This window comes from Oryx dammah, unplaced genomic scaffold (assembly GCF_014754425.2).
Source record: "Oryx dammah isolate SB20612 unplaced genomic scaffold, SCBI_Odam_1.1 HiC_scaffold_22, whole genome shotgun sequence".
NCBI classification, from domain to species: domain Eukaryota; kingdom Metazoa; phylum Chordata; class Mammalia; order Artiodactyla; family Bovidae; genus Oryx; species Oryx dammah.
The window spans coordinates 51,518,542-51,590,630 of NW_024070206.1; positions in this window are offsets into that span (position 1 = coordinate 51,518,542).

The following is a 72,089-nucleotide window of genomic DNA, read 5'->3' on the forward strand; positions in this document are numbered from 1 at the left end:
TTCAATAAACATGCCTTGAGAGACATCAAGGAATGATGCAACACTGTAATTTTTCATAAGTAATTGTATATGTAACCTTTATAAAAATGTATAAAATTAATGGTACAAATCTAGCTAATAGTCTGAGATTCCTAAGCTAGTGCATTGAAATACAATATAGTTTACAATGAAATTTTTAGAGCATCTGATGTGTTCCATGTGTTTTCTCCAATATTATCATATTGAATATTTACAAAATAAGTGATATTAATCCTGTTCTGAAGATGAGAAAATGGGTATCAAAGAGGTCAAATGAGCTCCACTGGCAGAGGGAAGAAACCCTGTCACAGAGAACTGTTTTTGCTTTTGCCCATGTACTGAGAGAGTCCTCTGCCCCCGTCATGCTCAGATTTTTACAGGAATGGTCTGGAAAAACTTAAGAAGGTGTTTCTGGGCCATATACTGAGTAAGTCAGTTACCATTTATAACTACCTTATCAATGATCAGAAACTAGGGATGCCAACAAATGTATCTGGGTTTTCCACAGGCTTTCAGTGTATTTATTTAGACCTTAACTCTTAAATATTTGTTATTCTCAAAGAAATCTTAGATAAAGCAAATTGCTGTAGAAAAAAATAAAATTGCATTATAAAATTATTGAAAATCTCAAGAAAAACTAAGATATACTTGAATCTTCTGTCATTTGGGGGAAAAGAAAGAGGATAAAAACAGAAACTCAGACTAGCTTAATTGTAAGGAGGAGTCCAGGACAGTAGTATCATTTCATTGGGACAGTGAACCTTGAATAAGCTTAACATTTCCTGCTAAGTCACTTCAGTTGTGTCCGACTCTGTGTGACCCCATAGACGGCAGCCCACCAGGCTCCCCCGTCCCTGGGATTCTCCAGGCAAGAACACTGGAGTGGGTTGCCATTTCCCTCTCCAATGTATGAAAGTGAAAAGTGAAAGTGAAGTCGCTCAGTCGTGTCTGACCCTTAGCGACCCCATGGACTGCCGCCCACCAGGCTCCTCTGTCCATGGGATTTTCCAGGCAAGAGTACTGGAGTGGGGTGCCATTGCCTTCTCCGTAACATTTCCTACTGATTTTAAATTTTAGCATTTCCAGCTCTGTAGGCAAATACTGAATAATGACAACTTTTAAAATAACTTTATTTATCTGAATTTTCAAATTTCATGTGCTGCTTGGATGACAGAGCTGTTTAATAGAATAAATAGTTGAATTGCTTTTTTTCAATCACTCCTTACTTTTTCTGAGGAAACAAAATGCTTGATTTTCCCTCAGGATGGTATTTCTATTCTCTAACTATACCTTTACAAAAGAAAACAAAGACACCTCCTGTAGGATCACTCCTTGCAAACAAAAATCTGCCATTTACACCAAGAAAAAATCTGTTTGCAAATTTGGGGGATAGAAACTTCATTACAAATAGGAAACGAGTTGCGCGCAGTCCTGTGAATCTGTAGAAAATCAGTTAACACGAATGTGATTTAAATGCTCAGACATGTAAATCCTGTACTAGTTGATCGACTTTATCGCCAGTTTGTACTCTTATCAACAGCAGCAGGCATCTGACTGCATTCACTTTGATTTACTCTGCTGAGACTTTTCCAGATTTAAACGTATTTTACCCAGACAAATGGAGTGACAAATGCAATAAATTAGATATACAGTATACCAGCAAAGACATTTTATCCCCGGAGTTACTGAAAAATAAAAGGCAGAGGGGAACAAAACCTCACACCCTATGCATCGTGTTTACTAAAAGGAGATGTCAAGGACCCCATCGGGGAGAGTGCAATTTTGAAGAAGCAGCAGTCACGATACAGGAGATGCTTCTGTGGACGCGGATGACATAGGTTCATTTTTTTCTCTCCTTTTTCTCTCTGCTCCCCCCACCCCTCACCCCACAAGACAGCCCGGAGAACTGAGGCAGGTGTCGCCCTTCCCAGGTACTGCCAAGCTGCCATCTCTCTTCTGCTGTGACTGCTTCCCTAGGAGGGAGGCCGCCTGGCCCAACTTGGTTCAGTATGTTTGTGAATATTTGATTTTCGCAGAAGACAAAAGAGGGTAAGAGCTCTGGAATTCAATAGAAGGTCAGAAGAGCCATCTTTTGCCTGCTTCGACTTCCTTTTAGACCCTGACATCTGGCACCCATTACCAGGACAAATTAGAGCAATTCCAAGCAGCCGCAGAGGGGGAAGACTTCCTGTTTTCAGGCCGCACAGTTATCAATGCGAACAGAGGAATTGAGGATTAGAACAATGCAGCCTTAGAAACAGATTTGCGGCACTGGCTTTGCCGGCTAAAAGCATAGCTCCTGGTAAGTGTAATTAAGGAGAAGATGCTTTCTATTGCAGAGTCGCAATTATATTGATGAGTTTCCGTGAAATTTTCATGTTGCTGTAATATATGAAATCCAACTATGTGGAATCCCACTCTCAAAATCTAAACATTATTATATAACCAAGTTTCTATTTTTATTGAGAGAAGATGATCATCAGAATATTATAAAACTCAAGAATTTAACTGTGATCTGAGAATGCTCCTGTATTTATGTAGGTCATTCATAAAATTCATCATTTAATACGACTTTCTTCTACTTCATTATACCCATTTTTCTTTATTGCACATATTGGCTGTCTTTCCCAAAATACCCCTTGGATTTTCATGCCTAAAAATTCAATGGGAGTAGCTAAACTCCTTTAATATTTGTTTTCCCTCTTTGAACTAATATTCATCATTCTTTTAAAAATTCTTGTTTATTGGAAAAACAAACAAACTCACTCTCCCAGGGAATTTCTGCAGAGGAAAACAGCAAGCAGTACTGTTCAAATAGAATATAGAAGTTACATTTCTGGGTGACTCACTCAGTGACCATGCTGGGTTTTCATCTATTTTGTGGTACAAATGTGCGTATTACAGGGCTAAGTCACTAAATGGTGGTTTAGGTTGGACTATTGTCTTATAAAATAATTTATGATTCAAAATGTTTAAAATAAAAACTGAGGGTGTATTTGAATTATATTTTAAATCACAGGAATAGGTTTTGCTTTAATCAGTGAACAGAATGAAATATATTCTCAGAACTTTAATTTTTCACTATTGATTGTATATATTAAGATATATGTATTACATCATCATCTACACATATAAGTACATAAACTCATGTGTCCATATTCCTCATTTATTATCCCAATTTCTACTTATTTTCCATACAACTTTCTTCTTCTCTCTCTGCCTCAAAATAGATTTATTTACCTTATCATTTATATAAACTTCTAACTGCAGACATTTTTTTCATATATATGTGTGTGTGTGTTCTATATAATAGGATGGGAATTCATTAAATACTAAATAACGTATTATCTTTCTCTTCTACTCAAACATAATATTAAATTTACACGTAGGAGTCCTCAACACTGACACTTTCCCTGTACTTAGACAAAAGTCTGATGTCAAGAAGCAGAAAAAAAAAAACTGGGTAAGAATTGAATGCCTTAACATAATTTTTTCACATTGGTTTTTATTTATTACTTTTTTTAATGCAGCATCCCTAATTTGCTGGCTTAATGGAGAGGAATATCTGCATGATAGAGGAAATGTGTATAGCCCAAAAACTGCATTTGATGTGAGTCCTGCGGGCAGATACTCTGGACAGAAGGAACGTGTGTGCACAGTGATTGAGTGATTGAAGTTTTGACCGCTCTACATTGTCTTCCTAGAGTCTATTTGTTTCTGGTAATTAAAGAACTATTTGTCTCTTTGTTGTTATTTATAGCTGTCTAGTGCCTGGAGAATCCCAGGGATGAGGAGCCTGGTGGGCTGCCGTCTATGGGGTCCCACAGAGTTGGACACGACTGAAGCGACTTAGCAGCAGCAGCAGCAGTAAGTGCCTGACTAGTTAGGACTATGATAGCAGGAAGATAGAAAATTCCTCCTGTATCTTTTTACAGTTTCTCTACATAATTCACAAATAAAGTAAAAACCTACTCTCCCCAAATAAGAAGTACACTCAGTTGTTTAAAAAGGAAATTCATATCTTAAAGTGGAAAACGATCTATATAGTAATGTTTTCTCATTACATGAAATTTATATTGTTCAGTTAAAACAATTTAGATTTTATGTAAATCTATTATAGAATTTACTAATTTGTAGTAGATCAATGTTAAAATTCATACACTTAAACCAGTCTTTAAGTGTGAAATACAATGTGTTTGATTTTTATTGTTTGATTTTACCATGTAACTCTATGTATAACATTATTTACATATATCCTTATGTCAGTGATTCACACATTTTACAAATGAAATGTGTCTATAGATTATAAATTCAATTTTAAGAGCTTTAAAGAAAGCTTGATGTAATTTCAGTTCTTTAAGTTGCCAAGAAATTAAAGCTTACAATTAACAATAAGGGTCTGATCGATATTCAATTTTACAGGAACAAATTTTTAAAATGCTTAATCATGAGACATTACTAAATCATGTTATTGAGCTAAGCGGGTATTTTCCTTTGAATGTGTGGGAAATGCAGTTGAAATGCTCTTGAGTGAGCAGAAGCTAACTTGTGAGAATTCCCATGTTACACTTGTAAAATCTCAAATAGTTTCCTATTATCATGCAATGATAATAAATATAAGCTAACAGCAAAAAACTAACTTGTGAGAATTCCCATGTTTCACTTTTAAAATCTCAAATAGTTTCCTATTATCAATACAATGATAATAAATATAAGATCAGAGAAAGTGACAAATGTTTTTTCGTACTTTTAATGGACTTTTGCTGATAGTTATTCAATATTCCTTGTTTAGTTCAATTTTTCAAATATGGAAAAACACCTGATTTTATAACATTGATTCTGAATAAATTACTTTATATAAAAGTGTATGGAATGGCAAATAGTTGAGTTACACCCACAATCTTACTATGCTTTGCAGGGAGAATGGAGTGACTATAGGCCCCCTTCACTGTAGCTGGAACATAAGTACAGCTTTCTCAAGCTCCTGATGCATCCCCAGGAACTACCATAAAATATAAGAGGAAGGATCACTGGGATTCTAATAGCCATGTTCTATTTCATAAAGCCAGTCAAACTTTTTCATCAAACTCCTGTCTTTCAGGAGGCAGTGATTTTTCCAGTAACATCTAGGGCTGTAACGGCAGTCTATAGATTTCTACTTGGCAGAGTCATCTATAATTTCCAAAGTCTGATGAATCAGGTCAAAGCCCAGAAAATTAAAGAGAACGGTCAAAGTATTTCAGAACTTGAGATGGTTCAACCCGATGAGTGCCGTTCAGGGCACTTGGTCAAACCCATCAACGAAGCCTTCATTTATCCTCTGGACACAGTATCGATAACTGCAACTACTCCTTCATTTGTACTTCACTTCTTTTTTCAGGGCAGTCTCTGACTTGCAACCCCTTCTATTTTCTGATGCAACGCGACATCATCAATTCCTTTTCACGATGGCAGCCATCCACACTGCCTGTCTGTGGAAGGGCACGGCAGCACCGTCAATGTCAGCCCAGTTAGTAGCGGTCATTCTCTCAGGGCGCTCCAATTCATTCCAGCCTCTCCCCAACCTCCTCAAAGCGCCGGTCTCTACTGTCTCCGCCGTTCTCTCTTTTGGAATGCCATCTAGTCAGAGTCATATAGTATACAGTCTTTTCAAATTGGTTGCTTTCACTTAGTAATATGCATTTAAGATTTTTCCATGTCCTTTCACTGTTTGATAGCTCATTTATTTGTATTAATAGCACTGAATAATATTCCATTGTCTGTATGTACAGACACGTGCTTTTAAGCTCTTTGGGTAAATATCTAGAGAGTGTAGGTATATGTTTAACATTTTAAGAAAGTAGAAAACTATTTTCCAAAGTGGTTTTACCATTTTACATTCCTAATAGCATTGCATTAGCTTTCCATTTGACCCACATCTTCATAAACAAATGCTATGATCAATTACTTTAATTGCAGATATTCCAGTAGCTGTGTAAGCATCTCTGAACTATTTTCAGTCTCTTAATATGATAAATTACATTGAATTAAATTTAAAACTGTTAATCTTGTAATTTGGAAATAAATTATATTTGGTCAGGATGTATTATACTTTTTGTATATTTCTGGATTTGATTTGAAAAAATGTGTTAAGAATGTCAAAATTGACTCTATTAAATAGGCATTTAAAAATATTTTCAGGACTCACACTTTCATTTCTTTCTTTCCTAGGTAATCTTTTAATTACAATATACCTAATATATGTTAACGTCATTGCCATTACCATTATGCAATAGGTCTTCATAATGTTCATTTAAATAGCTTCCTACCTATATTATGACTACTTCTTTCTTACTGAAGTTAAGAATACAATAATAACATTAAGAATAATTTCCCTCTTTGAACAATTTTCAAGCTATTAACTACTTAATAAAATGATTATTTTTATAACTCCATGAATGTCCCTATATTTATATTCTAAAACATTCTATAATTTTATAAAATTATAAAAGAGACAATACCAACTATAGTAACTTCTGTACTATACTGAATTGCTTAGTTATTAGAACAAATAAATGGAGCTTCATCTTGATTATATTTCCATTTCTTGAGATATTTTTGAATCAAAATTATTTTAAACACATTTCTAGTTTTTCCTTTGTAAACTAAGTAAATTTGTTTTTTCCTATCTATTCACTAGTCTTTTTATTCCTTGTTGGTTGTAAGCACATTGAAAAATGAATATATTTTAGATAAAGTTTTTATTTTGTGTTTTTACTGTTATGGAAATATTAGAGGAAGAAAGAACTTTTATGGACCCATATTTATTTGTTCTATTTTTAAATTTTTCTTATATTCATCTCAATTTTCTAAAATGGTATTTTTTTCAGTAATTATAATAAGCTTTGTGTTTGGCCATTTTGCCATTTTGTGGTAATGAATAATATTTTTATGTTAATTAATTCATCTGTTCTTTGTTTTGTAATGTGCTGAAGGATATGTACTAAATCTATTATTTTCATAATTGTAACCAAACATCTCAAATGTGTGTATTGAATAACTCTTCTTTATCTTAATAATTTCATTTTTTCTCTCCTTGTCACAGTGAATTTTTCTGTGTGCTTTTTGGGGCTACTTTGTCCCAACCTTCCATCTGTTTTTTTTCTCTGCTAGTAACAGATGGTTTTAATTACTGTTTCATTACAATTTTCATTTTGAAATGCTGATAAGTAACTATCACTAGGGACAAAGGAAAAAAAAAAAACTAGATAATGAAAGAAAAAATTTTCAGAAAACACACAAAAAAGAGTTTACTGTTGCATAGCCATCCATACAACTTGAGGATTTGTCTAACTTGATTTATTATAATCTATTTTTTAATTATACTTAAATAAAATTGCTTTGCTTTTTTTTTTTTTTAGAAATATAAGCTGATCCTAAAATTCATAGGGAAATGCAAAGAACGAGAACAGCTAAAATATTTGTGGAAATAAGAAAGTAGTTGAGAACTCACATCTATTTCCAATTTTGCTATGAAGATACAGTAAGATTGTGTAATACCCCTATAAATAGATCAATAAGTGGAATAAAATTGAGAGTTCAGAAATAAAGCCTTGTGTTTGTGGCCAGCCAACTGATTTTTGGTGAGCTTGCTGAACAGTTGAACATTGGATGGGGGGATAGGAATAGTCTTCTAAAGAAATAACGCTGAGACAACTGGATATCCACATGTGAAAGTATAAAGTGAGACCCTATCTAAAACCCTATATAAAAATTATTTCCAAATAGATAAAAGGTCTAAATGTAAGAGCTAAAATGATAACAGAATCAAATGTAAGAATAAATCTATGTGATTTTTAGGTTAAGCAATTATTTCTTAGATACAATATCAAAAGCACAAATAACAAAAGGATAAGTAGATTAACTGGACTAAATCAAAACTCAAAACTTCTGTATTTCAAATGACACTATCAAGAAAGTGCAAAGGCAATCCATAGAATGGTAAAAATATTTGCAAATAATGTATCAGAAAAGGGAATTGTTTCTAGAAGATATTTTAAAAATGTTAATAGTTTAATAGTAAAGACAAATACCTATTTAAAACAATGAGCAAAAAATTTAAATAAACATTCTGCTTTATTGACTATGCCAAAGCCTTTGACTGTATGGATCACAATAAACTGTGGAAAATTCTGAAAGAGATGGGGATACCAGACCACGTGATCTGCCTCTTGAGAAATCTGTATGCAGGTCAGGAAGCAACAGTTAGAACTGGACATGGAACAACAGACTGGTTCCAAATAGGAAAAGGAGTGCGTCAAGGCTGTATATTGTCACCCTGCTTATTTAACTTATATGCAGAGTACATCATGAGAAACTGGACTGGAAGAAACACAAGCTGGAATCAAGATTGCCAGGAGAAATATCAATAACCTCAGATATGCAGATGACAGCACCCTTATGGTAGAAAGTGAAGAGGAACTAAAAAGCCTCTTGATAAAAGTGAAAGAGGAGAGTGAAAAAGTTGGCTTAAAGCTCAACATTCAGAAAATGAAGATCATGGCATCCAGTCCCATCACTTCATGGGAAATAGATGGGGAAACAGTGGAAACAGTGTCAGACTTTATTTTTGGGGGCTCCAAAATCACTGCAGATGGTGATTGCAGCCACGAAATTAAAAGACGCTTACTCCTTGGAAGAAAAGTTATGAGCAACCTAGATAGCATATTCAAAAGCAGAGACATTACTTTGCCGACTAAGGTCCGCCTAGTCAAGGCTATGGTTTTTCCTGTGGTCATGTATGGATGTGAGAGTTGGACTGTGAAGAAGGCTGAGCACTGAAGAATTGATGCTTTTGAACTGTGGTGTTGGAGAAGACTCTTGAGAGTCCCTTGGACTGCAGGGAGATCCAACCAGTCCATTCTGAAGGAGATCAGCCCTGGGATTTCTTTGGAAGGAATGATGCTAAAGCTGAAACTCCAGTACTCTGGCCACCTCATGTGAAGAGGTGACTCATTGGAAAAGACTCTGATGCTGGGAGGGATTGAGGGCAGGAGGAGAAGGGAACGACAGAGGATGAGATGGCTGGATGGCATCACTGACTCAATGGATGTGAGTCTGAGTGAACTCTGGGAGATGGTGATGGACAGGGAGGCCTGGTGTGCTGCTATTCATGGGGTCGCAAAGAGTCGGACACGACTGAGCGACTGAACTGAACTGAGCTTCTTCAAATAAGACCTCCAAAGATCCTGATGCTGGGAACAACCGAAAGCAAAACGAGAAGAGGGCGGCAGAGGATGAGATGCTAGACATCAACATTGACTCAATAGATGTGAACTTGAGCAAACTCCAGGAGATAGTGGAGGAGCAGGGAAACCTGGCATGCTGCAAGCCATGGGGTCTCAAAGAATCAGACATGACTTAGGGAGTGAACAACACAAGAAATAGAAGAAGCAAATAGCCAGCAAATGCACTGAAAGGTGCTCAACATTATTGGCCATACCATATGTGCATGCTAAGTCACTTATTCATGTCTGACTCTTAGCTACCCTATGTGCCATAGTCCGCCTGGCTTCTCTGTCCATGGGATTCTCCAGGCAAGAATACTGGAGTGGGTTGCCAGGCCCTCCTCCAGGGGATCTTCCCAACATGAAACTGTCTTTTATATATTCTGCATTGGCAGGAAGGTTCTTTACCACTAATGCCACTTGGGAATCCCTGATAGTCTCTCTCTCTTTCTCTCCCTCTCTCTCTCTCTCTCTCTCTCTAGTCATTCAGTCGTGTCTGACTCTTGCCACCCTGTGGACTGTAGCCCACAAGACTCCTCTGGCCATGGGATTCTCCAGGCAAGAACACTGGAGTGGGTTGCCATTTTTTTCTCCAGGGGATCTTCTCAACCCAGAAATCGAACTCGGGTCTCTTGCATTGCAGGCAGATTCTTTACAAACTGAGCTATGAGGGAAGCTTGTTAGTCACTGCTGCTGCTGCTGCTGCCAAGTCGCTTCGGTTGTGTCCGACTCTGTGCGACCCTATAGATGGCAGCCCACCAGGCTCCCCCATCCCTGGGATTCTCCAGGCAAGAACACTGGAGTGGGTTGCCATTTCCTTCTCCAATGCAGGAAAGTGAAAAGTGAAGGTGAAGTCACTTAGTCGTGTCCGACTCTTAGCAACCCCATGGACTGCAGCCTACCAGGCTCTTCCACCCATGGGATTTTCCAGGCAAGAGTACTGGAGTGGGGTGCCACTGCACTAGAGACATACAAATCAAAACTACAGTGAGATACTATTCGCACCCTCCAGGATTGTGACAGTAGAAAAGAGAGAGGATAGCAAATGTATGTGGAGAAACTGGGACCCTTTTACACACCTGGTGGAAATTTAAAATGGTGCAACTGCTTTGGGAAATAGTCTGTTTCTAACTCTCTTTTTCATTTTATCGATTAATATGTCCCTGAAGTCTATTAGACATGCCTCAATAAAAGCGCAATTTACTAGTGGACAAATTCCAGCTACTTTAAAGATGCATGTTTTCATGCAATTTTTTTTATATCTCAATATAAGATTGAAATATAAAATATATAAAAAAAGACAGATATATAGATCAGCTTCCTCAGTGAACAGCATTCAGAGACTTAGATGAAAATGATTCTCTTGTAGCTAACTCCTCGAGATTGTCTTAAAATAAAATGACTTTCATATTATACTAAATTTGGTGGTTTACTATGCCAAATGAATCATAACAAAGGAAATGTATTTCTTTTGCAAGTATATTAATATATTTTTTAAAGTTTGTGTCAAATTATAAAATAATTATATTGCTATGTCCTATTAACTTTCCTGAAAAACTTTATGAATATTATATACAAAAGTGAATTTGCTGTTGCCCAACTAAAAGAGTTTAATATTTGAAATTCTTTCCTTCCCAAATATACTTCTCTTCTCAGTATAGCAGAATGTCTTGAACTATCACTGGCAAATAAAACTGTTTGTAACATTCTCACAATTCTGGTGGGATCCCTGTTTCTCTGACCAGCTACATATCAAAGCAATCTGTGATTATATTAATTATAAGAAATGCTCTATTTACTTTGTCTTATCCCTTGAAAGAAGCAGTGAACTGTTGGTCAAGCTCTGATATCTCCTTTGATATTGCAAAGAAACTGAAGAAAGGATAAAAGAAAGAATAATGACAAATACTATTTGTCAATGTGTGCATGTGGTAGGTTGAGAGAAATAGATGGCTTATTTATTAACTTTATATGTCATAGAATTCTAAATTACTCAACTAAGTGAAACTGATTTTAATGCCTATGATTCACATTATGTTTGTAATAGTATGTCAATATTTATGGTCAATGATATATATTTTGTTTCTTTTATTATTCGCTTAATCTTCCCAATACCTAACACAGAAAATGCTGAATGAATAAATGAGTTAATAGATGGCTTTGTGCTCCATGTATCTGAGGTCCCCGAATTGCTACTGAACATGTTACAGACTGCCTGCTTTGGTGGGTGGAGTATTGTGACATTTTGGAATAGAAGAATATGAGTTCAGTGAGTGCACAGGAGAACTGGAAATAGAGCAAAACATTTTTCAAGTGAATATGAATTGCTGTTGGTAATGTTATCGGTGCCATTGAGAGGTATTAAACTACTGTCTTTTGTTTTCCCTGGCATCCCATAGTTGTCTCTTGCATTGCAAATGGATTCTTTACCAACTGAGCCATCAGAGAAGTCAATATATAGTTATAGTTATATTTTGATTTCACATTAAGGATAGTAGCATTTCTGTTAAATAAAGACCTGAGAAATTCTCTCATACTCAAAAATTGAGCTGTTTCCATGCAGCTGGTTCCATACTCACATTCACAGTGAGCACTGTCATGCCTTCCTTCTGTAGTACATTTCCATCTGTACCATTTCCATTTCCTTATGGAGCTCTTTCAGGCACTGCATTTCTTGTTAGGGTGTTTCTCTTACATTACCCAAGACTCTATGCACAAGATTATTTTATGTCTTTCAGCCTGAGGAACAATTTCAACTAATGATCAATTCAATGGTTCAATAACTGTTTCTAAAATGGCATGGATCATACTTCTGTGCTTTAGAGCACCGATCACTTTGCTCTTTCATTGCCTCCACTTATGGGGGAAAGCTGAATGTCTTGAGCAAGATGCCAAATCAATATTATGGTCATAGTTCTCAAAAGAAAAGCAACAATGAAGTATAAATTTAACTCTAGTGAAATCAAGAGCAGGTTTTTGAAAAGAAAAAGAAGGGGAACTTATTCTATGATTTCTGAAATATTAATATTCTTTTAATGGCACACTTTATCTTTCTTTCTATTTTAACCAACACGTTTTATAATAAACAACTTATTCTAAAGAAATATTTAAAATATAAGTTTTCAATTGGCATTCCTATTTGTTTATATTTTCTGTTCTCCACATCATAAAAGATCAAATATTAAGTAAATTACTATTGCTAACATATTTAACAAAAAGCATTAATAACCTGTACACATATTCATATTTATTTCTCTAAACTTGGTTTATCCTGCATCTCTCTGATTTTGATGGATGGTGTTCAAGCTTGTAGATTTCCAGTAACAAGCAGGTTTTAATTTTCATACATTATATCTCTCCACATGATGGATGATATGATGAAGATTTGTGCATTACATTTTAAATCCTGAACAGTAAAGCAATTAATGACATAAGATACAGTTGCTTGCACCTTCAATGGCACTATTGTTCTTAATATTTTTTGGTTCCTCATAGTGCTAACTTCTCTGGCTTGCCACTGTAGTCCCAGCACATCTTAAAGACTAACTAAGAAAGATCCATTACTCTATGAACCAAGCTTATCTGGGATCTGTTTTCCAAGTTAATAAGCAAGCAAAGGGTGAACTTCTCCTCTCATTTTATAGGATGGCTGTGGCATTGCTAAATTTGTCAGAATATTTTCAGAAACTTGAGGGCTTATTAAAGTGATGGCTCAAAGTTAATTCTAAATGTAACCACCCTTAATATTTCCATAGAATATCATTTTCCATAACTGCTGAAACAAATTGTATATGTGCTCTTTTCCAAATTTATTAGACTTACTTTCCCTACATTTCAAATAATGGGATTGTTAGATTGAATTAAAATTATTAAAACATCAGATGTTTCTTGGGTATATAACTGATGGTCAGTACTGAAGTAGGTATAAGTTTTAATTAAAAACAAATGAAATGTCATCTGAGATGTCATCTGAGTGAGAGTTTTACTTCTCTTCCAAACTGAATTTCTTAATTTCTTTTTCTTCTCTGATCACCGTGCCCACGACTTCAAAAACTATGTCATATAATAGTGGCCAGAGTGGGCACCCTTGTTTTGTTCCTGATCTTAGAGGAAATGCTTTCACTTTTTCACCATTGAGAATAGTGTTTGCCGTGGGTTTGTCGAATATTGCCTTTATTATGCTGAGGTAATGCAGCAGCAGTTTCCTTCTATGCCTACTTTTTGGAGAGTTTTTATCATCAAAGGGTGTTGAATTCTGCAAAAGCTTTCTCTGCATCTATTGAGATGATCATATGGTTTTTATCTTTCAGTTTGTTGATATGGTATATTCCATTGATTGAAGTGCATATATTGAAGAATGCTTGCATCCCTGGGATAAACCCCCTTAGATCATGATGTATGATGTAAAATTTTAAAAAGTTCCTATGGCTTGGAAGCAGAGAGGGAGTAATGGATAAACAAATATAAAGTATAATAAAGCCTAAGTATCTGAAGACAAAAGAAGACACAACTGCTTTTAGAAAGCAGGGACATATCTTCTTTGAACAATCTGAAAAAAAATGACAAATGTGTTTATGAATAATTCCTTTATTTTTTGAGAGTTTGTAATTTTTTTTAAGATATTCTGTTTGGTAATTCAATTTGGCAACCATACCTTTCTAATGAAGAAAAAATTCTATGAAAAGGAAAATTAACAACATCATAGAACTAGCTTCCATGTTTCTCCAACCTCTTAGACTGGTTAATGCTCTTTATATTCAACATTCAGTTCAGTTCAGCTGCTCAGTCGTGTCCAACTCTTTGCGACCCCATGATTCGCAGCACGCCAGGCCTCCCTGTCCATCACTAACTTCCGGAGTTCACTCAGATTCACATCCATCGAGTCGGTGATGCCATCCAGTCATTTCATCCTCTGTCATCCCCTTTTTCTCCTGCCCCCAATCCCTCCCAGCATCAAAGTCTTTTCCAATGAGTCAACTCTTCACATGAGGTGGCCAAAGTACTGGAGTTTCGGCTTTAGCTGAAATTCCTTCCAAAGAAATCCCAGGGTTGATCTCCTTCAGAATGGACTGGTTGGATCTCCTTGCAGTCCAAGGGACCCTCAAGAGTCTTCTCCAACACTACAGTTCAAAAGCATCAATTCTTCGGTGCTCAGCCTTCTTCACAGTCCAACTCTCACATCCATACATGACCACAGGCAAAACCATAGCCTTGACTAGACGGATCTTAGCTGGCAAAGTAATGTCTCTGCTTCAAATCTCTATGTTATATAGAGATTTTTTATTTTTCATTTTATATGTATCTATATTTGTATCTATATTCTATATCGAATCCTAAATTTATATGAATCACTCTTTTTATAGCTATGTCTACAATCTATACTCTTATGCATACTGTAAAGCATCACTGTCTCAATGGACATGAATTTGAGCAAACTCTGGGAGGTAATGAAGGACAGAGGGGCATGGTATGCTGCAGTCCATGGGGGCGCAAAGAGTTGGGCACAACTTAAAGACTGAAAAACACAATGGCATGCTATACAAGACTTATATACACTTATATAAGTAATAAGACTTATATACTGTTTATTGCTTCCTTGGTTAAAATGTTACTTAATGTGTCTGGCTTCATACAGCCAGTGCCTAAAACTTTGTCCCTATAATCCATTAATCAGTGAACGAAACACAGGCATGGAGAGATATTTAATCATACCTCACTTATTTCAGCAATGCGTGTTTGTCAGTCACAAAGTAGTAATCATGACCCTGCTCTTCTCTGAAATCAGAATATCAAAACGGATTTCTCTCATAAGAGATAATTAGTGGAGATTTATTTTGATGGTTTGCACTCATGCTATATGAAGTATGACAATAAAAGTTGTTAGCACCAGCTAACTACAACATCAAATAGTAAAATACAAATACCAATAATTTTCACATTTTCAGAAAATGTCCTCACAGCTGATACCCTATCTAGCACATAAATGAGAGGGAAAATAAACATTGGTTATAAATAGGTACATGTCTTTTTTCTAGTTGTGAAGTATTATTGACATAAATAACTGTAAATTTAAGGGTCACAGCAGGGGTCCCGAACCTCTGAGATCTAATGCCCGATGATCTGAGGTGGAGCTGATGTAATAATAATAATAGAAATAAAGTGCACAATAAATATAATGCCCTTGAAACATCCCCAAACTATTTCCCTGCCAATCCATGTAAAAAAAAATTATCTTCCCCAGAACTGGTCCCCAGTGCTAAAAAGTTTGGGAACCACCAGTATACAGCATAATGGATTGACATATATATTGTAAAATGATTACCAAAACAAGTGCAGTTAGCATCCATCATCTCATATACAATAAAAATAAATATATGAGTAATAGAAAAAATGCAATAAAAGGAAAAGGAAAAACCAATTTCTTGTGATGAGAACACTCAGAATTTACTCTCTTAACTTTCATACATTCCGTGTGTGTGTGTGTGTGTGTGTGTGTGTGTGTGTGTGCTCAGTTACTCAGTCGTATTAACAGCCATGTTAACTGTAATCATCATGTTGTATTTACATTCCTAAGTGCTTATTTATCCTTCAAGTGAAAATTGGTACTTTTTGACCACCCTACTCTAATTCCCCACCATCTTTGACATTTGTCATTTTCAAAGAGAGTTTTGTTTGTTTGTTATTATTTTTGGTTTTCTTTTAAGCTCTGCCACTGTAGCTTAGTTCAAAAGTGTGTTTGAAAGATGCAACCAGTTGTTAAAATACATTGCAGAACTTCGGGTATCAAAATGCATTGGTTGTATATGAGAAAAGAAAAGGTGTGCTGTTTTTATCTTACATATGTCTTATATTAAATATGAGCCACAAAGGACTGTGTATGGTCCACTTTTGTCTTCATTGTGCCTCATTTAGTACAATTAGTTGAAGAAAATTTAGTTAAAGGGAGCTAATTCTAAGGTCTGGAAAATGTTATTAGAAAAGAAAAAAAAAAAAAACCTGTTTTTGTCAGAAGAGAACAGCATCTAGCTGAGGTATTCAGAACTGTGAAAAATGATGTCTTAAAGAAACAGGACTATTCTATGCAGTCTTGAAAGAGCTTCTGGCATTTCTACGAATTTCAAAGAGGCCTGGCATTTAGCAGGTAGAAGATAGCTTTATTTGAAGTGAATGCTAAGAAACACTTTGCTGCTTTCACCAATTTTGCAATATTAAGGCCTATGACATATCCTATGAGTCAGATAGACTCTAAATTTATGACTCTGTTTCAAGTAGAAAAGACAACCAAGTGCTATTTTAAGCTTTTATATGATCAGGTGTGTATATAAATCCCTCTTAGCTCCATACAGGATTAATGTAATGCTTTCTTACTCAGTTTGGTTCTTGAGCTTCCCCAGTAATTTGCTTCTAGATGGAAAGAAAGAAGTTAAGTTGGTTCAAGGTCTACTGGAGAATGTACTCCAGAATATTAATTTTTCTCATCAGAAAATCTGCCTAGGTAAACATTTTTATCGTCTTTGCCAACCAAGGATTATACAGTTAAACTAGTTGCTAATAAATGTGCTTGGAATTGTCATCATTATTCTTGTCCTATCCAGTTCTCTTGTAGTATTTTTAACAGCAATAACTTTCACACTTCAAAATGTCGTGGCTTCAGTGATAAGTTAAATTTACCATACTTTAAGTCCATCTAGCAACAATTAATATATGTGAATTTGGCAATAATAAGTCTGCAGAGGAGTTGTGCTGTGCTCAGTCATGGAGTCATGTCTGACTGTATGACCCCAGGGACTGTAGCCTGCCACGCTCTTCTCTCCATGGGATCCTCCAGGCAAGAAAACTGGAGTGGGTTGCCATGCCCTCCTCCAGGGGATCTTCTCGACTCAGGGACTGAACCTGGGTCTCCTGCACCACAGGCAGTTTTTTTACCTACTGAGTCACTAGGGAAGCCTAGTGTAGTGACTTCATGTAGTTTCTATCAAAAAATCTAAGGTTTGGAAGTATTTAATTGTATTTGTTACAGTTTACAAGAGAAGTACTGAGAAATAGAGGATGGACATTTTTCAGAGAAGGGAAGCCATAAATGTATAGTTAAGACATACATGTTTCTAATTAGGAACAGATATGAAGCACATTGATAAGCTGAAATAATGTTAATGTTTTTTAAAATAATTTTCCTTTTATCAAGTAAGCAATTATGGCTAAAAATTTCATTTATGAGATCTACTCTCTAATGTAAGGGACTTTCTTACTTTTCACATATTTGTAAGGAAGATTTTTTTTGTTTTTGCATATTATATTAACCAATACATGGGCTTGTTAAAAGTTGACTACTTACACATATTTGTATATTATATAAAGTTGGATGTGTAGACATCAAGCTTTAATGATGTTCTGCAAACTTAAGCATAAATATCACCTCATAAAATTAACTTCTAGATTATAAGACTATGACCATATATTTCATTCAATATATTAGTATATGAAATATAATAAAATGCTATTCATGAGTTTAAATCCAATGTGCTCTCTCTCACATATAAACATATGTAAAATTTTTACAATAGCTAAACTTGAAAGAACAAAAAGTGAAGAAATGTATCTCTCTATTTTAAAGGCAAGATTGCAAAGTTCGCAAGGAAGATAACAAGAGTGGAATTGCTGCTGCTCAGTCTCTAAGTAGTGTCTGACTCTTTGTTGCTACATGGACTGCAGCACATCAGGCTTCCCTGTCCTTCACTAGCTCCCAGAGTTTGCTCAGACTCATGTCCATTGTGTTAGGGATGCCATCCAGTCAGATCATTCTTCGGTGCCCGCTTCTCCTCCTGTCCTCAATCTTGCCCAGCATCAGAGTCTTTTCGAATGAGTTGGTTCTTCACATCAGGTGATCAAATTATTGAAGCTTCAGCTTCATCATCAGTCCTTCCAATCAATATTCAGGGTTGAATCCTTTGGGACTGACTGGTTTGATCTCCTTGCAGTTCAAGGGATTCTCAAGAGTCTTCTCCAACACCATAAATTGAAAGCATCAATTCTTCAGCACTCAGCCTTCTTTATGGTCCAACTTTCACATCCGTACATGACTGGTGGAAAAAGCATAGCTTTGACTATGATACCTTTGTCAGCAAAATGATATCTTTGCCTTTTAATATGCTGTCTAATTTTGTCATAGCTTTCCTTCCAAGAAGCAAGTGTCTTTAATTTCATGGCTGCAGTCACCATCTGCAGTGATATTGGAGACCAAGAAAAGAAAATCTGTCACTGTTTCCACTTTTTCCTCATCTATTTGCCATGAAGTGATGGGACTGGATGCCATGATCTTAGTTTTTTGAATGTTGAGTTTTAAGCCAGCTTTGTCACTCTCTCTTTCACTTTCATCAAGAGGCTCTTTAGTTCCTCTTCTTTTCCTGCCATTTGATGATATCACCTGTATATCTGAGGCTGTGGATATTTCTCTCAGAAATCTTGATTCCACTTGGAATTCCTCCAGCCCAGGATTTCACATGATGTACTCTGCATATAAGTTAAATAAGCAGGGTGACAATATACAGCCTTGATGAACTCTTTTCTCAATTTTGAACCAATTGATTGTTCCATGTCTTATTCTGACTATTGCTTCTTGATCTGAATACAAGTTTCTCAGGAGACCAGTAGTTGTATTCCCATCTCTTTAAGAATTTTCTACAGTTTGTTGTGATCCACACAGTCAATGAAGCAGACAGCCAAATTAGGTTATTATTTGAATTTTATCTATTTAAAACATCAGAAAAACCATTTAATCTTTTCCATCAAAATATGTTCTACATTGCACTTTTGAAGTGGTTCAATTTGTACATTAACAAATAACTTTCTCAAAGCAAATTACTTTAGTTTTATTTGAAAACAGTTCTCCCACAAAGTCCTCTTTCTTTCATACTGAAGTCAATTACATCAGAGTAAGGTCTTTGTTGCTGAAGAATTCATGCTTTAACTACTTAGTTAGACAGTGTGAGCATAATTCCCATGTCATGCAGTCAGTCTTTGGGAATTATAACAGAGCATTTTCTAAATTACACATATTCAATAAAAATGGACTTGAGAGAAAGAAATGATAAAGCTTTCCTACATAACTTTATGAATCCTTCTCTTCTCTGATGACCCAAACCCTTCAACTCATCAACTCTGCAACATTAGTTAGAATTATGACCTTAATCAGGAAGTGTCCTTGAACACTACTTTCAGATGGACTGTTAGAGTCACTGTTGTATATTTCCATCATTTCTCACACCTTGTAGTTGCTGAAAGTGAGATATGTGACTATCAATGGAAGCCAACTAGAGGATGGTCCAGATATTGCAATGAATACATAAAACTAGAGAGCAACTTTTTAAAATGTATAAACAGTTTTTGCACTGAGACAACCCAGAGGGATGGTATGGGGAGGGAGGAGGGTGGGGTTTCAGAATGGGGAACACATGTATACCTGTGGTGGATACCTGTTGGTCTATGGCAAAACCAATACAATATTGTAAAGTAATTAACAGCCAATTAAAATAAATAAATTTATATTTAAAAAATAAAATAAAAAGTTAAAATTTTGGAACAGATGATGAATCTCAGCAGAGTAATAGAAAAACCCCAACAAATGAACATTTTAGAAATAAAATTTACAACATCTCAACTGCAAAATTCAGTGAAAGGACTTATGATCAGGCTAAGTATGGCAAAAGGTAGGATCAATGAACATGAAAATAGAAAAATGTACATCATTTACTTTGAGAAAAGAGAGAAAAAGGAAAGATTGAATAGAGAGCATTAGTGGAGATTCACACAATATAAATGGAGGTCCAGAAAACAGAAAATAGGGTAAAATAGTTTTTCAAGAATTAGTGGAAGAAAATTTTCTCAAATTTGATGAAAACCATAAACTTTCTAACTCAACTTCAAGAAAGAGGAATAGAAAGAAAACTACTCTCTGACATGTAATAGTTAAACTAGTAAAAACCGAAAATGAAGAAAAAAAATCCTGAAATCAACAAATGAAGAAAATGATGGATCACATATAGGAACATCATGATATAAACTACCCCCCTCCTCCTACCAGAAATAAAGACCAGAGGAGTGGAACAACATTTGTAAAGTTCTGGGGAAAAAAAAAAAAAACTATCCAGAAGAAATGTTCCTCAAAAGTAAGGCAAAATGCCATTTTAAAGATAAAAATTGAAAAATGTTTTTACCAACATATCTGTACTTCCAGAAACATTAAAAAAACAAACAAAAAAACCCTCCTTCAGTATGAGCAGTGTTGACTTCAGACAAAAACTCAGATTTGTAGCAAGGAATAAAGAACGTAAGAAAGGGAAAATGTGGGAAGATATTTTTAACACACATTTTGTCTTCATTTATTTAACTTATGTATAATTGCTTAAAGAAAATATTATACTCTGTATCACAGTAGTTAGTATACACATCAAATACACACAAATGGTGAGAAAGCAGTAAATACTTTATTTCAATTTTCTTTATTTTATATGAAATACTATAATAGAAACTTTAAGTGGACTCTGGTAAGTTAATAATGTGTGATACAATTCTTACAGCAATCACTGAGAAAATGAAATAAAAATCAAGTTAATGCAGTCATAGTTAAAAGTCAACAAAAATTAAATTGGAATGCCAAATTCAAATAATGCATTCCTAAATATTCCTTTCCTCTACAAGGACCTCTGATCCATTGAGATCCTGCCCATCTAGATCCTCTCTCAAATCTTCATATTCCTCCTTTTTGATCTAGGATTCCAAAGCTTCTAAAATCAATCATTCCTTTGCATACAACTTTATTTCCTCTATCTCTCTCTTTCTCTGTTACATTTATCTTGAAAGCTGCCTCTAACTCAGTGTCTATGTTTGAGCATTTGAAGCTGAAACGTTGACCTTTCTGACTTATCTAAGTGAAATTTATCACCACAACTTCTCATTATGGGTGAATGGATCTTCTAGCTTTCTCTAGTAAAATACCCCCTCCCCCACTTTCTGAAAGGATTTGCTTCTTTACTTGTCCATCATATCCTCTTCCTTTCACACTCAAAGACGATGTCCTTGACTTATTTCGCTAGTGAAGGAGAAGCAACCAAAAGAAATGGTTCCTCTCTCCATTGTTCTTTCCTCTGTCTGGATCCATAACTACCCAACTTCTTGTCAAAATGGAATGCCTGTCCTGTATATATAAGACTAAGCATTCCACTTTTGCACCAGATTTAAAATAATTCTCACTTATATGAGTAAAACATTCCAGAATTGGGCTATACTTTTTTCTTTATCATTTAGTAGAACACTTATATCACAGTACTTTTGAATAATACAAACCAATTCAATAAACAAGTAGCCAGTATTATAAGCAACAAAAAATCAAGCTCAAGTTGAAATGATATTATTTTATTTGGGATCACAAAATTCTTACTGAAATATAGAACTGTACTTGTTTATAGCAGGACTGTTGTCCCTATTAATCTCCAACTCTGAATGACTAAATCATTTCAAATTTTCTTATAGATTATAAGAAAAAGTATTAATCTTATCATTGATAAGATTTTTTTCTGGGCACAATAAATGGCTATGTAAATTTATGTGTGCTTTTTGGTCACAGAAAAATAGGTGAAGTTTATTTAATTGTAGGAATAGATTCAAAATTACTCATAATTCACAAATACTTCTTCTGTATCTTTGAAGTATCATTAAATAAAAAAAAAATCAAACTTCAAGATTCACGTTTCACAATCAACATCAGGGAATTGCAGTTACCATCTATAAATGTTAAAACCTTTTGAAATTTTCACTAGGCATCATACCAAATTATTGATAAAAGGTCTTTGATTTCTGTTCAGTATTTTTTAAATGCTGCAATATCTTTGTTTTAATAGAACTTTAACATCATTACTGAGAGTAAATTTTCATAGTGTGAAAGAAGTGCTCAAAAATGACTTCTATTTAATATTAAGAAGAGATCAAGCCTTTTCCTGCTTTAGAATTTAAGCAATGGCTTCTCATTGCTTGTCTGTTAAACCTGAGCTGTTTTTGTTTTTCCAAGACACTCCATGATTTAGTTCCACTCGACTATGACTCGCTTGTCCTGTCTGTTGCTTCAATCAGACAACTCATCTCTTAGCCTCCTCACAGGCCACTGGCAGTAAGTTATGTGTAAAGAGTCTCAGAGAAAGTGAGTGACTCTTTAGGTGAGGGAACAAAGGCCAGAACACCAAAGGCAGCTGAGAACAGGAATGGAATTCAGTGAAGGGAAAGAAAATGGAAAAGAAAGGACTGAGAGGAAGACAGTAAAATAAGGAAGGATTTGTTAAATGTAGAAGGAAAGTTGCTTGTTCTTTAAATAATGTCTTTAAATGTCTGGCACAATTAAAATGCTTTGAAATGATCTAGTTAATCTTTTAATTTAACACATATTAGACATATTTCAAAAGAGAATTGCAAACTTATTATTTAAATTTTAAAATATCTTTCTTAGAGCTGACAGTCAGTAGACATGAGAAAAGAACACTTGGACTTTCACCGTGATTCTCCCTGCCTTCACCCTGGTGTGGTCTAAAATAGCAGCTTATAAATGGCGCCAGAGATCAGCAGTTATTCCAATCAAGTTCTCTTCAACTGACCAACCAAAACCCAGAGACACCTTACAGAGGGAGATACATCTTACCTGTTTATCTTTGATTGGGCTGTAAATTCAAAGAGCTTGCTGATATTTCATCTGAGGCAGGGTGTAAATGTTTCCTCCTCTAAGTGAGTAAGTTCAGTTCAGTTCAGTGGCTCAGTCGTGTCCGACTCTTTGTGACCCCATGAATCGCAGCACGCCAGGCCTCCCTGTCCATCACCAACTCCCGGAGTTCACTCAGACTCACGTCCATAGAGTCGGTGATGCCATCCAGCCATGCCATCTCATCCTCTGTCATCCCCTTATCCTCCTGCCCCCAGTCCCTCCCAGCATCAAAGTCTTTTCCAATGAGTCAACTCTTCGCATGAGGTGGCCAAAGTACTGGAGTTTCAGCTTTAGCATCATTCCTTCCAAAGAAATCTCAGGGCTGATCTCCTTCAGAATGGACTGGTTGGATCTCCTTGCAGTCCAAGGGACTCTCAAGAGTCTTCTCCAACATCACAGTTCAAAAGCTTCAATTCTTCGGTGCTCAGCCTTCTTCACAGTCCAACTCTCACATCCATACATAACCACTGGAAAAACCATAGCCTTCACTAGACAGACCTTTGTTGGCAAAGTAATGTTCTGCTTTTGAATATGCTATCTAGGTTGGTCATAACCTTCCTTCCAAGGAGTAAGTGTCTTTTAATTTCATGGCTGCGGTCACCATCTGCAGTGATTTTGGAGCCCCCCCAAAATAAAGTCTGACACTGTTTCCACTGTTTCCCCATCTATTTCCCATGAAGTGATGGGACTGGATGCCATGATCTTCGTTTTCTGAATGTTGAGCTTTAAGCCAACTTTTTCACTCTCCTCTTTGGGAGACAAATGAATTTGCAATTGTACAACCTTACACAAGCCATACCTACTTATTATTACAATGTTTTATTTATTATAATATTATAATGTTATTAGCTACGTTAGTTTTCCTTGATGAGTGATGTTCCTTCAGTCTGCTCAGTGTATGAAATATTAACATTTGAAAAGAACCTTTACTGAATTTATACCTGAGAAAGAGTGCTGCCTTCAACAACTCTGTCACAATTTTAAGTATGTTAATGGTGACTGAAGTTGATGCTTTAAATGGCATGGAGGTTGGATTTGCCTTAGTCCTTTAAGATGAAAGGATTTACAGTCTGAAGGGTTAAAGTACATTGGAGAAAATGGAAAGTTATAGGACTCTAAGGAAGTATGCACCATTCAGCAAGTGTGAGATTCTAGCATGATTACGAAAATCTTTTACACTATCTCTATCTCTAAACTGCAAAATGAAATGGAAATATAACTGCACTGTATCTCTGCTACAAACCACAAAGAAACATGACCAGTTAGAAAAAGTTAACTAATAGTTGCTGCATTAAAGAATAACTCTGGTTGTTTTGGGCTTTCTAGGTCGTGCTAGTAGTAAAGAACTGGCCTGCAAATGCAGGAGAAGTGGGTTCGATCCCTGAGCTGAGAAGAACCCTGGAGGAGGGCACAGCAACCCACTCCAGTATTCTTGCCTGGAGAATCCCATGGACACAGGAGCCTGACAGGCTACGGTCCAAAGGGTAGCAAATTGTTGCTGTTTAATCCCATTAAAAGTTTTTTTTTCTCAGACTCAGGTTATACTGTCAATAGATGGTCAGACTTTTTGTGAGGGAGATGGTTTTTCCAATGTCATTTTATTCAAAACACTTAAATTGCTATATAGCAATTATCCTCATTGAAAATGCCCCTTTCTCCCTCAAAAAACATTATCATATGAGATGAACAACGTCTTTCAGATAAAAATTATAATCTCTCTACAATTGCTCTTTTTCCCAGAATGAGTGAGTTTAACAAATATTAAAAATGAAGTGAGAAAGAAATACAATTTCAGAAGGCAGAGACTTGCCTGTATGGTTGCACTGTGTGTGAATGAAGCTGTGCTTGTGTCACTGATCGTCAATTTCAGTACGTACTGTCCTGAAGTTTACAAGCTTGACAGAAAATTGCAAAGAAAGATAAGCGATGTGGCATAATTATTAACTGCTGGGAGTCACTAAGAGGAGATAATTTATGCTGGCACATCTCAATCAGAAGTGGCGCAGAAACACAGAAGGTAGGTGTACCAGTGGTAGGTGGCTTTGCAACCAAAGCTCCAGGACAGCTCGTTCACTGGGCTCAGAGATCTGCTTTTTGAGCAACTGTTTACTGTAAAACATGGGGGGTTTTACTGTGGAATTTTTCTCACTAAAGCATAAAGTTGTCACTGATTTTGGAAATTCTGTATAGAAATTTCAGCCAAATGTTGATATTGAGAGAACCCTCTGAAGTATCAGTAGGATAGATAACTTTGTCTAAATTTATTCCAAATATAGCTAGTTCAAGTTTTAAAGGGTACTTGCTATGTTGCAGGCATTGGGCTTGGTGTTACAATAAAATTACAAAGATGAATGAAATCAGTTTATTGTTCTCAAACAACCTACTTTGCAAAGGAAACAAATTCAAGTCGTTTAACTGGGCAATTGAACAATAGCATTTCTATCTGTTTTGGTAAATGACAGACTTGGCTTACACACAGGGTCCTGTGAGACGAATACAGAGAAGAATACCTACTATGTCAAACCACGAGGAGAGTTTTCAGGGTCACTCCCATGTAATATTTTGCTACACAAATAGGTTTTAAAAAGTTTCCTATATTTTAAAGGATAATAATGAAATTGGTTACTGCTATGACAAGAACCAGGGGGTCAGTGGTAAAGAATACACCTGCTCAATGCAGGAGGTGGTAGGGTCGATACCTGGATTGGAAGGATCCTCTGAAGAAGGAATTGACAACCCACTCCAGTATTCTTGCCTGGGAAATTACATGGACAGAGGAGCCTGGCGGGCTACAGTCCATGGGGTTGCAAACTGTCAGACACAACTCAGCAACTACACAACAACAATAATAAAAATATTCAAAAGAGTAAGTGGGGAAGCTTGGAGGTCTCATTGGAGTGGAAATGGTGTAACCTGATATGTATGAAAGTGCCTGGTGCCCATGAATCTGAGCCCCTTGTAGGTAGATCAAGGCTTGATAAACACTCCCAGATGGTTTACCAAGCCAACTGGTAGCTTCACTCATTTAGTCTCGTTGAAAATTGTGCTTACGTATTTATTTTAGGATGGTAATATATAGATGAAACATAATAACTTTGATGCCCTTGGCATTCAAAGTGGATGGTTGGAAATATTGCCTTGAGCAAACCAGGAACACCTGAGAGCTTCTGCTCTGGTTTCTATATGCCTGAGTAGGATACATCAGGAGATTTATGGGCAATAAAGCAGAAGACTCAAAAGTATCTGAAGTGGATATTCAAGGGAAAGATGTGATGGATGAGAGGGTGGCATTGGGACTCCTTTTCTCGCTAGGGCATGTATGATTCTACTGCATTTTTGTTGCTGTTTAGTTCTATTCCCTAACCTACCTACGTGTTTGGCCTTTCCTTTCCTACTAAATCTGAGTTCTCAGAAGTCAAGGTCTCTCATGGCCTGTCTGTCCTTTCCCAGCACAATGCTGTGAAATGTTATGCTATGGAAAATGAAGGTCAAAACCTTCTGTATCTGAATGGAGTTAAACCCTGGTCACAGTTTCACTGTCTTTTTGACACTGCAGATAAGTGGAGCACACATCTGTGCAATACATAGGATATAACCACCTACAAAGAGAACAGGCTGTCTGCTGCTGATCAAATTCGTACGTGCAACACATTGAACAAACTGTATATTCTGAAGGACACATTCACAATGATTGAGGAAAAGTGACAAGACAAAATATTGAAAAGTTAAATTGGATCCAAATTACAGGCTTCTGATTCTCTCAGCTGAAATAAATACCTCTACACAGAATGAAACAAAATGATAGACTTATACTTGCAAATCAGGGAAAGGTACTGGCTTGAAGTCTAACCGTGTTCAAAATCACACTTCGCCTTTGCTGACATCTGACCTCCAGCCACTCATTTAACCAAAGCTTCATTTGCTTCACATGAAACTGGAGATGACCATATTGCTTAATGTATGGTAACACAAGCTGGGATTCAATGAACTTTGACCATTAGTATTTTTCAGCAAGTTGTACAGATAGGTGTTTCTCTATATGTTTGTGAGGATATATATGTAAATTAAGTTTCAGAGATTAGAAGCAGTTTTGGAAGAGTAAGATTCACATGGAGAAATTTAATTTGGGAAGCAATAAAAATGCATGTGTAGGTCTTTGGTTTGCGTTTATTACCCTAAGTGGAGAAGGAAATGGCAACCCACTCCGGTATTCTTGCCTGGAGAATTCCTTGGACAGAGGAGCCTGGTGGGTGACAGTCCATGGGGTTGCAAAGTTTTGGACACGACTAAAGTGACTTAGCAGCAGCCTTACTCTAAGTATATTACAGGTAAAGGTAGTATGTGACTAATATAGCCATAAGAATAAATATCAAGGATACACAGCATTGGAGAAAATAAATATGCAATCCATGTAAATAGATATGCAACCTATGCAAAATATGCAATGCTTAGCAAATTTTACCAGTTTCATAGATACTGTGGTGTGTAAGAGATCAAGAATCATCTGATTTTTCAGTTCAGATTGGAGTATATTAAAAAATAATACCAAAGCATACTCAAAATGAAAGAATCTAAGTAGCAGAAGGGGCCTAAACTTTCCCTAGCATAGAGGTCAAGACCTTATTGAAGGACGTTTTCACTGGAATAGCTGAGAGTCCACTTATATGAAGGTATCCTAAGTACAATGGTGATCCTACTTCAGAGAAGGAAACTGATACAGAAAAGAGTGCAGTTTGGAAGTAAGCAGGCTGGACAGTGGTATAGTATAACAGTGGATCTTGCTTTTGACAACCTTAAGCTACACCACTCACCGAGTCTATGATGAAACACCTTCTGTGTTTTTATTATATTCAAGTTTATCATCTTGTAACAAATATTTTCTCACACCAATTTGTTTGAAGATATTTTATACTGCTTCATGGAGAAAAACTAATGACCATGTGGTTGGTGTTGACATCTTTATAAATGCTTCAGTATTTCAAGATAGAACATTTTTAGCATATGTATATATATATGATGATCAAAATATGTCCAGGCTGGATATGCCCTAAATATTTGTCACACTCAAAAAATCAGGGTTTCACTCGTAGCTCAGTCAGTAAAGAATCTGCCTGCAACGCAGGAGACTTGGGTTCCATTCCTGGTTCAGGAAGATCCTGTGGAGAAAGAAACAGCAGCCCACTGCAGGATTATATCTAATGCATACAAAAAGTAGAATTTTTCTTCACTTTCAGAAAAATTTTAGCAACATCCATTTTTATTTGTCTAGTTTTATAATAGAATAATTTGTGAGGTTCTTCATTCATTCAAAAATCTAGATAACTGGAGAACAAAATCTTATATTAGGGAAATGTATGGCATCAAGGTTACTTTTTTCTAGAATCATTCATTTCTCTTTTACATGATCTTAGGCCACCTCTCTAGTCTCTATATGTCTTAAATAATGTCTGATTAATATTTACTATCTTGAAGGTATAATTTAGATTTCTCCTCTGTTTTCCTCTCAGTTACTTTTAAATAAGGGAAACAAGAGATATATCCCTGTTTTTCACATAATTATTTTAGAGATTCCTTACTAGTTTTGACTAGAACACATACTGTTTTCCATAATAGAGATAATATTTCATATCAGTCAATGCATAGTGTTACTTGTAAACTTCAGAAAACATTTCACTAGATAGAAGTTCAGAGACCATTAAATTTATCTCTCTCCAAAACAGACAAAAAAAAAAGTTTGATAATGTTATACAATTTGCCCAATAGTTTGCTGGCATGAGAACTAGAAATGAGACCATTATATTCTGAGTTCATCTATCAACCAGTCAGTAGGTAAATATGGATAACCTACCAAAATTATTCTAGTTTTTCATTTTGTTCTCTATGAGTTATTCATTTTTCCACTTTGACTGCAATTTCATGTTGTCCCTTTTTAATCCCATATTTAGAAACGTAAGTTTGGCACTGATTTAGAGAACATCCAGGATAATTAATAAGGAGAGAAAAAAAGTAGAGGGGGCAAATCAGAAACAGTAATCACACAGTTCTGGGAATTCACGGGGAAACTGTCCCACCAGGACCCTACCCCACTTGTGATTTCTTTTCTTCTTGCTTTTGCTACCTCATTTCTCTTCATCAGTGATGTTACATCATCTCTTTAAAGTAGTGTAGGGCTATTAACATTGGAGGCCACATTTCTCAATCTATGTGCTTATATTTTACACTGATAGAAAAGGGTAACCACAAAACATGTTATAAGCAACATGCTGGTATTTTTTCTCATGCACATCTTCCTGCCGCTCCACTCATTTTAGATTCTGTTTTCCATCTTGTGATGAACGTTTCCCTTATTTTGTAACACTGCATGGAAAATGATTCATATCCTAAGGCTGTGCCCAGACAGTATAAAGGCAAATTTGTTTCCAAATGCCATTTTGTGATCTAAACCCCTAATGTTTCCAAATCAGCAATTTGGGAACATTGAGAGTATTCAGGTTTGGTTCACAATGGCCAGTCTTCTCAAAGGCTGCATTGTGCTCGGCCTTTTATGAATTACTTGCCCAGTAATATTACCTTCTCCAAACTTATAGCCACATTCATTCGGTCCAAACTTCAGTATCATCCTACTCAATTCCCCTAACCAACATTTTCTTGCCTGTTCAGATAATAATTATCAACTTTAAGTTAAATAACAATCAATATTCCTTACAGAGTGAACTACTGCAAAAGCCAACTTGAGCATATTTCTTAAATCTATAACATGTGAAATCTGGACCACTAACTGAACAAGATCCTGATTTCTCAAGAACTTTGTTTATATGTTCACTATTCAGCCATGGCAGGCATCAACTTCATTTTTGTGAAATATAAAATAAAACAGGATGATTACAAATCATGTTTCTAAGACAGATCATTCTCTCTAGCTATATGTGAGAACTAATAATTCAGTGCCTGATTTCATAACACTCTTCAGCCAGTAAGATAAAAGCATACTCTTTGAATTAAAGGCTCAAATTTAATAGAAAGATCATGTTTTCTAAACTGGAGTGAAAAAACCAAGAAGGCTCAGTTAATTTAAACAAAAAAAATATCTACTCTACTGATAAACATATTTTCAGCTAGCAAGGAGTGATAGACAGGGAAGAGACGTGTACATTTGAGAGAAAAAACACAGGAATAGATTTTGTATGGAATGGAGTATGACATTTGTATGGATTATAAACTCTTTAATCCCAATATGGGACTGAGAGCAGCATTTCACTTTGGCTAAACTATTTAGTCAAGCAAAGTCAGTAGAAACCAGCATTTGTTTCTTTCCTATTTCATTTTGTTTTGCACACATTTGTTGTCTTTCTCCTGGGGAGTCTGATTCCTATGTAACTGGGGATAGGCAATTGGAGTGTTGGTTAGAAAAGTGGTGTTTGCCCAGAGAGCTAGTCAGATTCTCCAGAATTATCAGGGGGCCTGGTGGAATGTCATGTACCATTGCATACTGCTACTGAAGCAACCTGTCCAGTGAAAATAAAGGATGAAATATTAAAGTTAATATAAGATGCACTGCCTTTGCTGTCTGATAGACCTAAATTTGAATCTAAATTCACCTTCCCACCAGCTGTGTAGCTGGCATTTAAGGAACATATTTATTATAATATTTTATCATTAAAATAAGAATATTATTAAAAAATTAAAATAAAATAAGAATATTAGATTTTATATCAAATGATTGTTGCAAGGATAGAAAATAATATAAGTACTATTAACTAGAACAGTAACAAATACACCAAATTCCCTTATTTTGTGCAAATCACTCTATAAAGTATGCCTACTAACTGCTGAACTTATTTGAGAGTTTAATTATTATGAATTTATTTATGTTTAACCTATTTATTATAGATTTAAGATTCTGTTTATTTTATGCATCTACATGAGCATTATTATTTTCAAAATTACCTAGTTCACATCTAGAGAATTTTATAGCTTCTGAGAAAGTCAATTCTTTGTATCTTTTACAAATTAACTCATCCGGGGACCCTCTTACTTAGTTTTAAAGAAAAATCATAATTCTTAAAATGAACTAAGAAATACAATACAAAATTTGGTAAATCAACACTTAGATAAGGCTGTGTTTGGATGACATTTAAAACTAGACACTGCTACTGAACATATGTTGAAAATTATTACAAATTAAAGCTTTTATGTGGTCTTCTTCCACTAGCACATTTGTTGCTTGTATGTTTTTAAAAAAGCCACAATTTTCTTGTTTGTATATAATCTGGGATGCAATATATGTTTTGGAAATTTAAGCATACTAAATCCATTTAGCTTTTGCAACATCTAATTGTCTGTGCTTCCAGTTTTATATTGATTCAGAAAGCTATATTAATGTTTCTGAAATCTGAGAAACCAGAACAATAAAACTGTTTCATTCTTTGTAAATGTCATTACTTATAAAATATTAAGATAAACTTGCTCTGAGTGTTATGCAATTTAACATGTCACATATCATTGACATCATAAAACAATATCACTAGTCTTACTTGGAGATATCTAAGCACACTCCTCTTATCTGTGGAATTTTCAGACAGAGCAAAGGCAAAGCTATTTACTTTTTTGGTAAGAGAATATGTTGTGAAAAGTAACAGAACATCTTTAACAAAACAATACATTCAATTCAAATATCACATCTTTTTGTTTCCAGTTCCTCTGCTTAATTCAGACATTGTAAAATTACATTCACTGTTAGGCATCATATATTCATTGTGACTTAAATATGTTTGACCAATGTTTGTTATGAAGAGATCAAAAAGCTTGCAGCAGATACAGTGTTTTTAGATGGAAAATTTATGAAGTATATTTTAAAATACAGGAGAATATTTCATTTCTAAATGATCTGAAAATGAATATACCTAAATATAAATATATTTGAATAAAAATACATCTGAAATGAACTAAGACTGATACATCATTCTTTGTTTTTTTAAGTACCAAATTGTGCTCTCTAAAAATTCATATGCAGTATCCCTAATCCTTGATGCCACAGAATTTAGAGGCAGGGCCTTTACAGAGTTAGTGAAGGCTGAATGAGGTCACAAGGGCGGAACCCTAACTAATCAATAATGGGATGGTTGGCCTTATCACAAAAGGAAGAAACACAAGGAAGGCATGAGAGAGAGGAAAGGCCATGTGAAGACACAGCAAGGTGGCCATTTGCAGCAAAGACAGAAGTCCTGGGGAAATGAAATCTGCCAACACCTTGATGCAGACGTCCGGCCTCAAGAACCATGAGAAAGTTAATTTATGCTGTTTAAACTAACCAGTCTGTGGTATTTTGTTTTGACAACCCCAACAAATTAATGCAGCATTTAACTTTTCTCAGTATAGACAGCCTTGACTTAACGATGGCTTGACTTTTGATTTTTTTTTTTTTTGACTTGACAATGGTGCAAAAGCAATACATATTTAGTAGAAATCCTATTTTGAATTTTGAGTTTTGAAACTTGATCTTTCCCAGGCTAGTGACATGGGGTATGATCCTCTCGAGTGATGCTGAGCAGTGGCAGTGACCTACAGATTTCAGGAGCCACAGGAACATGAGGGTAAATAACCAATACTCTTCAACCAATCTGTTTTTCAACTTTGGCACAGTATTCAATAAATTACAAGAGATATTCAACACTTCACTATAACCTAGGATGTGTGTTAATTTTGACCAAATGGAGGCTAATGAAAATGTTCTGAGCACATATAAGGAAGGTGAGTCTAAGCTACCATGTTAGCTAGGGCAGGTGTATTAAATGCATTTTAAACTTACTATATTTTCAATTTTGTTGTTGTTGTTTGGTCACTAAGTCGTGTTCAACTCTTCACAAGTCATGGATTGTCGCCCACCAGGACTACATGGATTTCCCTTTCCCAGGCAATAATACTGGAGCCAGTAGCCATTCCCTTCTCTAGGGGATCTTCCTGACCCAGGAATCAAACCCTCATCTCTTGTTTGGCAGGCAGATTCTTTACTGCTGAGCCACCAGGGAAATCCATTTTTTTAAATTTGCAATGGGGTTATAGGAACATACACTCATTTTAAGTAGAAGATCTGTATTTAAGTATTTTTGCTTGGATTAACCACTTTATTTTTAAAATCTTTATTTATTTGGATTATAACTATTGATTTATAGCTAAAACAAAGTTCAAAAAAATTTTTAAAGTAACTTCATGTTAGTTATGTAATGTCATTGGGTTAGCAACATTCACTGAATGTGAAATATTTTTTAGGCATTGTAGCAGATTCTAAAAATGCTAAGATTAATTAAGCATAATCCCTGTCCTCAAGGCACATACAGTCCAATGTAAGACACTGACAAGAGTTCCATCATCTGTGTCCAGTGCTGAAGCCTGGGATCAGGTTGAGAAACAGCTGGAATCTAATTTGTATTCATAGGTGATGCTGAGAAATGTCTGATGAATTGGTGGGCAGGGTTTACCAGCCCCGCTTCCCAGACCACTGTTTAGTGGTCTGAATAGAAAAAGGAAACATGTACATTCCCGAAACAGTCTTTTTTCAACAGCATCAGGGTCCCTTAAAAGGTCCATCTCATTAGCTTACTTCATGTGTGCCACAAGTAAGACATCTGCTGGAGAGGCATGTTGCCTTCTGCTCTGTCCTGCAGAGTGAGCCTTTATGACTAGGGAACGAATGCCACCTCTCAGACTTGAGAGATGTTTTGGAGTAAGTCATGGAAATCATACGCATTTCCACTCCACCACTAACGATTTATTCCTTGCTAATATTACTCCAAGGTACTTCCCATGCCCTATGTAACAAACTAGCCAATATTGAAATCACAGCTCGAAATCGCTGATGATGCCTGCCACCTGAAGTCAAGTGAGTGGTTGCTTTTACTACTCACTTGTCTTCTGGCAACTGTGTGTGTAGGGAGGGTGGGGAAAGGACTTTGTTCATGTTTTCAGTATAAGTGCTTTGGGCAAATTTTTGAACAGCAGTTTTCAGTCTTTATAAAATCTACAACTGCCTTTAGCAAAGACATTAATTGGAGTTACCAAAGACTTGAGCTACAAGTATTACCTTGCCTTGGGAATGGTAGCACCATACTTCCTCTTCCTGCAGCATGGTGGATGCTAGACATGAGACCCACACAGAGAGCACAGCCAGAAACAAAGATGTGCATGTATCCAGGCAACAAATGGTGCCTGAGGAAGCCAGAGGTGAGACTGCTGTTCTCTCAAGTTACTGAGCTTCCCAGCTGGCATAGAAATCCTCCTGTTCAGTCATAGTGTGGGTTTCTCTTCTATTTGTAAAATCTCATAAAGAAAAAGAAAAAAAGATTTCTTCATTTGGATGTGATGCTATAGGTCAAATATTACATTTGAGAAATATTCCCTTTAGTCCTCATAGGAATTAGGAGAAGCTACCTGTGCCTTTCAAAAAGGCACCTATTTTAAGACTACAAAGGAAGAAAATCACCAAAGAAATTTTTAGGATGAAAGATTCAGGATGAGAAACACCCATTTCCTACATTTGGCTGTGTGAGCTGACACCATCATTAATAAAGGGCATACAGCTACAAAAAAGAGTTGGAGTGAAGAATAACTCAGCTTGAGGTTTGCATTTTGGATGCCTGGAAAAGCAATTCAAGGACTTCAACAAACTGGTGAATACACAGAACTTAGTAAGTGGATGGAAGTTGGAGAATCAAGACTCAGCACAGAAGTAGGAATTGCCCTTCAGTATGTTCTATAGGAGGGAATAAGTCCTCAGCCATGTGATAGTACACATAGAGAGAAAAAGGAAAGAGCTTACAAAAGAATCCCAGGTTTCAGAAAAAATAAAAAATAAACAAAAGGTTAAGGGGTTGAGGGTGGGAAGCCATGGAGTAGAGAAAAAAAAAAATTCATAGGAGAGAATGATGTCAAGCCAGTCACGGGAAATGAGGATTTCAGAAGGAGGAAAGGATTCACCCAGTCCCCTTACTGCAGAATCTAATATCAGCGAACAAGTGAAAGGGCCCTTTGGTGTAGAAATGAAAACGTAACTGTGCACAGTGCTGAGTATGGCAAGAAAGGCTCTCTTTGGGGACAAAAAGGGTTAGACTTAAAGCCTGGCTTGCTAGTTTCTAACTTCAGAACCACCACCAAGTTAACCTTTGTCAAATCTGAAACTCTCCTTCTATAAAATAAGGGTCATAGCTTCACTTCTTTTTTTTAGGAGAAAGGTAAAGAAGAAAGCTAAAGAACTTGAGAAGTATCATTTCACAGAAAGCTGTCAGCTGTCCCTTAGAATGTTGTCAAATATCTCCCAAAGAAACAGACCCAAGACTCGATAAGAAATTGGGTTGAACCCATAAGCCACTTCTGTTTCAATGTACAATCTCGGTGTCAAAAATGAGGTGGAGCTTAGATCCAGAATTCCTCAAATTCTGCTGTCCATTTGCATTTCCTGTTCTCATTGCATGAAGCATGAAGTAGGCAACTACTTTTCAGTTTCTAAATCTAGTCTTGGTGAGCACGTGGATAAGATTTTTCTCCCTCCTTTATCACTCTTCTTTCTTCTCACCCCTTCCTCCATCTCTTCCTCCCTCCCTCCCTTCTTTTTTTTTTCTTTAAAAGAAAAATATGCTTATATTCTCTTTAACCAAAAGATGCTATGCAACTTGAAAATAAACCCTATATTTTGGTTTTCTTCTGATTTCTGTGCTGGAGTTTTTTTTTTAACATATCTTTATGAAACTCCTTATGAACAAACTAAAATACGCAAAAAAACAACAGCAAAAACAAAACAAAACAAAAACTGGCTTATGACTCTACCTTTAAAGGGAGGTACATTCAAAGAAATGGCAGTCTGACCTCCAAATATTATTTGAAACAAATTTCTCTTATTTGATCTCAGTCTATGGAGAACATGCTCAGCAGAGACTGAATTTTTATACACATCAAAAAAGAAAAACTTCTAAAAGTCCTTTCTCAGTCCTTGTTGCCAAGTTAGGGTAAAGACCAAGGTGAGGCAAGTGAGTTAGGAGCCTTTGGTGTAAAGTAGACAGTGAGAATCTCAATAAAAAGCATACATTGTATTTATTTCAATGCACTATTGAAAAGTCTAAGTTAATGCCAAGGAAAATCTTGATGAACAGAATACTGAGATTTTGCAGAAGGATGGATCCAGTCTTGAACAACTCACTTTCCTCTAGTCCATGCTCTTTTGTTTCTCCTACTTCTCTCACACATATGTTAACAACCTCTCCAAATTCTTGTTCTTGGTGGACACTACATCTCTCTCTCACACACGCTCCCCTGCATACCACTTCTCCCTTTAATTCCATTTAAGGTCACACTCATTCAGCCCCTTTCCTTGATCACATATTACCTGTTTGGTGTAGTATCTTGCCCTCTTGGGTTTGTCTAATTTTCTAACCCCCTTCATTAACTATATTTAGCACAATAAAGGTGAGTCTAATGACTGACCCAGGGAGAAAGACTCTTTAGAGGAATTGTGTGTAAGATTTATGAAGAGAGAGATGCACTATTGAGTAGTAAAGGATAATATTAATAGCAAATGAACTTACATTAATAAAGATATGTTCATTTTTTTCCTCACTTTTATACCTGGTATGTCTTGTGCTCCTTCTCTATGACAGACATAAAGAGGATATTACTACTACCCCTATTTTATAGATGAGAAAACTGAGGCAAACAGAGATAAATATCCTTGTTCAAGCTCACTTATTTAAAAAACATCTATGATTAGCAGATAAGTTGTGTAAATGGATCATTTAATCACTTTTTTTGAATTCTGTATTTGTAGAAAAGGTTAAGAGTTGATTCAGTTGGAGAGTTATTATTCATGTGAATGCTTTCTGCATGTTGTGAGAAATTCGACAATGGAATAGGCTAGGTGAATATGCTGCCACATAACAGCAATTATTCTGACTTTGCCAAATAAAACAAAAGTATACAATAGGTTTTGTCTGCTTCCACCCTGCTTTGACAACAATGATGGTATGTGCTGTCAAAACAACAACAACAACAACAACAACAAAAATGTTAGCACTGTCCAAAAATAGTTTTCTTGCCTTTTGGGTTGATTTGTCTGTCAAGATGATGAACCAATTGTGCAAGGAGAATCAGCATTTAGGGGATATCTTTTTTTACCTGTCACAACAGTCTGTCCTCCCAAAATGTAAGCTGATAAAAATGCCTCAAGTCTTTCCTTATCGGCCAACTATAGTCCTTACTTTAAAGAAGGAAAACCAAGTGCAGGACAAGATGCTCAGGAAGTACTATAATGAAGAGTGTCCTGAAAATAATGGAAGCAATAGCTTTTTAAAATGTCTATTTTATAACAGTGTCTTAAAAATTAAAAAAAATATATAAGGGGAAATCATGGAGAAGGAAATGACAACCCACTCCAGTATTCTTGCCTGGAAGATCCCACAGACAGAGGAGCCTGGTGGGCTACAAAGGAGCCTGGGGTCTCAAAGAGTTGGACATGAGTGAAGCAACTTAGCATACAAGGGGAAATCAGAATGCTGATGATTATTAATTACTCATTTCTTCATGTATTCACCCAGACTTGATATCAAACTCCATACCAAATTTCTCATAAGAGTTCAAGTTGTAGCTATTAAAGAAAATGGTCACACCCCTCTGGCATGCATCAAAAAAAAAAAAAATCAAATTAGTTTCTAAAATAGCTCAAAGCAGCTCAAGTTGTTTCAGATTGCTTCAGGCATTCTTAAGTTCCTGACTGAAAAGTGTTATGGAATTTAGCTGTAATCATCTTTTCATTCAAAAGCAGTTAATAATTACAAAAAGTAGAAACTAGCATCTCATATTTGCACATTTTAAAATGGAAAACAAATGCACAGTGCCCTCCAGAAAATATCTATCTTTGACCAAAATTGCTAAATAGTGCTGTCTAGAGAGAACTGACAAAAACAGATTTTTTCATACAGTTCTGATTCTAGAAGGCATAATCTTCTGTAACAATAGGACTTGGGGGAAAGAACTGCAAAATCATTGTATTTGAATGAAAATTATGTACTGATTTCTGAAAAACAGTCTCTGTTAACTAAGAATGAAACAAAATAGGTTAATGTGGTTTATTGAACCTGAGTCACTTGATAAAACTAGAATTCATACTAACATGTGTTAAATTCCACTGTAGCTACATATTGCTGAAAATAATTTGGTATCTTTTCCAGATGCATTTACAGCCAAGGACCTGAGTGTGTTCCATTAATGACTTGGGAACAACTTTGAAGGAGATAAAATGTATTTTCTATCTCATACTCACTTAGGGAAAATGGGATGTTAAAGATCCCACATCTCTTTCAATCCAAGAATATTCCAGGTAGATGATCATTCACATTAAGCATGAACTGCTATGAACTGCTAATAGTGCAGAAATTACTAGCTGGCTGTTCCAATGTTACAGAACTGCTATCCTTCTTGTTTCATTATTTTAAGCCAAGATCCATAAGTTCTTCTCATTTTTCATAAGTCCATCTTATGGGACTGTTTTAAATAATTGTGGGACCTTTTCCAAATGTGAGTGATAGTCTCTCAGGCCTGCCTGACTCTTTGCGACCACATGGACTGTAGCGTGCCAGGCTCCTCTGTCCATGGAATTCTCCAGGCAAGAATACCAAGTAATGGGTCATCAAAGTCTGGAAACTGCTCCTACCTCTTCTACGGCTTCCAATATTGGACTTCCCTAGTGGCTCAGCGGTATAGAATCCACCGCCAAAGCAGGAGATGCAGGTTTGATCCCTGGGTTGGGTAGATCCCTTGGAGAAGGAAATGGCAACCCACTCCAATATTCTTACATGAAAAATCCCTTAGACAGAGGAGCCTCGGGGGCTACAGTCCATGGAGTCGCAAAGACTCAGACATGTCTGAGTGACTGCACAAGCACACACTCATGGCTTCTAAAGCCACCATTTAAACAAGTTCAATTTCCTCAACTGTTGCACTTATACAGATTAGACATCTCAACTCCAAGTCACACTCTAGGCTACATTTTCAAACTTGTGAAACACAAGAGTGATCATATAAATTCAAACATACTTATATACAAGTAGAATTGATTTCAAAACTAATACAGTAGAAGTGAGCTCCTAACAGGTCATTCCCCCTCCCTGCCCTTCTATTTCTCTCTCCAAATTTAATATAGTAGAAAATATTTTCTTCCTTCAAAATGTATTCAAATTTTGATCAACTCTCATTTCCCTCCTTACTGGGACACAGGTCATCACTGTTTGCCTGGATTGTTGTGAATAACCTCTTCACTAGGCTGCCTGCCTCCTCCCTTTTTACCTTATCAAAGCATGGTGTCTTCTCCTTGCTGGCAGTGATCCTGTTAAACCATATGTAGGGTCAGGCCACTGTTTTGCTGAACATGCTTTAGCACTCGCCCTTTTTTCCCAGAGAAAATGCCAATCATTTTGATAAGCTTTAAGGCCCATCATGATGTGCTCCCCTCCCCTCCAAGGTTACACCCTGAGTTCATACTCTAAGACCTTGCCTCCCACCTCTCACACTGATCTCTTGTACCTTCTATGGAGTTGGACAAATACATATGACAATATAGTATTAATCGTATCATACAGAGTAGTTTCACTGCTCCCTAAATCCTCTATACTCTGCCTATTCCTCCCACCTTCCTTCTTAATGCTTAGAAACTACAGATTTTTAGCTTTCTCCATAGTTTCTTTCCTTTCTAGAGTGTTACAGAGTTGGAATCACACAGTATATAGCAGTATCACTTCTTCAACTTAGTAATATGCCTTTAAAGTTCCTCCATTTTTCATACTGTGACACAGCAAAAACAACACCCAGTTGTGGATGTGACTGGTGAAGGAAGCAAGGTCCAATGTTGTAAAAAGCAATGTTGCACAGGAACATGGAATGTTAGATCCATGAATCCAGGCAAATTGGAACTGATCAAAGAGGACATGGCAAGAAGGAACGTCGACATTTTAGGAATCAGAGAACTAAAATGGACTGGAATGGGTGAATTTCACTAAGGTGACCATTATATCTACTATTGAGGGCAGGAATCCCTCAGAAGAAATGGAGTAGCCATCATGGTCAACAAAAGAGTCTGAAGTGCAGTACTCGGATGCAGTCTCATAAATGACAGAATGATCTCTGTTTGTTTCCAGGGCAAATCAATCAGTATCAGAGTAATCCAAGTCTATGCACCGACCAGTAATGCTGAAGAAGCTGAAGTTGAATAGCTCTATGAAGACCTACAAGCCTTTTAGAACTAACACCCAAAAAAGATATCCTTTTTATTATAGGGGACTGGAATGCAAAAGTCAAGAAACACCTGGAGTAACAGGCAAATTTGGCCTTAGAGTACAGAATGAAGCAGGTCAAAGGCTAATAGAGTTCTGCCAAGAAAATTCACTGGTCATGGCAAACACCCTCTTCCAGTGACACTAGAGAAGACTCTACACATGGATATCACAGATGGTCAACACCAAAATCAGATTGATTATATTCTTTGCAGCTGAAGATGAAGAAGCTCTATATAGTCAGCAAAAACAAGTCTGGGAGCTGACTGTGGTTCAGATCATTAACTCCTTATTACCAAATTCAGACTTAAATTGAAGAAAGTCCTTAACGATTATACAATGGAAGTGAGAAATAGATTTAAGGGACTAGATCTGATAGACAGAGTGCCTGATGAACTATGGATGGAGGTTCATGGCATTGTACAGGAGACAGGGAGCAAGACCATCCCCAAGATAAAGAAATGCAAGAAAAGCAAAATGGCTGTCTGAGGAAGCCTTAAAAATAGCTGTGAAAAGAAGAGAAGCCAAAAACAAATGAGAAAAGGAAAGATATACCCATTTGAATGTAGAGTTCCAAAGAACAACAAGGAGAAATAAGAAGCCTTCCTCAGTTAATCAGTGCAAAGAAATACAGGGAAACAATAGAATAGGAAAGACTAAAGATCTCTTAAACAAAAATAGACATAACAAGGGAACATTTCATGCAAAGGACATGAAATGGTGTGAACCTAACAAAAGCAGAAGATATTAAGAAGAAGTTGCAAGAGTACACAGAAGAACTGTACAAAAAAAAATAAAATAAAATAAAAAGATCTTCACAACCCAGATAATCACAGTGGTGTGATCACTCACCTAGAGCCAGACATCCTGGAATGTGAAGTCAAGTGGGACTTTGTTTGTAGTGGGACTCCACTACAAACAAAGCTAGTGGAGGTGATGGCATTCCAGTTGAGCTATTTCAAATCCTGAAAGATGATGTTGTGAAAGTGCTGCACTCAATATGCCAGCAAATTTGGAAAATGCAGCAGTGGCTGCAGGATTGGAAAAGTTCAGTTTTCATTGCAATCATATCAGCAAATCAATCAATGTAATACACCACATTAATAAATTGAAAGATAAAAACCATATTGTTATCTCAATAGATGCAGAGAAAGCCTTTGACAAAATTCAACATCCATTTATGATAAAAGCCCTCCAGAAAGCAGGAATAGAAGGAACATACCTCAACATAATAAAAGCTATATATGACAAACACACAGCAAACATTGTCCTCAATGGTGAAAAATTGAAAGCATTTCCCCTAAAGTCAGGAACGAGACAAGGGTGCCCACTATCACCACTACTATTCCACCCCATTTTGGAAGTTTTGGCCAAAGCAATCAGAGCAGAAAAAGAAATAAAAGGAATCCAGATTGGAAAAGAAGAAGTAAAACCCACTGTTTGCAGATGACATGATCTTCGACATAGAAAACCCTAAAGACTTCACCAGAAAATTACTAGAGCTAATCAATGAATATAGTAAATAGTAAAGTTGCAGAATATAAAATTAACACACAGAAATCTCTTGCATTCCTATACAATAACAATGAGAAAACAGAAAGAGAAATTAAGGAAAAAATTCCATTCACCATTGCAACAAAAAAAATATAATACTTAGGAATATATCTACCTAAAGAAACAAAACACCTATATAAAGAAAACTATAAAACACTGGTGAAAGAACTCAAAGAGGACACTAATAGATGGAGAAATATACAGTGTTCATGGATTGGAAGACTCAGTATAGTGAAAATGAGTATGCTACCCAAAGCAAACTATAAATTCACTGCAATCCCTATAAAGCTACCAATGGCATTTTTCATAGAAGTAAAACAAATAATTTCACAATTTGTATGGAAATACAAAAACCCTCAAATACCCAATGCAATCTTGAGAAAGAAGAATGGAACTGGAGGAATCAACCTGCCTGACTTCAGGCTCTACTACAAAGTCACAGTCATCAAGATAGTATGGTACTGGCACAAAGACAGAAATATAGGTCAATGGAACAAAATAGAAAGCCCAAAGATAAATCCATGCACCCATGGACATCTTATGTTCGACAAAGGAGACAGGAATATACAATGGAGAAGAGACAATCTCTTTAACAAGTGGTGCTGGGAAAACTGGTCAACCACTTGTAAAAGAATGAAACTAAAACACTTTATAACACTATACCCAAAAAGAAACTCAAAATGGATTAAAGATCTAAACGTAAGACCAGAAACTATAAAACTCTTAGAGGAGGACATAGGCAAAACACTCTCTGACATAAACCACAGCAGGATCCTCTATGACCCACCTCCCAGAATATTGGAAATAAAAGCAAAAATAAACAAATGGGACCTAATTAAAATTAAAACCTTCTACACAACAAAGGAAACTATAAGCAAGGTGAAAAGACAGCCTTCAGAATGGGAGAAAATAATAGCAAATGAAGCGACTGACAAACAACTAATCTCAAAAATATACAGGCAACTCCTGCAGCTCAATTCCAGAAAAATAAAAGACCCAGTCAAAAAGTGGGCCAAAGAAATAAACAGACATTTCTCCAAAGAAGACATACAGATGGCTAACAAACACATGAAAAGATGCTCGACATCATTCATTATCAGAGAAATGCAAATCAAAACCACAATGAGGTACCATTTCACACCAGTCAGAATGGCTGCTATCCAAAAGTTTACAAGAAATAAATGCTGGAGAGGGTGTGGAGAAAAGGGAACCCTCTTACACTGTTGGTGGGAATGCAAACTAGTACAGCCACTATGGGGAACAGTGTGGATATTCCTTTAAAAACTGAAATAGAACTGCCATAAGACACAGCAATCCCACTGCTGGGCTTACACACTGAGGAAACCAGAATTGAAAGACACATGTGTACCCCAATGTTCATCACAGCACTGTTTATAATAGCCAGGACATGGAAGCAACCTAGATGTCCATCTGCAGATGAACAGGTAAGAGACGTGTGGTACATATACACAATGGAATATTACTCAGCCATTAAAAAGAATACATTTGAATCAGTTCTAATGAGGTGGAGGAAACTGGAGCCTATTATACAGAGTGAAGTAAGTCAGAAAGAAAAACACCAATACAGTATACTAATGCATATATATGGAATTTAGAAAGATGGTAACAATAACCCTATATGTGAGACACCAAAAGAGACACAGATGTATAGAACAGACTTTTGGACTCTGTGGGAGAGGGAGAGGGTGGGATGATTTGGGAGAATGGCATTGAAACATGTATTTTATCATATGTGAAATGAATCGCCAGTCCAGGTTCAATGCATGAAACAGTGTGTTTGGGAAGGGGTGCACTGGGGTGACCCAGAGGGATGGGATGAGGAGGGAGGTGGGAGGGGGGTTCAGGATGGGGAACACATGTACACCTATGGTGGATTCACGTCAATGTATGGCAAAACCATTACATTATTGTAAAGTAATTAGCCTCCAATTAAAATAAATAAATTTATATTTTAAAAAAGAAAGCTAAATCAGACAAAAGAAAAAGAAAAAGCAAGAGAGCTCCAGAAAAACATCTATTTCTGTTTTATTTACTATGCCAAAACCTTTGACTGTGTGGATCACAAAATATTGTGGAAAATCTTGAAAGAGATGGGAATACCAGACCACCTGAGCTGCCTCTTGAGAAACCTGTATGCATGCCAGGAAGCAACAGTTAGAACTGGACATGGAACAACAGACTGGTTCCAAATAGGAAAAGGAGTACATCAAGGCTTTATATTGTCACCTTGCTTATTTAACTTATATGCAGAGTACATCATGAGAAACTGGGTTGGATGAAACACAGGCTGGAATCAAGATTGCTGGGAGAAATATCAATAACTTCAGATATGCAGATGACACCACCCTTATGGCAGAAAGTGAAGAGGAACTAAAAAGCCTCTTGATGAAAGTGAAAGAGGAGAGTGAAAAAGTTGGCTTAAAGCTCAACATTCAGAAAACTAAGATTATGGTATCTTGTCCCATCACTTCATGGCAATTAGATGGGGAAACAGTGGAAACAGTGACAGACTTTATTTTTTAGACTCCAAAATCACTGCAGATGGTGACTGCAGCCATGAAATTAAAAGACATTTACTCCTTGGAAGAAAAATTAACCTAGACAGTATATTAAAAACCAGAGACATTGCTTTGCCAACAAATGTCCATCTAGTCAAGGCTATGGTTTTTCCAGTAGTCATGTACGGATGTGAGAGTTGTACTGTAATGAAAGCTGAGCACCGAAGAATTGATGCATTTGAACTGTGGTGTTGGAGAAGACTCTTGAAAGTCCCTTGGACTGCAAGGAGATCCAACCAGTCTATCCTAAAGGAATTAGTCTTGAATGTTCATTGGAAGGACTGATGTTGAAGCTGAAACTCAACACTTTGGGCACCTGATGCAAAGAACTGACTCATTTGAAAAGACCCTGATGCTGGGAAAGATTGAAGGTGGGAGGAGAAGGGAATGGCAGAAGATGAGATGGTTGGATGACATCACCAACTCAATGGACATGAGGTTGAGTCAACTCTGGGAGTTGGTGATGGACAGGGAGGCCTGCTGTGCTGCAGTCCATGGGGTCACAAAGATTTGGACACGACTGAGTGACTGAACTGATACTTAAAGTTCCTCAATATCTTTTGGTGTCTTGATAGCTGATTTCTTTATAGCACTGATTAATATTTCACTCTGGATTGACTATAGTGTATTTATTCATTCATGTACTGAAGGACATCTGGGTTACTTTCAAGTTTTGACAATTATGAATAAAGTTGCTATATGTATTTGTCTACAGGGTTTTGTGTGAACATAATTTTTCAACTAATTTGGGTAAGCACCAAGAAGCATGATGATTGCAGGATTGTATGGTAAGAGTATGTTTAATTTTGTAAGAAAACATCAGTGGTGCACTATTTTGCACTCTCTCCAGCAATGAATGAGAGTTCCTATTGCTCCTCACCGTTGTGAGTGTTTGATGTCAGTTTTGGTCATTCTAACAGGTATGTAGTGGTATTTTGTTGTTATTTTGATTTACATTGCTTGATGATATATGACATGGAGTATATTTACATATGTTGATTCTCTACTCTGTTTTACACATTAGTATCAACTTCCTTTAACTCTAGCATGGCAAGCTCGAATTTATCATTGATTTATCATTAGTTTTCTAATAAATACTAGTTTTCTAGTAAAAATTAATTTATGGTTAGTTTTCCCAGTTCCTTTCATAATTGTGTATATTTTTTCTTAAGATAAATTTGAAAATATAGTTATATAATTATATTGTATTTAGTCATTTTACTAAAATCTTATTTCTAATCATCTCTAACCTATTGCCTTCAAAAGCATTATTCCTGTAATATATAAAAAAACAAGTTTGAAATTTGTATAGAAATATGAGATACTATTTTAGGAAAAGTGTCAGTCATTTTATAAGTCTGTCAAATGCTGATATGTCCAGTTCTGCTTTGTGGTCTGTAATGATCAGCTTCAATACTTAACTCCAAATAAAGGTTAGATGGTACATAAGTTACACGCTGGTTGCCAAGTTTAGCAAATAAAAATAAACCAGAATTTCCAGATCAATTTAAATTTCACATCAGTTCAGTTCAGTTGCTTAGTCGTGTCCGACTCTTTGTGACCCCATGAATCGCAGCACACCAGGCCTCCCTGTCCATCACCAACTCCCGGAGTTCACCCAAACTCATATCCATCAAGTCAGTGATGCCATCCAGCCATCTCATCTTCTGTCATCCCCTTCTCTTCCTGCCCTCAATCCCTCCCAGCATCAGGGTCTTTTCCAATGAGTCAACTCTTCGCATGAGGTGGCCAAAGTATTGCAGTTTCAGCCTCAACATCAGTCCTTCCAATGAACACCCAGGAATGGTCTTTAGGATGGACTGGTTGGACCTCCTTGCAGTCCAAGGGACTCTCAAGAGTTTTCTCCAACACCACAGTTCGAAAGCATCAATTCTTCAGTGCTCAGCTTTCTTCACAGTCCAACTCTCACATCCATACATGACCACTGGAAAAACCATAGACTTGACTAGACTTACCTTTGTTGTCAAAGTAATATCTCTGCTTTTTAATGTGCTATCTAGGTTGGTCATAACTTTCCTTCCAAAGAGTAAATGTGTTTTAATTTCATAGCTGCATACACCATCTGCAATGATTTTGGAGCCTGAAAAAAAAATTCTGACACTGTTTCTACCGTTTCCGCATCTATTTTGCCACGAGTGATGGGAACAGATACCATGATCTTAGTTTTCTGAACGTTGAGCTTTAAGCCAGCTTTTTCAGTCTCTTCTTTCACTTTCATCAAGAAGTTTTTTAGTTCCTCTTCACTTTCTGCCATAAGGGTGGTGTCATCTGCATATCTGAGATTATTGATAAAAAATGTTATTTTTAGTATAAATATATTACAAATATCAAATACAAATTCATATTTAAAGGGAGTCCAGTATTATATCTGGCATTTCTAACTCCAATATAGAGCTAATGTTACTTAGTATAAAGAACTATTCATAATTGTAAGTTCATAAGTTTATCTTTCCTAGTTTTTAGGGGAGGTATGAAAATTAATTAACACTTTGAAATTTCTATTTTATTTTTGTTAAAAAATTGAATTTCCAAAAATAAAATTCTTTTAAAAAATGAAGTTGGGGCTGGTGCACGGGGATGATCCAAAGAGATGATATGGGGTGGGAGGTGGGAAGGGGGTTCAGGACTGGGAACTCATGTACACCCGTGGCGGATTCATGTCAATGTATGGCAAAACCAATACAGTATTGTAAAGTAAAATAAAGTAAAGGAAAAGGAGGAAGGAAAGTCACTCAGTCGTGTCCGACTCTTTGCGACCCCATGGCCTGTAGCCTATCAGGCTTCTCAGTCCAAATAAAAATTAAAAAAAAAAGAAAGAAAACTAAAAATAAATAAATAAAATAAAATAGTTATTCATAAATAAATGTAAGTATAATGTATGTGTATGAAAAAAAATGAAGTTGGTAATGTTAAACATCTTTGATTGTCAACAATAAAATGTTGAAAACCATATGCCTCTCAAGATTCCCATAAAGTTAATAACATCCAAAGTTAGGGAATCTGTGATTTATGGCATGCCACTTCACTTCTCTACTTTGGAAAAACAGTGACAATGCTTTTGTGCTGCTAAAATTTTGTTCTGTAAAGCCCACAGAGTAGATACCTAAGATGAATTCTAAAAGGGCAAGGGCAAAATTTTACTGTATGTATTTTGAGCTAGTATGCCAAATATTTGTTTTATCGAGGATCAGCCAGAGTTGATATACTCTAACACCATTGTCAGCCACACAAATTCACAAAATGTAACAACTGATTTTGCTTTAATGAGAGAAAAGAGATGGGCAAAAAAAAAAAAAAAAAAGAAAAGAAAAAGAAAACCACCATATTTTGACAATTTGGAGAAACAAGTTTAATCTTGGAAATGCACATCATAGTTTATTGTGTTACATTACATATACAGTGTGAAAGAATATCGTGCTTTCTTCTCCCTTCTTATTTAATCTGATTTCACATTGAATTCTTTTATGTACTACCTTTCCAACATTTTTCTATATCCTGTTCCATTTCCTCCCTAAAATCCAACACATTTTAGCCCTTTTCTATTTCTATGCTTTTGTATGCTCTTTGTTAACTAAATCCTAAAAATTTCTAAAAGGTATCCATTCTTCTCCAGCATTACAAACTTTTCAAAAAGTATTGACAGCCAAAGCAGAATGTTGTTGTTCAATGAAATAACTGAGGCACAGTGAAATTAACATGAACATGCCTTATTTGAGCAACAGGGAGTTTAGTACCTGCCAATGATAACAGACTAAATTAAGTCATTTTAAATAAATTCTTCACACAAAAAGATCAGGGATAAATTGGATAGAGTATTCGACTCAGAACTCTTGACTTTATAATCTGTGATGATTTTCAACTCCTCAGCTCTCTTCTTTGCAGGACTCAGCTCTGTTGGAGCTTAAGGATTTAAGAAACCTGGGGATAATTGTTAGATTTTGCTCATTTAATAGAATCTACTCTACAGTGGGCATATATTAAATATAGAATGGACATGCCTGTGTTAATTCAAGGGTTCAGTATGCAATGGATGTATCTATGTTTCTTATTTCTACATTAATAGTAGATATGATTATCCTCAATTAATACCACTTAACTAACTCATGTTTTGAAAATTCATATTTAGTCTGTACAACTTAACAAAAATATAATTTTTCTTCTTGACAAGGACAGCTGACTTGTCTTTTGACTCCTAATATATCCATTTAGGAATAAAATTATAGATACATAAAATAATTTAGCAATATACTTGCTCTTTAGTTAAAATTAATATTGTATACTGCTGTTGTTAAACATGATTACTTTATTTATTTTAAATAAAAATAATACTAAACATCATTCTTGACTCAATGTTCATAAGCATTTAATACATGTATTCACACTGAATGTGATTTAACCATATGCTCTTCCTTATTTTGAAAGATTTTGTAAATAACTGCAATTTCTTACCCTGTGAGTATAATAGGATATCAAGATTCTCATTAAGCCAATGCACTTTTAGAAATGCTTTATAAAGTCTCTTTACATTTTATTGTTTTAAACTTATTTACATAATAATAACACAAATGCTGACATGGTTAGAGAGACTAAGATCAGAAAATGAGTCATACACTGATGGATAAATAGATAGATGATATAGGTTTTAAAAATGCTGCTGAAGTTATCCTTAATCTTTACTATTATTTAAATAATTTAGCCCAAAGCTGTGGAGTTTACCTTTCTACTATTTTCTAGAATCAGAGAAATAGGAGAGAAACATATTCTAAATGTTTTCTGACATGTTAATTTTAAAATATGCAGGACAGCAAAAAAGACACAGATGTGTATAGCGGACTTTTGGACTCAGAGGGAGAGGGAGAGGGTGAGATGATTTGGGAGAATGGCATTGAAACATGTAAAATATCATGTAAGAATCGAATTGCCAGTCTATGTCCGATGCAGGATACGGCACGCTTGGGGCTGGTACACGGGGATGACCCAGAGAGATGTTGTGGGGAGGGGGGTGGGAGGGGGGTTCATGTTTGGGAATGCATGTACACCCGTGGTGGATTCATGTCAATGTATGGCCAAACCAATACAGAATTGTAAAGTAAAATAAAAAATAAACAAATAAATAAATTTTAAAAAATAATAAAATAAAATAAAATATGGATATTTTAGAAGGAATACTGTCAGACTTTATAGGTTTCCACTTATAGTGTTCTTACTGTTTTTTCATGTATAATAAAAAATTAATTTTAGTATTCTCTTAATCAAAGGGCTATTTTTTTTTTAATGTGGAGGCTAATTACTTTACAATATTGTGGTGGTTTTGTCATATATTGACGTGAATCACCCATGGTTGTACATGTGGTCCCCAACTTGAACCCCCTTCCACCTCCCTCCCCATCCCATCCCTCAGGATCATCCCAGTGCACCAGCCCTGAACACCTTGTCTCATGCAGCAAACCTGGACTGGTGATCTATTTCACATATGATATTATACATGTATCAGTGCTATTCTCTCAAATCATCCCACCCTCGCCTTCTCCCATGGAGTCCAACAGTCTGTTCTTTACATCTGTGTCTCTTTTGCTGCCTTACATATAGGGTCATCATTACCATCTTTCTAAATTCCATATATATGCATTAAGATACTGCATTGGTGTTTTTTTTTTTCTGAACTTACTTTGCTCTGTAAAATAGGCTCCAGTTTCATCCATCTCATTAGAACTGATTCAAATGCATTCTTTTCAATAGCTGAGTAATATTCCATTGTGTATATGTACCACAGCTTTCTTATCCATTTGTCTACTGATGGACATCTAGGTTGCTTCCATGTCCTTTGCTATTGTAAACAGTTCTGCAATGAACATTGGGGTACATGTGTCTCTTTCAATTCTGGTTTCCTCGGTGTGTATGCACAGGAGTGGGATTACTGGGTGGTATGGCAGAAAGAAATAGAGGAAAACAACAGAATGGGAAAGACTAGAGATCTCTTCAAGAAAATTAGAGATACCAAGGGAACATTTCATGCAAAGATGGGCTCTATAAAGGACAGAAATTGTATGGACCTAACAGAAGCCGAAGATATTAAGAAGAGGTGGCAAGAATACACAGAAGAACTGTACAAAAAAGATATTCATGACCCAGATAATCACGATGGTGTGATCACTCACCTAGAGCCAGACATCCTGGAATGTGAAGTCAAGTGGGCCTTAGAAAGCATCAATATGAACAAAGCTAGTGGAGGTGATGGAATTCCAGTTGAGCTATTTCAAATCCTAAAAGATGATGGTGTGAAAGTGCTGCACTCAATAGGACAGCAAATTTGTAAACTCAGCAGTGGTCACAGGACTGGAAAAGGTCAGTTTTCATTCCAATCCCAAAGAAAAGCAATGTGAAAGAATGCTCAAACTACCGCACAACTGCACTCATCTCACACACTAGTAAAGCCATGCTCAAAATTCTCCAAGCCAGGCTTCAGCAACACGTGAACCGTGAACTTCCTGATGTAAAGCTGGTTTTAGAAAAGGCAGAGGCACCAGATATCAAATTGCCAACATCTGCTGGATCATGGAAAAAGCAACAGAGTTCCAGAAAAACATCTATTTCTGCATTATTGACTATGCCAAAGCCTTTGACTGTATGGATCACAATCAACTGTGGACAATTCTGAAAGAGATGGGAATACCAGACCACCTGACCTGCCTCTTGAGAAACCTATATGAAGGTCAGGAAGCAACAATTAGAACTGGATATGGAACAGCAGACTGGTTCCAAATAAGAAAAAGAGTATGTCAAGGCTGTATATTGTCACCCTGCTTATTTAACTTATATGTAGAGTACATCATGAGAAATGCTGGGCAGGAAGAAGCACAAGCTGGAATCAAGATTGTAGGGAGAAATATCAATAATCTCAGATATGCAGATGACACCACCCTTATGGCAGAAAGTGAAGAGGAAATAAAAAGCTGCTTGATGAAAGTGAAAGAGGAGAGTGAAAAAGTTGGCTTAAAGCTCAACATTCAGAAAACTAAGATCATGGCATCCAGTCCCATCACTTCATGGCAAATAGATGGGGAAATTGTGGAAACAGTGTCAGACTTTATTTTGGGGGGCTCCAACATCACTGCAGATGGTGATTGCAGCATGAAATTAAAAGATGCTTACTCCTTGGAAGGAAAGTTATGACCAACCTAGAAAGCATATTGAAAAGCAGAGACATTACTTTGCCAGCAAAGGTCCATCTAGTCAAGGCTATGGTTTTTCCAGTGGTCATGTATGGATGTGAGAGTTGGACTGTGAAGAAAGCTAAGCACCAAAGAAGTGATGCTTTGAACTGTGGTGTTCAACTTCTCTTGCGAGTCCCTTGGACTACAAGGAGATCCAACCAGTCCATTCTAAAGATCAGTCCTGGGTGTTCTTTGGAAGGACTGATGCTAAAGCTGAAACTCCAATACTTTTGCCACCTCATGTGAAGAGTTGACTCATTGGAAAAGACTCTGATGCTGGCAGGGATTGGGGGCAGGAGGAGAAGGGGACGACAGAAGATGAGATGGCTGGATGGCACCAGCGACTCGATGGACATGAGTTTGGCTGAACTCCAGGAGTTGGTGATGGACAGGGAGACCTGGAGTGCTGCAATTCATGGGATCGCAAAGAGTCGGACAGGACTAAGCGACCGAACTGAACTGATGGCAGCTCTATTTCCAGTATTTTAAGGAATCTCCACACTGTTCCATAGTGCCTGTACTAGTTTGTATTCCCATCAACAGTGTGAGAGGTTTACTTTTTCTCCACACTCTCTCCAGCATTTATTGTTTAAAGACTTTTTGATAGCAACCATTCTGACTGGAGTGAAATGATACCTCATTGTTTTTTTGATTTGCATTTTCCTGATAATGAGTGATGTTGATCATCTTTTCATGTTTTTGTTAGCCATTTGTATGTCTTCTTGGAGAAATGTCTGTTTAGTTCTTTGGCCCATTTTTTGATTAGGCCGTTTATTTTTCTGGAATTGAGCTACAGGAGTTGCTTGTATATTTTTGAGATTAATTCTTTGTCAGTGCTTCATTTGCTATTATTTTCTCCCATTCTGAAGGCTGCCTTTTCACCTTCTTATAGTTTCCTTTGTTGTGCAAAAGCTTTTAATTTTAATTAGGTCTGCTATGTTTATTTATTTTTTTTTTATTTTCATTACTCTGGGAGGTTGGTCATAGAGAATCCTGCTCTGATTTATGTCAGAGAGTGTTTTGCCTATGTTTTCCTCTGGGAGTTTTATACAATGGGGAAAAAGCAATCTCTTTAACAAGTGGTGCTGGGAAAACTGGTCAACCACTTTTAAAAGAATGAAACTAGAACACTTTCTAACACCACACACAAAAATAAACTCAAATTGGATTAAATATCCAAATGTAAGTTCAAAGGGCTATTATTTAGGGGGATTTTTTAAATTGATATATTTGTAATTGGAGGATAATTGCTTTACAAATTTATGTTGATTTATGCCATACATCAGGATGAATCAGCTACAGGATACATATGTCCCCTCTCTCTTGAACGTCCCTCCCACCTCCTACCTCGCTCCCCATCCCACCCCTCTAGGTTGTCACAGAGCAACAGTTTGAGCTCCCTGAGTCATACGGCAAGTTCCCATCGGCTATGTATTTCACATACTGGAGTGTATATGTTTCTGTGCTACTTTTTCAGTTTGCCCCACCCTCTCCTTCCTCCCTGTTGTCCACAAGTCTGTTCTCTATGTCTGTGTCTCCATTGCTGCCCTGCAAATAGGTTCATTAGTACCATTTTTTCTGGATTCCATATATGAGTTAATATATGATATTTGCTTTATCTTTCTGACTTTCTTCACTCTGCATAACAAGCTCTAGGTTCATCCACATCACTAGAACTGTCTCAAGTTTGTTCCTGTTATGACTGAGCAATATTCCATTGTATGTATGTACAACAACTTCTTTACCACTCATCTGTCAATGGGTATCTAGTTTGCTTCCATGTTCTGGCTAATGTAAATAGTGCTGCAATCAACCCTGGGGTATATGCATGTGTCTTTTAGAATGGTTTTCTCAGGATATATGCCAGTAGTGGGATTGCTGGATCATATGGTAGTTTTATTTCTAGTTTTTAAAGAAATCTCTATACTGTTTTCTAGAGTGGCTGTATCAATTTACATACCCATCAATAGTGCAAGAGGTTTTCCTTTTCTCCACATCCTCTCCAGCACTTATTTTTTGTAGATTTTTTGATGATGACCATCTTGACCAACATTTTTCGCAGAACTAGAATAAAAAATTTCACAATCTGTATGGAAACAGAAAAGACCCTGAATAGTCAAGGAATCAATCTTCCAGGCTTCAGACTATACAGCAAAGTTGTAGTCATCAAGACAGTATGGTACTGGCACAAAAACAGAAATACAGACCAATGGAACAAGATAGAAAGGCCAGTGATAAACCTGTGGGCGTCTTTTCCATGGGCACCTTATCATTGAGAAAGGAGGCAAGAATGCACAATGGAGAAAAGATAATCTCTTCAATAAGTGGTGCTGGGAAATCTGAACAGCTATGTGCAAAAGAAGGAAATTAGAACACTTCCTAACAACATACACAAAGATAAACTCAAAATGAAGACTTAAATATAAGTTCGGAAACTATAAAACTCTTGGAGGAAAACATAGGCAGAACATGTTTTGGCATAAATCACAAGATCCTCTATGACCCAGCTCCTAGACTAATGGAAATAAAAACAAGAATAAGCAAATGGGATCTAATTAAACTAAAAAGCTTTTTCACAACAAAGGAAACCACAAGCAAGTTGAAAAGGCAACTCTTAGAATGGGAGAAAATAACTGCAATTGAAGCAGCTGACAAAGGATAAATGTTCAAAATGTACAAGCAGTTCAATATCAGAAAAACAAGCAACCCAATTAAAAAAATAGGCAGAAGACCTATATAGACATTTATCTAAGGAAGACATACAGATGGCTAATAAACAAATGAAAAATATTCACCACTGTTTATTTTTAGAAAAATTCAAATCAAAACTATAATGAAGTTATTCAGAAAGATTATAATTATTAATTTATTTCCTTATTTACTTATTCAAGTATATTTGATTTATAATACTTTTCAGTTTCATGTATAATATACTGATTCAATATTTTTATAGACACTATACAAAACTATCATAAAATATTGACTATATTTTCTGTGCTATATATCACATCCCTGTGACTTATAACTAATACGTATAAAATAACTAGGTTTGCTTGTTAAAATTTTCAATGTTTTGTAAATAAATATTTTAGTTTAACTTTATACTGTGGTCCAATACTTTGCACTGCATTAAAAAAAAAACACAGAAATTATCCTTCTAGCTAAATTAAAATGAATACTTTTAAGTTTTCAATGAAATGCGTAATCCTCATTTGTTGGATAAAAATTTAATAATTCCTATTAGCTTCTTGATAGTGAACATTTCCTATTCCATTATTAATCAGTTGTGACCAGACATTGTTTGATCTCCTTATTTTAAACTACATAAGGTCTAGGGATGAAAAAAATACATTTTAGCTCCATGAAGTCTTGCAGTGAAGATTCCTCTCAATCCAAAAATAATGTTATAAAACTGTCCAATACCAACCAACTCCCTTGCTTACAGGGCCTGCCTTAAAACCACCCAACAAAGGCCCTTAAATCTTATATCAATCTTTCCATAATTTCATCACTTGAAAGCATTATCAGGACTATGTTAAGGAGGTTTTCTTCCGTATCTTAGCATGTCTGACAAGTTTAATTTTATCCTTATCAATATGATTTTTTTGATGGTCCCTTTGGGAGACAACAATCAGCAGTAGAAATATGCCTTTATTAATATCATGTAATACTTGGTTTATTTAATGCTCCTAGCCATGTATTTTAACCATCCTAATCATGCTTATTAGCATGCTATTTTATTACTTACTTACCTTTTGTAAGTATACATGTACTTATGTACAGACATATACATATGGTACCTCATCCTTGTATTTATAGTTTTAGTCTCATAAAAGCATACATTTTTTTTTGTTTTTAAATGATGAATATAAAAATTCTGCTTAAGAATTTAATAAATTCTTGTTTTAATTATTGGTTATTATGGGCCTATTCTATTAATATTCAGTTCAGTTCAGTTCAGTCACTCAGTTGTTTCTGACTCTTTGCTACCCCATGAATTGCAGCACACCAGGCCTCCCTAACCATTACCAAATCCCACATTTCACACAAACTCATGTGCATCGAGTCGGTGATGCCATCCAGCCATCTCATCCTCTGTCGTCCCCTTCTCCTCCTGCCCCCAATCCCTCCCAGCATCAGGGTCTTTTCCAATGAGTCAACTCTTCACATGAGGTGGCCAAAGTATTGCAGTTTCAGCCTCAACATCAGTCCTTCCAATGAACACCAGGACTGGTCTCCTTTAGGATGGACTGGTTGGATCTCCTTGCAGTCCAAGGGACTCGCAAGGGTCTTCTCCAACACCACAGTTCAAAAGCATCAATTCTTCAGTGCTTAGCTTTCTTCACAGTCCAACTCTCACATCCGTACATGACCACTGGAAAAACTATAGCCTTGACTAGATGGACCTTTTTTGGCAAAGTAATGTCTCTGCTTTTGAATATGCTATCTATGTTGGTCATAACTTTCCTTCCAAGGAGTAAGTAAGTGTCTTTTAATTTCATGGTTGCAATCACCATCTGCAGTGATTTTGGAGCCCCCAAAAATAAAGTCTGCCACTATTTCCATTGTTTCCCCATATATTTCCCAAGAAGCAATGGGACCAGATGCCATGATCTTAGTTTTCTAAATGTTGAACTTTAAACCAACTTTTTCATTCTCCTCTTTCACTTTCATCAAGAGGCTTTTTAGTTCCTCTTCACTTTCTGCCATAAGGGTGCTGTCATCTGCATATCTGAGGTTATTGATATTTCTCCTGATAATCCTGATTCCAGCTTGTGCTTCTTCCAGCCCAGCGTTTCTCGTGATGTACTCTGCATAGAAGTTAAATAAGCATGGTGACAATATACAGCCTTGATGTACTCCTTTTCCTATTTGGAACCAGTCTGTTGTTCCATGTCCAGTTCTAACTGTTGCTTCCTGACCTGCATATAGGTTTCTCAAGAGGCAGGTCAGGTGGTCTGGTATTCCCATCTGTATTAATATTACCCAGCCATAAAAACGAATGAATCATGTCATTTGCCACAACATGGCTAGACCTATCCTAAGTAGGATTATATTATCCCACTAAGTGAAATAAATCAGACAGAGAAAGACAAATTCCATAGGCTATCGCTTATGTATGAAATTTCAAAAGTAATAGAAATGAATCTATGTAAAACTCACATACAAACTCACAGAAAAAGGAAGCAATTTTATGGTTATCCAAGGGAAAAGCAGGGGAGGAAGAATAAATTAGGAGTAAGGGATCAGCGAACTACTACACATAAAATAGAAAATTAACAAGGATTTAATGCATAGCACATGAAATAATGTTCAATATCTTGTAATAATCTATACTGGAAAATAATCTGAAATATGTGTGTATATATATAATATATACATATATATTATTGAATCACTTTGCTATATGTCTGAAATGAATTCCATAAGTCAACTATGCTTCAATTAAAAAAATCCAAATAACTAGAATTTTTTTCTTGTCTGCATGTGTGGGCGTGATCAGTCATGTCCGACTCTTTGTGACCCATGAACTGTAGCCCATCAGGCTCCTCTGTCCATGGGATTTTCCAGGCAAGAATACTGGAGTGGGTTACCATTTCCTTCTCCAGGGGATCTTCTCAATCCAGGGATCAAACCCATGTCTCCTGAATTTCCTGCTTTGGCAGGCAGATTCTTTACAGCTGAGCCACCTTGGAATAAGTATGTTATTTCCTAGGGATAATGGTGACAGAAGTAGACTCTCTTCCAGTTCGGTGTGTCTATTATTCTACATTTGTTGTTACTGTGTTCAGTTGCTCAGTAGTGTCCAGCTCTTTGTGACCGCATAGACTGTAGCCCACCAGGCTCCTCTGTCTATGGGATTTTCCAGGCAATAATACTGAAGTGGGTTGCCATTTCCTCCTGCAGGGATCTTCCTGACCCAGAGATTGAACCCACATCCCTCGCATTTCCTGCATTGGCAGGTAGATTCTTTATCACTGTGCTGTATATATGTATAGATGATCTAATTTGCAAAGCAAATAGAGAAAGAATTAGAGAACATATATGGATACCAAGGGGTAAAGGGAAGGTGGGAAGGATTAGGAGGCTGGGATTGACACATATACACTATTGATACTATGTATAAAATGCGTAACTATTTAGAAAATGTTGTAGTCCAAGGAATTGTATTTAACTCACTTTGGTGACCTGAATAGATGGATATATCTATGGTTGATGCATTTTGTTGTACAAGAGAAACTATCACATTGTAGTGCAACTATATTCCAATAAAAATTAATTTAAAAAACAAATTTAATAAAGGACTCTAATTCCATCATGAGAAACCCACTATCAAGAACTCATATAAATTTGACTACCTCCAAAAGTGCCATCTCCAAACACCATTACATTGGGAGTCAAGACTTCAAAATGTGAATTTTGAAGGGACACACCATTCAGTCCAAAACAGCTCATGATTTGTTTCTAGTTGTTTTTATTTTTTCCTTCCAGTTGATCTTCAGTCACAATCATAGCCAATCCACAGCCAGTTACCTGCCAAAGACTCGACAACTCACAACCCCAACTAAATACCCTTACCTGCATATCCCATTTCTCTTTAGTACTTTTTCACGGATACGCCAACACAGATTTCTCAAACAAGGTCAACTCTAGAGTTTTTTCTTTCTCATTCACCTTTTCTCACTAAATAAGGCCTTTATTGATTTACCAAGTTGTTTAAACCAGTATATTAGCTGACAGCGTAACCCTTCTGAATTATTTACCCTGCATATTTTTACGTCTCTGTGTTCTGCTCATTTTTATTTCAATATTTTTCTGAAAACAATTTGCTTCTTTTTCTTGGCCATTTTTACTATACTGGCTTAAGTTGTCATTATTATAGCAAAATCTACCAAACTGGTTTTCCTGCTTCTACTCCTGTGAAACACAAATTGATTTCCAACACAGCAGTCACACATATCTTTTGAAAATGGAAATATAATTGTGCCAGTTCTCTACTTAAAAGCTTCTTAGTTCCCATTGCTCTCAGGCAAAATTCAGACTCTAAAACAGGGTGATAAGGACGTGCAGTATTGGGCTCCTGACTTATAATTCACAGATAGTTTTCTGAACTTTTCCATGAATTCAGAATTCACATTTGCTTCCTCACTTCCCCAGATTCTCCAAGCAGTTTTCTCACCTCAAAACTTTTACATGTATCATTCTATCTGCCTGGACGATGGGACCTATTCACCATAGAAAATGTTGAAAGTGAAAGTGTTAGTTGCTCAGTCAAGTCTGACTCGTTGCCACCGCATGGACAGTAGCCTCTGTCCAAGGAATATTCTAGGCTAGGATACCGGAGCAGGTTGCTGTTCCTGTCTCCAGGAGATCTTCCTAACCCAGGGATTGAACCTGGGTCTCCCTGCATTACAGGCAGAGTCTTTACCATCTCAGCCAACATGGAAGCCCAAGGCCTAAATCTAAATTTCTCCCTCTGGTCTCAGCCTAAAAGTTCACCTACTGCAAGGAGATTACATTGATATCCTGATCCAAATTAAGTCTTCCTGGCAATTATTTTCAAGGTCATCTGTGCCATTTTTTTTCTCAGAATTGAATATAATAACCACTTGATCAAATTTGCTTAATGTCTGTTTGTTTATATTTCTTAAGATTATAAATTTCATGAAGGCATACTTTTTTTTTTTGCTTCATTCACCAGAGTATCTCTGCAACCTAAAAAAAAAAAAATGGAAAAGAAAAGCTTAGGATGTGGAAGGTGCTAAATACTGAGCAAATGAGCAAATGAATCTGACAATTTTTTTTAAAAAAATCTATTAGAAATACTTAAAATCACTACTGAACAATGTATATTATCCAGCCTTCAAAACGATGTATTCAGAGTTGTAAAAAAAAAATCTCAATCTCTCAAAGTAAGAGTCACTGAAATATGAGAAAGAAATAACTAAATATAGCAATTTCATTTCCTTGCTATATCCTCTCTATACGTAATATGTGGGAGATATCCTTCTGAGTATTTTGATGGTTAATCAGTGTTTCTTCCACTCCTCAAGTCATTAACTAAGACATGTACGAAGGATGTATGTGGGTGTCTGTAGAAGGAAAGTGAGAGAGAAAGTCAACATTAGAGATGGATTTAGGGGGAAAAAATAGCATGGCATTAATTTACCTGAAACAACTGAAGTGTACATTAATTAACAATTAAATTTCTTTGAGTAAATCAGAGCACTATCTATAAATCTCCTTCCAGACCTGTGAAGTCCTTGCTAATCTTTGCCTGCAGGCACTGCTGTGTAACTGAATGCGCAGTGGTAATGGCCACATTTGCTCCGCTGATTGCAAGACCTTCTCCATGGGCCTGATTCTGCCACAACTGACATGTGCATAATTCCACCAGAAGCCAGTGGCAGTTTTACATGATTAAAGATGGCAGAATCAGGACCATACATACATTTCCATGCAAATGTGCTTGAGAAAATAGCATACAATACATTATGTAAACATATTTAGAATGAATAAACACACTCAGCTATATTTTCGAACATCTGTTCAAGCTCGTCGCAGCACCCCAAATTTGCATACCTAACTCTTTTTTAAACGGGGCTTAATTTTGCCCTCCATACTATTAGATCACAGTAGCCTTTTAATGCCAAAATACATAACTTGCATGGTACAGATGATGCTAATTATCATTTACAAAATCCAACTGCATTCAGTGTTAACTTTAAACTCTTCTTGTAAGAGAGAAGGGCATAGAAGGGTCTATGACTGGGGGAGAACTCTTATGTGTATCCCAACTCAATTCATGTGCTATCAAGAAAAGAATTGAGACTTGAATTATTTGCATAACTGTGCTCCCAGCCATACACAAATGCAGAACTTCTAACCACAAGATGCATATTATGCCCGCTTAATGGCATAAACCTGCCATGGCTTATGGTTTATGTACCCTAGAGTTCAAAAAAAAGCAGTGTAGCACCGGTTTTATGTTTTGTTTCCTATTTTTATTTAGCATTTCCTTCCATAATCTCTGTTGGTTTCTGCCAAAAGTCATACAAACACATAACATATGATCTGTGCAAAAATACCAAGGCTTACTCTGAGAGAAAAGTTTCAGAACAAGAACCCCAGTTCCCTTCCAAAAAGAGTGATGAGCCTAGAGCAGACAAGGCAAAGATTCATTTCCCTGGATAAAACCTGTTTTAAACAGGTATTACCAGCAAAAGAGCTATTAAGACTACAGTAGACCCTTGAAGAATGAGGGGGTTACAAATGCTAACCCCCTCATCCAATAGAAAATCCCCAAACTGTTTTCTCTGCTTCAAAAACAAAGGAATTGACAAATGACTCACCCAAGGGCAGGCCACTGAAACAGTTTAGATAACATCAAGACTTAAACCCCAATTCTATTTATTCCATATATTGTGATCTCTAATGGAATGAAAACACAAAAAATTTCCCCCATCTGTAAAATGAAAATACAGGTACTATATTTATTGAAAAATATCCATGTATAACTGTATCTATGCATTTCAAAGCTGTGTTGTTCAAGGGTCAAATGTACTTTAAAAAGGAATGAAGCATAGTAGAATATGCCACCTCAAAATATAACAATTATTTTTCATGTGGGAGGATATAAATAGATTTGTAACCAGTGTAAAGACTAGTATATTAAAATAGCCACAATATTTTTGCTACTTCTTCCACTGAGAGATAGAGTTTAATTTTTCTCTTCATAAATTTTGCTGGTTCTGTCATTGATTTACAAATAAAACACTAGAGGCGTAACACTGTCAGTTTCCTATACCAGGCCTTAAGAATCTGGCAATTTTCCTTTACTGTCACTTGGAAGGCTAGCTCAAAGTTAGAGAGCTTCCATGTAAGAATTTCAACTACCCTGAGACCATCTGGATGAACAGGTCATGTGTAGCCACTCCAATCAATAATCCAAGTTGAGTTCAGCATTCCAGTTAGCCTTGCCAGGGCACTCAAGATGTGCACAGAGCCTATTTACACCTTCCATGGCCAATCCATCAGCCCACTGAATACCAGTAAGTGACCTCAGCGGATATTTCACAGAGTGAGAGAGTGGCCAAGTGAAACACATCTAAACTTCTAATCAAAAAACACAAAAAACTGACAAAATAAAAACTATGGTATGTAATAAAATGATTATTGCTTTATGACATTAAATACTGGGGTAATTTGTTAAGGGAAAAATCAGATAATCATACCACAAGTGTTGGATTAGATGAAGACAGATGTGAAAAATATACAAGATAGTGCTTGAAAGTTTCTTCTCAGTCCAGATTATTTGGGTACTGATTTCTGTTTTATATTCTTGAAATCTTAAACTATGTAAAGATACTGATTGCAGAGTGCAAAATAGTCAGGTTAAATTCTCTTTACAGAATAGACAAAATACCAGAACAATATTATCAGTTGATGTCTAGGAACAATAAAAAATCTGCAATATACTGTATTGACTCACCTAGTACTATACATTTTAATAATCATGTAGAGAGGTCTTTTGAGATAGATGAAGCAAAGAATGACAGATATCTTAAACTCTACTTTTATATTTTTTATTAGGTAAATCTCATTTTGATTAAATTTTTCTTTTACGTTTCAGTGAGCATTTAATTTATAATACTTATTAAACAGCAGATCAAGAAATTCTCCCAATCTGAATTTATTAAAAAGTAGATAAACTATTTGCTATCCTTTCATAAGCCTATTCAGAGAAGGCAATGGCAACCCACTCCAGTACTCTTCCCTGGAAAACCCCATGGACGGAAGAGCTTGGTAGGCTGCAGTCCATGAGGTCGCAAAGAATCAGGACAGGACAGAGCAACTTCACTTTCCCTTTTCCCTTTCATGCATTGGAGAAGGAAATGGCAACCTACTCCAGTGTTCTTGCCTGGAGAATCCCAGGGATGGCGGAGCCTGGTGGGCTGCCTTCTATGAGGTCGCACAGTTGGACACAACTGAAGCGACTTAGTAGAAGCAGCATAAGCCTATTGTTATAGCCTTAGTAACATTCAACTCCTAATAGTCTGAAGTTACATTAATAACTTTATAAACTTCATTTTGGATATATAGTACATGAAGTATAATGCGTAAAACTTACTAGTCACAATAAAATACATTTCTCATTATAAGAATTTTATTACAAAGTTCACTTTTCAATAATATGAATTTGATAGATTTTTCATAAAGATAGAAATAATCAGTAAAATGTGAAAGTAAATAAAGTAGAGAGGGAAATTTGAAGGGCAAGTTTAGGGAGTGTTACTCTCCCAACTTTGTAACCATCTGTTCCACTACCATGCCACACAAAGCTGTCTCTGAATTTAACAAAAATGCAAACATTTTCTAAATACAATCAGTATGATACCAATCCGCTGGAGAAGGAAATGGCAATCCACTCCAGTGCTATTGCCTGGAAAATCCCATGGACAGAGGAGCCTGATAGGTTACAGTCCATGGGGTCGCAAAGAGTCGGACAAGACTGAGCGACTTCACTTTCACTTTCACTTATGGTTTTAATAACATATTGATACAGTTTCTGATGGGCAAATAAGCAGATTTTAATACTATGTACATTAAAAATGAAGACAGAAAGAGGAAAACAAAATCAATGCTTCTAATTATTTCATAGAAAATATATTTCCATGTGGATAATGTCACTGAACTTACTTGCTATTTTATTAATCCACAAAATATTCATAATATTATAGACATTTATTAAGTATACTTCTAATAATTTGAGTATTAACATGATAAAACCTAATATAAATTCTATATAGTACATAATATTAATATGTATATTATTTATATCTTTACTGTGATTAATTTTCATATTTTACCTTAAAAGCATGTTAATATTTATACATAGAAGAATTTTTGCATCAAAAATCAGAATCTGTTAGCTATTTCTGAATATTTTAAGAATAAATAGAATGCCCTAAATCAATAAGTATCAATGGAAGCAGTATATTTATAAGCAAGAAAAAAATCCAATTTTTTGAAACAGTATATTTAACCATATTTATTGTTCATGCCCCTTGAATTACTCTTTAAGGGGTAGAGCATATATTTTCACTCTAGTTATTTGATCATTTCTCACCAAATGACTCAAATTTTTCTTAACATATTTTTGAACCAGGGTAGAGGAAGAATTATGTGATAAAGCAATTAAGCAATGAAAACTAGCTATGTAAGAATGAAATTCATGACTTTCTCCTCAAAAACTGGCTTTTCCTTACATTCCTCATTGTTTCTCAAGGAAATCACCACCAGTGACTACAGAACATATTTTATCTATTGGATCAAGAAAGCTAACAATTTACACCACAATCTACATTCAATTTTATACAAGCCTCACAATTTCCCAGTAAGATTGTATTATAATCCTTACAATGCTCATAAGGAAACAGGCTCAGAAAATTCAGCTAATTAGCCTAAAAGTCAACAGAGTCATTCTTCAATTTGAAAGAAGGTATGTGAACAAAAACTATAAAGATCTCTCCACCACTGTATCCACTTACTTCATACAAGTTCTTCCAATTTATATCAGGTTTAGTCAGAGCATATAAAATTCATAGTCTTGGTGTTTAATTTTTTTTTTAAATGACATCACAATCAAGAGGAATGTTTTCTTAAAACCAAAAGCAAATTCTTTCGAGTTAAAGACATTTCTATTTTCATTTTTATTTTTCTGGATTCAGTGCTGGGATTACCATCACTCATTCCCCAAAATGTACCCTTTTATTTCCAATATTGTATGGATTGGGCACTAAAGTCGCTTTCTAATGAGAAGGACTCCATGGTATCTATATGGTTTTGTTGATAATATGCTATGTCCTTAGTGCAGACAGAAAGTTCTGGAGTGTGCTGAGGATGGGGTTACTTAAAAGCCTGACTTCCTTTACCTACGATCAGTCTATATTGTATAGTCATCAAGAATATTAAACATTTAATACAATTTCTTGTGTTAAATGAATATTGGTATTGCCTTAAAATTTGAAAAAGTATAATTGAGTAATTGGGATGGCACAAAAAGTTAACCTAATTGAGTATATAACCAACAAGAGGATGGAAACATAGTTCTGCTTGGAATGACAGAGTCCATGTTCTTCAGCTATGCTTGTAACCTACCACTTCTGAGACCAGTCATCTGAAATGCCATCTCTACCCTGACTGGAAGGAAAATATAATCTCACATGTCAGGAAGAGCAGAGGGCTTTGAGACAAGTACCTCTTCCCCTTTCATTTCACCAAATGCTAGTGAGAAGCTTCATTTCCATTTCTCCTTCTATATTGAGCGGCCATGGGTGTTGGCAATGAAATAAACACTATGAAAAGCATCTGCTTTCTTTCTTTATGTTATGTAAAACAGAACCTGAGAGAGCACAGCTACCAGAGTGACCTCATTAACAAACAGTCTGGCATAACTTGGTTCCATACCATTACGTAATATAGATATTTTGCAATAATATAAAATCTATCCCCCCCCTTTTTTTTGTAGAACTCTGAAAGAACTAGCTAAAGAACCTAAAGATGATGGAAAGATTACATCATCAAAAAAAAAATATTTTCCACATTTTTGACTATAAGGCCTAGGCAGCTAAATCCAATGAGCATGTTCACTTCAGCGCCCATGTCAAGTTTGGAGGAAAAATATGCATCTTTCAGTTGGATGCAAATATGCGGTAGTTTATTTCAGGCAGGAAAAAGCATTCACCAGAATAATTTATGATAAATACAAAATATAATATCCTAGTTGGTTTAAGAGAAAGAAGGGCCTAAATTTAATGAACTTAATTATTGAGGGTTTTATTGTCAAGAAGTTAAATGTGCAGATTTTAATATTAACTGCATTAATTGTAGATAATTATAAATAGACAAATATTTGTCTTTTTTTCATTTTTGATAATTTTTATTTATTTCCTCTTCTTTATCCCATTAAAAGAAAAGTACCTCTCAGCAGTTTCAAGGCTACTAACGGTGAGGTGAGATGGAGTCAAGACTTAGAAAAAGGTTAGAGCATCAAGGAACTTCAGACAAAATTTTTGTTCTTTCATTTAACTGGTGAATAAACTGAAATCCATAGGAACTAAATTACTTTTTGAGTTCAAGCAGTTGGATTCCTGAGTGTCTTCCATTATTTTATTACAAAACAAGTGAGAAAAGCAAAGAAGCAAGAAATAAAATAGAAAAACTATAAATAAAACAAAGTAAAAATAAGAATGTGACTCTCTTCTGATTTTCTTTATGGAAATTATATCACTAGTCTCAATTATTGTCTCTTTCCTTACTTTGTATTTCTAAAATAGTTCATTTAGATCTCACTTATATAATTACACATTATTTCAATAATTCTGGCATTGCGATTCTTTTTTTCATAAGTTCATATGGCATATAGTATTGAGTACATGATATGTATGCTGTGCTAGGAAAATTGTATCTAACTTAAAGAAAGGACTCGATTGTACTATGAACCATATATTAAAATATATTAGTAACAGTGAAAATGATAAGTACACACAATAACATGCCTGCCAAATATGCTATGAAAATGCTGATTTTAGTAAAGTTCATAAATATCTGAATGCCTCCTCCCTTTTAGGCATTGTGCTTTGAAGTAGATATAACATAAATAAATAAGGGATACTGAAATAAATAAATACATAAATAAAGGAGAGTGAAAAAGTTTCCTTAAAACTCAACATTGAAAAAAATGAAGATCATGGCATCCAGTCCAGTCACTTTATAATACACAGAAGGGGGGAAATGAAAACAGCTTCCCTAGTAGCTCAGTTGGCAAAGAATCTGCCTGTAATGCAGGAGACCTGGGTTCGATTCCTGGGTTGGGAAGATACCATAGAGAAGAGAATGGCAACCCACTCTATATTCTTGCCTGGAGAATACCACGGACAGAGGAGCCTAGCAGGCTACTGTCCATGGTGTCACAAGAGTCAGACAAGACTTAGCCACTAAACCACCACCACCATGGTTTTTACAGTAGTCATGTAAGGATGTGAGAGTTGTATCATAAAGAAAGCTGAGCCCCAAAGAATTGATGCTTTTGAACTGTGGTGCTGGAGAAGACTTTTGAGAGTCCCTTGGACACCAAGGAGATCAAACCATTCGATCCTAAAGGAAATCAGTCCTGAATATACATTGGAAGGACTGATGGTGAAGCTGAAGCTCCAATACTTTGGATATCTGATGAGAAGAACTGACTCATTGGAAAAGACCCTGATACTAGGAAAGATTGAAGGCAGGAGGAGATGGGGATGACAGAGGATGAGATGGTTGGATGGCATCACCGACTCAATGCACATGAATTTCAGCAAACTCCGGGAGATAGTGAAGGACGGGGAAGGCTGGCATTTTGCAGTCCATGGGGTCACAAAGAGTCTGACATGACTTAGCAACTGAACAACAACAAATAAATAAATAAATAGGACATGATTCACAACATGTAGCAGAGAAACAGACATGCCAACAAAACATACCAGGCCAATATTATGAGTGAATTTAGAGTAGCAGGAAAAGAGTCACTTCCAGATACATTTGTGTACAGTGCCCCAAAGGAATAATACAAGATTGGAACTTTCAAACATGAGTAGAAGTTGGCTGATTTAAAAAAAAAAAAGAAAGTGGAAAAAAATTCTCTTCGGCTAGAGCCATACCAGTGAACAAAGATAGAAAGGTGTGAGTTGGTCTAATGCTGTCAGGAAACTCTGGAGCAGTTTTGTATCTTTAGAATGTGAAGCACAAAAAGAGAGGAGACTGAATATGAGGAGTGGATTAAGTTTTGACATGACATGTGCCTGTTATGAAGCCTAACTAATTTTAGACTTTAATCTGAAGGGTGTAAAGTGATGCTGATATGTTTTTAATGTAGAGGATGCATTTCTTTAGAAGGTGGATTGATGTGGGGTCATGGCTAAGAGAGGATTTCCCTGGGGGCTTAGTGGTAAAGACTCCATTTGTCAATGCAGGAGGCATGGGTTTGACCTCTGGGTCATGAAAATCCCCTGGAGAAGGAAGTGAAACCCGCCCCTGTATTCTTGCCTGGGAAATACCATAGAAAGAGGAGCCTGGCGGGGTATAGTCCATGGAGTCATAAAGAATCAAACATGACTTAACAACTAAACAACAACATTGCAAAGAGAAAACTGAGAGATTAAATCAGTAAGAATAATATGCCTGAAGGAGACATGTTTAGGAAAATGATGAATTCTAGAAAATACTTGGGACAGATCATAAGCAATTAATGGTTTATTGGATGTCGCAGTTAAGAGATAGTGAGGAATCAAACTGATAAAACAAATGTTTTGAAGGGAAAAATTAAGTAAATCATTGTTTTTTGCATTATGATACCATAAAACATTTATTTTGCTAATCTTTAACATATAACTATTAATAAGAAATGGACAAAGAATTATTCCAGATATTTTTTGGAAACCATGTAAAATACCAGAATATAGATCTACTTCTTAGGTATTTTAAAGGGTATTTTATTAGCTTTTATTTGCTGAGAAAAGCTAAGATGAGCCAGAAAAGACAGTACATTTCTCAGTACTGAGATATGGCTCTTTCACTATAAGCTACTCAATTTATCCTGATTTTGATTGATCTTATCCACAAAGGAGACAGAAAATCCTTTAGAGTAAAAAGAGTTTGAGTGTGTTTATGATCAGAGACTACGCAGATTAATCAAGTTGTCAACCACCCAGAACCATTATACTGATCGAGATGTTGAAGATACCCAGTAGAGAAATAGAAAATGTATCTTTTTTTACCATCAATATTAGAGAATTGTAATGGCTACATTATAGGTTCATTGTAGTGGATCCTTCTTATGTTCTGTTTGTAGAATATCTAGCTACTTGTGACAAAGAAAGGTAAAGTTTTCACCCAAGCAGTTAGGATGATTTTCATACATTAAAAATTATTTTAATCAGAGTCTTGAGTTTTGAAAATATCTGGAAAATTGCACCATGTCAAAAAAGGGATCATTTGGTTAAGTGGTTAACTGTAAAACAAACCCAGAGAAACAAGGATATAGAATTTCATACTGAAGGGAGATATGGTCAGGATCCAGAATTTGAGAGTCTGTACCAACACTGCCAATTAAAATTATAGGACCTCAAATTCATCATTTCCTTTCTAAGACATACAGTACCATATTTCAAAACTGAGCTTTTTAATTAAAGAGGTGAAATAGGCCCTATGGACAACCAAAGAAAGTGAAAATAAACCTCATTGACTATCAGGCCCTGATATTCCCAACAGAACATAAGTAAGGCTCAGAAGAGGCTATAGACAATGGTATTCTGATTCCCCAAAAATCATAAATATGACCTTTTTCGAAAACAACTCTAGCTCCACTTTAATCCCCTTGCTATCTAGATAAGCACTCAGATAAACCATCATAAATGTTCCCCCTTCTTGCACTGTCCAACATAGAACTGGCTCTTGCCTTCCTGGAATCACTCAGCACAAACCCAAACCCTTTATGTGATAATATCAAGGCTCTTCTAAGAGTACCTTCTCCCTTGTTGTGTTGTGCTGTACTTAGTTGCTAAGTCATATCCAATTCTTTTCAACCCCATGGACTGTAGCCTGCCAAGTTCCTCTGTCCATGGGGATTTTCCAGGCAAGAATACTGGAGTGGATTGTCATGCCCTCCCCCAGGGGATCTTCCCAACCCAGGGATCAAACTCAGGTCCTCTGCACTGTAGGTGGATTTTTTACTGTCTAAGCTACTAGAGAAGCCTAAGAATACTGGAGTGGGTAGCCTATCCCTTCTCCAGGGGAGCTTCCTGACCCAGGGTCTCCTGTATTGCAGGCAGATTCTTTACTGGCTGAGCTACTGGGGAAGCCCTCTCCCATGCTTCAGCCTGTTAAATAAACCTGACTTTACTTGACTATGAATATAGCACATAGAAAATTTATACCACGTTGGGTCTTGTAGAAAGATCACTTCCAAGTGGGCAACCAGAGAAAGTGTCATAGGATTGCAGTTATCTAAAACTGACATAAATGAAAGAACGTCAATGTATAAATGAGAAGCTGAAAACAGAAGCTGATTCCAGGTTGAAGACAAAAAGAATCAAAGGTCCAAAGATGAAAAAACTCAGTTGTCAGTTTTAGCTAATATGTATCATTTTATATTTCTGGGCAGAAAATAAATCCATATCTCCATCATTTTCCCAAATATCAATTACACACTGGAACAGAAACCTATTGTTAAGAAACAGTCAGGTGTCTTTTGCCTTGAAACCTCTCAATCCATAATTGTCCCAGAAATGGCTTATCCAGTCTCACAGAATATTCTTTTTATTTTCCTTTTATTTCTTCTTGCAATGACCCAAAGCCAGGGATAATTACTTCCAAAGCATTCCAATTTGTTCATTTACCAACACCTTGCTGTCACTCCTAAATTCTGTTATTGCACCTGGAGAAAGATATGAGATGAGTGTCTTATTTCTAGACTCCTGTAGAGGTACTATCATTCTTCACAGAAATAAATTACTATGGGTTGGCTAAAGGTGCTTCCCTCTTTGCTTTTCAGATTTTAAGTTTATACCGTTATTGTCAGCACTTATTCTCCAAAGAACAACTGCAATGTGGAACCTAGCAGTTAATGACTAGAACAGTATAGTCACAGACTCAGGGTCTGATGAACATTCCTGAGTTGTTTTACAGATACTGTAACTGCCTCCAGGGTTGGGGTGGGGTGGGGGGGTTAGGGGGGTTGGAAGCTAGCTGCAAGATGACCAGACTGTGGCTATGACATGAATTGCTCCAGCTTGAGCAATACTGAATCTACGGCGACTGCAGTTCCAAGAACTGGCCTCAAGAGAATGAGATTAACATGCATGGCACCCCACTCCAGTACTCTTGCCTGGAAAATCCCATGGACGGAGGAGCCTGGTAGGCTGCAGTCCATGAGTCACTAAGAGTTGGACACAACTGAGCGACTTCACTTTCGCTTTTCGCTTCCATGCATTGGAGAAGGAAATGGCAACCCACTCCAGTGTCCTTGCCTGGAGAATCCCAGGGACAGGGGAGCCTGGTGGGCTGCCATCTATGGGGTCACACAGAGTCAGACACGACTGAAGCGACTTAACAGCAGCAGCAGCAGCAGGTTGCTTCAGTCGCCTCCAACTCTTTTCAACACTATGGACTGTAGCCAACCAGGCTCCTCTATCCATGGGATTCTTCAGGCAAGAATACTGGAGTGGGTTGCCATCTTCTCCTCCAGGGGATCTTCCTAACCCAAGGATCGAACCCAAGTCTCTTATGTCTCCTGCACTTGCAGGCAGGTTCTTTACCATTGCTCATAATATATTTGAGGGCATTAAAATAACTGTAGCTTGCTCTGCTCGTGTATGTAGATGGGCAACTAAAATCATCAGCAAAGAGATGTTACAGATCCATGTTGGCATCTTCCACTCTGAGAGTATGGCACCCTATGTCAGCATGGAGAAGTTACAGAAGATGGATCTTTGCCTCAATCCCTTAAAAATGGAATGATGTTCTGACTCATGGGGATGTTTAAGCACCTCCTTACAGGAAAGAGTCCACAGCAGAAAGCCCTTTTTCTTGTCACTTTAGCAAAGCTATATTCTAACTAACTTTTAAACCAGGCACCCCCATGCTCCACTCATCTCTTGCCGAGGCACACCTTTCAATTTTTTTAATTACCCAGTACCTTGCGTAACCAATCAGTTATTGCATAGATCAAAGGAGTAGAAATGAAGAATAAGTATTTAACAAATGACTAGATCCTTTCCCTAGCTTCCTCTTTAATAATCTCCTGAACAACTGTGTGACCAAACTGTGAGATCACAATAACACACAGAGTAAGGGAAGATCACAAGAAGTTTTTTTTTTTTCTTTAATAATTTATTTTTTATTTTACTTTACAATTCTTTTTTTTTTAATAATTTATTTTTTATTTTAGATCACAAGAAGTTGAGGAGCCTTCATGCAGTGGGGGATAATGATGAGTCTGATCAACTATCTCAGTGATAAACTTAGATTATCTCTTTCTGTGTTAGTTGCTTGGTGATGTCTGACTCTGTGACCCCATGGACTAGAGTTGGGTATGATTGAGTGACTAACACACAGAGAAGTAATCTCAGTTTATCACTGAGATTGTTGGTCAGGCTCATCAATATCCCCCACTGCTTGAAGTCTCCTAGACTTCCTGTGATCTTCCTTGATGTGTTATCTTGTTCATGAGATATTTCTCTATTTCCCTTTAAAACTCTCATGACTGAGCAGACTCTTCAGAGGTGGTTTCTGGGGAAGCTGGGTCCACCATCTTTCCAGACTGCTGGCATTCTGATTAAAGACAC